Source organism: Populus nigra, chromosome 12 (genome assembly GCF_951802175.1).
Source record: "Populus nigra chromosome 12, ddPopNigr1.1, whole genome shotgun sequence".
In the NCBI taxonomy this organism is placed as follows: domain Eukaryota; kingdom Viridiplantae; phylum Streptophyta; class Magnoliopsida; order Malpighiales; family Salicaceae; genus Populus; species Populus nigra.
The window spans coordinates 785,529-855,562 of NC_084863.1; the positions used below are offsets into that span (position 1 = coordinate 785,529).

General features: G+C 34.5%; 7 protein-coding genes and 1 long non-coding RNA gene across 9 annotated transcripts; 2 read left to right on the forward strand and 6 right to left on the reverse strand.

The window, feature by feature from the left end:
* Positions 1–9,829: 9,829 nt before the first annotated feature.
* Positions 9,830–16,388, forward strand: LOC133669224 (kinesin-like protein KIN-14G). Its single transcript, XM_062089278.1, has 19 exons — positions 9,830–10,314; positions 10,999–11,165; positions 11,252–11,395; positions 11,517–11,753; positions 11,844–11,915; positions 11,999–12,067; positions 12,195–12,269; positions 12,424–12,555; positions 12,640–12,721; positions 12,800–12,895; positions 12,992–13,168; positions 13,250–13,356; positions 13,444–13,622; positions 13,716–13,877; positions 13,980–14,233; positions 14,320–14,483; positions 14,723–14,923; positions 15,290–15,822; positions 16,041–16,388. Exons 1-19 carry the CDS (start codon positions 10,182–10,184, stop codon positions 16,168–16,170), a joined length of 3,114 nt encoding a protein of 1,037 aa, XP_061945262.1. The 5' UTR covers positions 9,830–10,181; the 3' UTR covers positions 16,171–16,388.
* LOC133669225 (uncharacterized) lies at positions 15,225–18,092 on the reverse strand. Its single transcript, XR_009833855.1, has 2 exons — positions 17,343–18,092; positions 15,225–16,567 (listed from the first exon to the last, which is right to left on the reverse strand). It is a non-coding gene; the product is annotated as an uncharacterized LOC133669225 (long non-coding RNA).
* Positions 18,093–19,861: 1,769 nt separating this feature from the next.
* Positions 19,862–23,551, forward strand: LOC133670110 (probable protein phosphatase 2C 5). Its single transcript, XM_062090574.1, has 9 exons — positions 19,862–20,012; positions 20,138–20,208; positions 21,001–21,201; positions 21,530–21,701; positions 21,823–22,040; positions 22,163–22,270; positions 22,357–22,482; positions 22,572–22,801; positions 23,059–23,551. The coding sequence occupies exons 2-9, from the start codon at positions 20,173–20,175 to the stop codon at positions 23,276–23,278; spliced, it is 1,311 nt and encodes a 436-aa protein (XP_061946558.1). The 5' UTR covers positions 19,862–20,012; positions 20,138–20,172; the 3' UTR covers positions 23,279–23,551.
* Positions 23,552–25,366: 1,815 nt separating this feature from the next.
* On the reverse strand, positions 25,367–26,436 carry LOC133670261 (wall-associated receptor kinase-like 20). Its single transcript, XM_062090789.1, has one exon. It carries the CDS (start codon positions 26,419–26,421, stop codon positions 25,561–25,563), a length of 861 nt encoding a protein of 286 aa, XP_061946773.1. The 5' UTR covers positions 26,422–26,436; the 3' UTR covers positions 25,367–25,560.
* A 2,539-nt stretch (positions 26,437–28,975) lies between these two features.
* Positions 28,976–32,141, reverse strand: LOC133669543 (single-stranded DNA-binding protein, mitochondrial). The gene is made up of 6 exons (XM_062089731.1): positions 31,861–32,141; positions 31,362–31,543; positions 30,596–30,804; positions 30,369–30,469; positions 29,563–29,622; positions 28,976–29,344 (listed from the first exon to the last, which is right to left on the reverse strand). The coding sequence occupies exons 1-6, from the start codon at positions 31,934–31,936 to the stop codon at positions 29,325–29,327; spliced, it is 648 nt and encodes a 215-aa protein (XP_061945715.1). The 5' UTR covers positions 31,937–32,141; the 3' UTR covers positions 28,976–29,324.
* A 2,293-nt stretch (positions 32,142–34,434) lies between these two features.
* Positions 34,435–41,170, reverse strand: LOC133669608 (eukaryotic translation initiation factor 3 subunit A-like). Of its 2 annotated transcripts, none has more exons than XM_062089807.1 (14): positions 41,085–41,170; positions 40,554–40,621; positions 39,588–40,069; positions 38,647–38,862; positions 38,162–38,530; positions 38,040–38,069; positions 37,485–37,712; positions 37,216–37,377; positions 36,674–36,895; positions 36,373–36,582; positions 36,088–36,294; positions 35,800–35,880; positions 35,438–35,639; positions 34,435–35,205 (listed from the first exon to the last, which is right to left on the reverse strand). In XM_062089807.1, exons 2-14 carry the CDS (start codon positions 40,597–40,599, stop codon positions 34,691–34,693), a joined length of 2,970 nt encoding a protein of 989 aa, XP_061945791.1. In that variant the 5' UTR covers positions 40,600–40,621; positions 41,085–41,170; the 3' UTR covers positions 34,435–34,690. The 2 variants fall into 2 exon arrangements, with proteins under 2 accessions (XP_061945791.1, XP_061945792.1); XM_062089808.1 differs by lacking the exon at positions 41,085–41,170 and adding an exon at positions 41,025–41,076.
* Positions 41,171–44,354: 3,184 nt separating this feature from the next.
* On the reverse strand, positions 44,355–47,955 carry LOC133670231 (pre-mRNA-splicing factor 38). Its single transcript, XM_062090747.1, has 6 exons — positions 47,561–47,955; positions 46,780–46,901; positions 46,567–46,657; positions 46,217–46,343; positions 46,010–46,104; positions 44,355–44,927 (listed from the first exon to the last, which is right to left on the reverse strand). The coding sequence occupies exons 1-6, from the start codon at positions 47,848–47,850 to the stop codon at positions 44,519–44,521; spliced, it is 1,134 nt and encodes a 377-aa protein (XP_061946731.1). The 5' UTR covers positions 47,851–47,955; the 3' UTR covers positions 44,355–44,518.
* A 2,008-nt stretch (positions 47,956–49,963) lies between these two features.
* Positions 49,964–59,365, reverse strand: LOC133669971 (topless-related protein 3-like). Its single transcript, XM_062090316.1, has 25 exons — positions 59,078–59,365; positions 57,997–58,176; positions 57,793–57,906; positions 57,292–57,450; positions 56,681–56,855; positions 56,452–56,581; positions 55,915–56,027; positions 55,645–55,780; positions 55,443–55,552; positions 55,157–55,226; positions 55,014–55,087; positions 54,838–54,933; positions 54,665–54,757; positions 53,980–54,107; positions 53,590–53,824; positions 53,341–53,508; positions 53,162–53,248; positions 52,560–52,712; positions 52,363–52,473; positions 52,065–52,244; positions 51,855–51,983; positions 51,663–51,758; positions 50,800–50,982; positions 50,555–50,712; positions 49,964–50,438 (listed from the first exon to the last, which is right to left on the reverse strand). The coding sequence occupies exons 1-25, from the start codon at positions 59,155–59,157 to the stop codon at positions 50,222–50,224; spliced, it is 3,375 nt and encodes a 1,124-aa protein (XP_061946300.1). The 5' UTR covers positions 59,158–59,365; the 3' UTR covers positions 49,964–50,221.
* Between the last annotated feature and the right edge of the window lie 10,669 nt (positions 59,366–70,034).

Sequence of the window (70,034 nt, forward strand, 5' to 3'; positions counted from 1 at the left end):
CAGGCTTGCTAATGCTTTGGGCTAGTTTAAGATGAGCAAATGAGCTCACAAACTCCATGGCTTGCAAATACGCAAGAACATGAATGTTTTATTTTTTTTTTATTTTAAAAGTATTTTTTAAAAAATTAAAAAATTTATTTTTTTAAATTAATATTTTTTTGATATTTTTATATTATTTAGATGTATTTATATAAAAAATTATTTTTAAAAAATAAAAAAATATTATTTTAATAAATTTTCAAGTAAAAAATACTTTGAAAAGTAACTGCAACTATAATTTTTAAATATAGTAAAAATTCGTTAATGTAGTCTGTCACCCCAAGAACATGTATCGCTGCACATCCCATTGTTCATCTTCATCGGGTAGCATTTGTAGTTATATTTTGAAAAAATAGGTTTAAGAAAATTATAAATTATAGTTTTTTATAATTAAAGTTGCAAAATAGAATTTTCAGTGAAACTTAAACAAAATTAATCAAACATTTTCAAAATTATGATTAAAGTAAAACACAATTTCAATTATTCATGACCACACTTGCAAACGTACCGTCAAAAATTTACTTGTGAAAGGAATCAAGGAAAACTTCCTTGACAATGAAAGGGACCTGCATGCCCTAGTGAAAATCACGTTACAACAACAATTTCCCACTGTAGTCGTCAAAAGAATTCCGAAGAATCCAATGAAAAGCATTTCAATGTCCATGGAATTGCAGTCATGCCACCAAAATTTGCAAGGTGTCTTGTTCACTCTCTCCAAACATGATTGCCTACCCATTTCATTGCTCTAGATTCAAAATTACTTATTAGAAATAATAAGTGATATATAATTATTGGATCCGAATTCCCATCATCACTTTATATTTAAAAGCAATGTTTTTAAACTTAATTAGGTTAATTCAATAATTTAAAATTTAACTTGGAATAAAATTATAATCAAAATAGATGAGTGTTGACTTAATCAAACTTATTAGATCTAGCAGGTTAATTAATGGTTCAGTGAAAACTTGGTTTGTTTTTTTTTTTAAATAAAATTGTTTTAATTTTTTAAAAACATTTTAAAACAACACTATTTTTAAATTGATCCGAATCAACCTGCCCAACTTATCAATCAAGCCTTAGATCATATTAAATTTAATAATTATGGTATTAAATTTAATAACTATAATGGATTTCACGATTAATTTATACATGATAACTCAACTCATCTAGTATGTTCTTATGCATAACATCCTACACATGCATGTATTATATTTACATGTTCACAAAGTAGTGTGCATGGATATGTTTAGGCTGTAATGATCACTTTTTATATAGAAGCAATTCATGGGTTTTTTCCCTTTTTTCCCCGTATAAGAATTGAAGAGAGAGTTCAGTTGTCCAATTCAATTACTTGGAATGTTTATGGCAACCATTTATACGTAATCTCTCAAAGTTTTTTCATCAACTACGTACCACATCAAAGATTATAATAATAATAATGTTTATCACTTCTTACAAAGTAGAACCTTCGCCTCCCTAAAGAAAAACATTGTTTAGTTATCTTCTCCTTTTTTTCCTCCATTGTTAACACTGGATTTAGTGCGAGGATAAAAGGGATGAGCATAGTTATTTGGCAAGTCATTTAGCAGACTAAAGCTTTATTAGACCTCGATCTTTTATGTTTTCTTGGCATCATTAAGTTCAACACATTAATGGACTATTGGTCACGTACATTGCCTACAAAACTTGGCTAATCTATCATCATTTCTGTGTAATCGAAAAAGATTCAGGGATTTTAGGAGTTAAACAATCTGTATCATCAAGTGCTTGGGGGATTCATGAGGTGACTTGAACACATGGGCTGCAATGAAAAAAAGGATGGCTGAGAGTGCAAGCAGAAAAGAATATGTGTGATTGAACATCAGATTTTGAACAAAGTTTCCTATAAACAACGCCCTCTTTACATTGCCTTGTTCATGTTACCTCATTTTTTTTTTATCTATTCTTTATGTAGTTGGGGTTCTAGAGAAATATGTTAAAAGAATGTTGGACCAAACAGACAAGAGTGTCGTAGAATTTGAGGATTGTTTAAGTTAATGACAGCTTTTGTTTCAAAAGTGGTAAAGGTCCAGAAACCATTAACTTCTTTGCAAGGCTTTAACCCCTCATCATGCATAAATTGGTCCTACAATGTAAGGTAGCTAAAAGGAATTGGAATGAATTAATGCTGTCATGATTTCTTGGGAATGAGTTGCATCTCACTCCTGACATGTCCTTCCAACTGGGTTTGGAAATTGGGACCCGAAGGATCCCAAGAACTCAAAAAAGGTGTAGATTGGACCCGTTGCATTGACTTCTTTTCTTTGCCTATTAAACCCTAAACTTTAGGCTCATATGCTCATATTTATTGGTTTTCTTAAGCACTAAAAAGATGTTGATTACACATAAAAGAGTCAAAAGATGGAACTTTTTTTTTCTAATTTGATATTAAATTGACTGTGTTAGGTCTTGATAGCAACTAGCAAGTCATTACTTGCTGGAATAAGCAGCCCCCCCCCCTTCTCGTCATGTCAAGGTTTAAATCATCAACTAATTAACTATACATCAACTTCAAAATAAAGCCTTGAACCTCTTCCAATCAAGTATTATATAATAGAACTGGATTCTGCATTAATAAAACTCAAAAGAAGAAGCATATAATCCTTAATCTATGATCACTTCTTTAAGATCATACTTTACAATTTTAGGCGCATGTTTGAAGTTATTAGTGGAACATATGATTTCAATTAGCTTTCAAATACTAAATTTCCACCCTCTAATCTTTTCTTGATAGAAAGCAAAAATGTATGTATCATTTTCATTTCTGGGACCTTTAGGGCAACCTTATTACATATTACGAGACCAATATTAAACTCCAGTCATGATCATTGATAGTCTTTGAATGTCTAGTTTTTGCACATGAACCTCATCGATCTGTAAGTATGTCTTGTACTGGTACAACAAACAGGTCACATGTTTGAACCCATGTCTTTGGGATAGATCTTAAGATACATCCTTTTCAGTTTCCAAGATCAGTATGTTAATTTCTAAAGTTGCAAGACACCCTTTATTCTTTTTTTCCCCTTGAAATGTTGATCATGCCTAAATTTAATTAAAGGGCACTTGAGTTAAGGACACAGGAACACTGATATTGCCCTACAATGGTGAAGTGATTCCTGATATAGACCAGCCTCCAGCAGCATGTGCATGCAGTCTTGTTTAACTGTAAAGTTTTATCGACTTGTTGAAGAAATCGCATCACATCACCACCTAGAGAAAGAAAATTAAAGAAGTTATCGTAGCTCTTTTTTTTCCCTATTCACATAAAATATTGGACAATATACAAGATATTTTGACACTTTTTGTTCCCTTTTTTTTGGTAAAGTGAAGGAGAGTTTTGTTTATGGATGATAATAATATCATTTGATTAGTTTGTGTGCCAATTAACATTAAATCTTTTATACTCTAGTATATTTAAAACCAGTTTAGTCTAATAAATTAATCTAGAAATTTATCGACTCAAAATATAACACAAGTCAGGTTTTATATCAAATCAAGTTAAGAATTGTCTCAATTAAATTCAATCAACTTAACAGATTAATTCATGATCAATTTAAAACTAGAATGAAATGGAGTTTAACTTTTTTATTTTTTAAAATAACATTATTTTGGATCAATTTAAATTAATCACCACAATCTATAATCCAAGTCATTGTTGTCAAAATCGTGAGTTAACTTGTATCATCGTATGATTTTACAAGTCAACGTGTATCTAATGTACAAAATCAAATTAAAAACTCGAAAACTAGTAAAATCAGACTTGATTCGTGCATAACCAATAAAATAAGTAAAATCAAGTTTATGAATTAACTAAATTTGACTTTTGAAATTAGCTTTGACTCAATAGTTACAAAAATTAAAAAAAAAACTTATTTAAACAAAACAATTTATACCATTTCTATTATTGCCTATATTTTTATTTTCTATAATTCAAAATATAATTTTAATTCTAAAATAATAAATTATGTTAAAATTTAAAATATTAATAAATTAGATTTTAGTATTTTTTTAAAGAAACATTTAGCTATAGTTTTATGAGTTCACATTGTGTGCTTCCTTTTAGAATTTAGATTTCATTTTACTTGTACCTTTACTCAATTAAGAATTTATTATGATGAGCACAACCAAGTTATTACCAAGTTTTTATATATTTCCTACAATTCAATAATTTTATTATTGTATTAGAAAGTTTTGTTTTGAAAAATTTTATTTCTCTATGTTATTAATTTTGTGATTCACATTATCTCTTTAATTTTATTTAGATCACTTATTAATTATAATATTGTTGATTTTTTATATTAGATTTTAATGTAATTTAATGTTTTAGCTAGAATTATCAATGTATAATTAGTTAAAAAAAATTACTTACAAATTTTCATATCATGTTTTTTTTTTTTTTGACAATCTTTAGCAAAGTATTGAATTGGATGGAGTTTTATAACCATGCATGATGATGAACCACATGAATTTGAGTACATTTTAATGTAATCATCATTGATGTACCTTGAGAAAGGTTAGGAAAGGAGGAAACGACAAAGGAGGAAGTTTTCAGGCTGCATTTGTTTAAGGAAAAGATTATTATTATTATATATATATATATATATATATATATATATATATATATATATATATATATATAAAGAATGTGTAGTCCGTCGTAGGACAAGGTACATTGTTTTTGTTTGGGTGTAAGGACAGGCTCCATTGCTTAGGTGTGGGTATCTTCATGAAAGTTGACTGCGATATATAAAAATCTTTGGGCTTGAATTGACAAGTACTTAATTCAGTGATTTATTAATTTTAAAATAAATTTTATATCAAATAATTAATTTAATCAAACTGATTGATCTTGTGAGTTGCCCACAACCTAGTTAGAATTCAAGTGAAATCTAGTTTAATTTTTTAATAAATTAAAATTTTTATTTTTTTTTGTTAATTAACCAACTCTTAATTCGATTCTCAGATTCTTGATTTTATCAATGCAAATTAACTTTAGTTACTGTTTACTCAAAAATAAAATTCTCAAGACTTTCTTTATAATTCAAATAAAGAACGAGAATGTGATAAGAAAATATAATTTTCAATTGAAGTGTATTATAAAACATATTTATTTAAACATCTTTAATTAAAATACTATGTAATCAAACACCTCAATTATTTATTTAAAATTAAGTCCCAGTCTTCTGGAAGAAGCATGGCCTATTTAAATTTCTTCCTGTTCAAATTTTCCTCTTTATTTTATTTAAACACATACAAATCTTTACTATTTACAAAAGAGAAAAGAAGAATTCATGTGAACCTTTTTTAAAATTTTTATTTAATAATAATAATAAAAAATGAAGATATGTTTTAGGTCGGTCTTTTACCGGCCAAGGGAGCCCACTTGTATCAAGGGTTTAGATTGGGCCGGCATCCGGATGGCGTTAACCAGAGCGTGCCGGCATGGTTCACTGGGCCCTCACTTGGACCACGCTCGGGGGGGCCACTATTACTTTAATGGCCCTTAATTACGCATTTCTGAAAATTAATCATCCGAACCTATGAGGTTTGGGTCCGAACCATATGTTTGAATACTTTTTAAATATTGGAGGGAACAAGGGGCCTGAATTGACATTAAAGTCCTCGTTATGATTGATTATTTACCGCTTTACTTACACAAACAAACGATATTATGGTTGGCAGATTAGTCAATGACAAATCCGAAATATAATCCATTGAACAGATTATGGGTTTTTTTTGTTTTGTTTTGAAATCCAAATAATGCAGTGAATAAAAAATTCAAATAAGAGTGAATAATATTTGCAAAGGAAAAAACACATAAATTGTCCTAAACTTTTTTTTTTGTTAAGCCTGAATTATTTATATAATTCATGATTTTATTTATAAATTTATAAGGATTCTTTGCATCCCTCTATTAGCCATTTATTTTTTCTGTAAAATCAAATCAAACACACACACACTTTTTATTTTTTAGAATTTGAGAATTCCTAAAACAACACATCTAGTAAATTGATGTTCACTTCCTTGCATGTATTCATTTTTTAAATTGAATTGGAGCAACATCTTTCCAGATCGGTGGTTAATTTATATATATTTTTTAAAATAAATCAAGAAGATTTTGTTTTAAAAATAAATTCTTAAGAAACCGGGTTACTGAAAATTTTAAATTTTTAACCGGGTTATATCGAAATTAAATTTCTCTTAATTGTTTTTTTTACGTGAAACTCGACTTGAATCAAGTCTCCTATTAAACAGTCCAAGATTCACCATTCAAAATTCATAACAACCCTCATGGCTATAACATTAGTAAATACTACCAATACTACTAATAATAATAAAACCACATAAATTACAATCATTTTTCCAATTGAAAAAGAATTCCCGACAAGGATGAGCGAGCGCCCTGGTTAGAAGCCAATATATATTTTTGTTAAAGTGATATTCTTTTCTTCAAGAAAAGAAGGAAAAGAGGAGATTAAAGAATAATGGATTTCTTTGTTAGACTAGATCGAAGCAAGCTCCTCGTATAACCCTTGCATGAACTGGTAGAAAAACACTAATTAATAGAAATTAATGTGCCCAAATCATGAAACGATGCTCACATATCATATGCTCTCCACTCACTGTGTCTATGAATTGTTACCTGGCTCGCCATCATCTTTCAGAGACAACTGCAATGGCGCCCAGACAATGTCATGATTTTTTCCTGGTTTTTTCTCTTTACGGCTGATTTTGATATGGTCATTAATGTTCTATGCACAGGTCCTACAGGAGAAACTGCCCATTTCTCCTTTGAAAATCTGTGTCTGCCCTACTGGTTTCCTTTAGTGAATAAAGAAGCTCAGATGAGTTGCCTGTGGCCTTAAAGTTTCACTCTACTTTCTGGTTGGTGTCATGAAGAAATTAATTAAACCTTCACGTATGTATATATTGGACTAGCGAGGTGGGTAACTATAAATTAATGATCTTTTAACAACTATATGTTGATGACTGAAAATGACCATTTGCCTTAAACAACAAGGATTGTTTATGATCTCACTAACCTCGTTTCATTCTTTTGATATAGAGAATTTCTGTATATGTTCTAGCCAACTTTGATTACTAGGGTCATTCATATATATGGAGTCGCAATTTATTTAGGTAATGGTACTTTTTCTTTGCTTTTCTCATATTAGTTTTTACACGTTAAAACCAAAGTTATTAAACTCGGTTTAAAGCTTGGATTATGATTTAGATGAGTTAACTCATATTAATTCAAAATAAAATCATTTTGATTTTTTTCAAAAAAATCAAATGAATTTTGACCGGATAATCAGGTCATGTGCTTATCTGTTGGGTCTATAGAATCTGATAGGGATGAGCGTACCAACAGAGTAACTAAAAATACAAAGAAAAAAAAATAACCCAAGAAACATAACCGAGAAAATAAGCTAAAAAACTGATTTTAAAAACTTAAAAAAAAATTCAGTTTAGTTTGATTTCAATTTGAGAAGGCTGAAATCGATTAAATCAAACTGAACTAATTTGGTTTGAACAAAAAAACATCTCATGGCCATAATAAAGATTTTTTTTTTCGAAAAACACCTTAGATCTATTGTAAAATAAAACCAAAATAAGTTAAGAAAAATTCAAGCCCATTATAAAAAGACCTAAAAAACTCAATTAAATGGACATAAGTATAACCAATTTTTAAAGAAAAAAGCTAAATTAAATTGATTGATTTGAACTAATTGATCAGTTCAATTTAATTTATAACTTAAAAAAATATAAATTTTAATTTGACTAGTTTTTTTACTCAAAACCGGACTACATATAAAATACTCATTTTTAGAGTTTGGTTAGGTCAATTTCAGCATGATTTATTTTAAAATTCAACCATAAAACCCAGACCAATGAGTTATTAGATTGATCTCTCAAGCTAAACCAATTTTAATAATAATGGTTAAAACTAAGTTTCCTTTAACACATACTAGCCACATTCAAACTAACGCATTAAAAAAAAAATTCTTATTTTTCGTGGATTTTCTTTAATTGGAGGCTAAAAGTCACGCATTGTACACAGAGATTTATTATATTTGTTGGTGCTATAAACTCGGAGAATATTTAAATGTCTGCTAGTTAATGTGTTGCTAAATAGCGTAAGGTTCAAAGAATAGCAAAGCAATAACATTTTCAAGTAACATTCTCTGCAGATAAAGTTTCATTTGCTGACAAGTACCATGTTGGTATGACAAGAAGGAAGAGATATTTTTTTTTTATTAACATGGATATCTGTATTAGTATATGTGTATTTCAACTAATTTTACAGGTTTTAAAATTAATAATTATATAAAGTCTCCAATTATCTTAAAATTTATAAAACTCAAACTAGTAATTTTTATAAGTAAATTTAAGATCTAATCAGTTAAATTATATTCTTTTAAAAGGTGTTGTTTAATAGTATCATGTCTTTATAACCTTTGTTTAATGATATGATTAAGCTCTCTAATCATGATCACATGTCGATCTAGCCTTTATACACAAGCAAAAGACAGTCCATTTCAGTGAACGATAATCATAGAAGAGATGTTGTTCTGTTATTTTTTGGTGGCATTTTCAATGTAAATATAAAGGAAAGGAACATAAAAGGGATGGAGCTTCTTGTCTTGGCACTTGGCAAGGCTAATGAAGTTCCTGCCATTAATTATGGAAGGTGAGAAGTGAAAGCAACATCGTATGTTCTTCCATCAAATTTAAGAGGTTTGATTAGACTCTCTTTGCTCTACACGGCCAGTTGATTGATTCCCTTGATCTACTTTTATTTCAGGCGAGGCAGAAATTATGTTTCCTGTGGAAAACAAAATCATATATATATATATATATATATATATAATAAAAGGGATTTCTCGATAAACAATTAAATAATATTTGATTATTATTTTGACAAAAAAAAACGGAGAATTTAGAGATAAAAAAGACATGATACCGAGTATTATAATTATACATATATCTTGTCATTTAATCTGAAAAAGCTGGTTTGTCACATACGAGATTTCGTGGAGCTAAATCGTCATTCCAAAGACAATCAAGAGCCAAAGCTTCAATGTTTTTTTTTTTTTTAATGAAATCAAGAATCTGAACTGATTAACTTTAGCTATGCCCTAGATTTTGTGTTCATTGAATAAAGAAAAGCCAGGTTCAGGTATTAAAAACAAAGGATATAATTATTATCATAACGTTTTTTGGAAAAATTATAGATGAGTAATTAAAAGTCTATTTTCCTTAATTTATTAGCATAGAAAATATTCAAATTCTGTAAATAATCACTCCAAGAAATCTATTTCAATAAAATATATGAAAAAAATACACGAACCGGATTTTTTTTAATCATAAATGGATTGTTTTAAACAAGAATTTTTTTAAATATAAAATATGATCAAGAAAAAAATATTTTTTTAGTATATATAAAACTATAGGCATGAAAAAGTTAAAAAACTCTTTGATTTTTCTCAAGTTCACTAAAGAAGAAAAAAATTATATTCTGAATAGGTAAATTTTTTCCTTTTGTTTTAAAAATACAAAAAAAAGCGAGCAATAAATAGTATTCTGAAAAATATATGAAGGTAAAAATTAGCCCTTCACTTTCTCTATACCCTACAAAAATTATAAACCAGCCCAAACCGGGAGGCTCGGAACCAGGTTCGGGCAGCCCTTTTCTCTTCAATATTAGACTCAGCAACAACACAAACAGAAAGAGAAAGAGAAAGAGAAAGAAAAGAAACCAGTACTACAGAGAAAGTTAAGAGAGAAATTTTTCCCGGGAAAATTCTCTCTCTTTCCCTCCTTATAATTCAAGAAAACCTTCTTTGTAGATCTAGAGAAACACCACATTTCTTGTTTCTCTCAAAGAATACTACAAGAACAACAGCTATACACACACACACACACACACACACACACATTGCATTGTATACATAGAAATATACAAACTTTTTACTTTTATTGGTGTTTTTTGAGGTTAAATGGGAAAATTTTGAATTGTTTTTTTTACGTAAGATCTTTAGAATTGGAAAGATTGGATTTTGTTGTTGTGGGGTGGTGGTATTTTTAAAGAAAAGAAAAGAATGGCAACAGAGCAGCAACAACAAGTTTGGTCTTTCTCTGCTGCTTCTGTTGTAGAGGATATGCTTCAAGAAAATATTGGAACTCGACCAAGAGGTGTTGATTTGGTGGCTTCAAGAAAAGCTGAAGAAGCTTGTATGATATATATATCAATCTTTTCCTTGATCATTTATTTCTTTGCTGAACATTTTGATTGAATTTGATCAAGCCTTTTTGTTTGTGTTCTTTGATGGTTGGATGCTTGAGAAACTTACGGTCTGTGTTTTGAATTCATTTTCGTGGAATCTTGATGATGTATTAGGACTTTATGTTAAGGCTGTTGAATTTTATAGATTAGGTGGTTGATTCGTAGAAGTTGGATTAATGCACATCATGGAATTGAAATTTGTAGAATTTAAGGATTTGTCATGGATTATGTGATCCTATGTTGATATTAATGGTGTTTCTTGGCTAGATTCGTGAATTTTGGCTGCTAGAGGAATTTTTGTAGTAATATTGAGAAAGCTCTTCCTTTGAGCCTGATAATTTGAGCTTATGTGTTTCATCTCTTATTGATGGTCATTGAAGCAGTATGTAGATGAAACTTTTTTCAAGTTAAAGATTTCTAGTAATTACTTCTTTCATGGTGCTTGTTCCTTGTTTTTTTACTCACTGAGGACTTCCCATCATGTGTGGTTAGATGGAATTGTTGTAGCGAAATTGGAATCAGAATAGGAGGCCTTTAAATATCCAAATTTGGTTCGATACATATTTTCCGTAAAAGAAGAAAAGGAAAAAAAGAGAAGTTTGGTGATTTTACATTTTTATATTGGTTTGCAGCCTTGAGAAGGTATGAAGCAGCTGGGTGGCTTCGAAAAACAGTGGGGGTTGTCGGCGGTAAAGATTTGCCAGCTGAGCCCTCTGAAGAAGAATTCAGGCTTGGATTGCGAAGTGGGATAATCTTATGTAACGTCCTTAACAAGGTTCAACCTGGAGCAGTTCCAAAGGTCTCATTCAACCTGGTTTTTATTTCATTATTTTTCGAGGATAGTTATACTTATTAGTCTGTTTTGGTGATCTGTATTGTGCGTAGGTAGTGGAAGGTCCTGGTGATTCTGTTGAAGTTCCTGATGGGGCAGCTTTATCAGCATTTCAGTACTTCGAAAATGTGAGAAACTTCCTGGTAGCTATTGAGGAAATGGGAATTCCAACCTTTGAAGCCTCTGATTTGGAACAGGTGAGAGTCTAAGTTCAGGTAGAAACAGAACAGAAAATCCAGAAAATGCCATGCTAATCTTCTATTGCATTGTGAGAATTGTCTTCCTGCAGTGATATTCTTTTGTATCATTAACTTCCAGGGAGGAAAATCTGCAAGGGTTGTGAACTGTATTTTAGCACTTAAATCATATAGTGATTGGAAACAGAGTGGTGGGATTGGGACATGGAAATATGGAGGAAATTTGAAACCCTCAACCTGTGGGGGTGGGAAACCCTTCATGCGAAAAAATTCCGAGCCTTTCAAGAATTCCTTTTCTCGGGCATGCAGTGGTGATCCGTCTTCATTTGATGAACAATTCAATGACCTCAGTGAAGCTGTAAGTGAACTTCTCAGTTTTTATTTTTTTCAATTTTTTTTACGAATTTAGAAAGGCAAGTAGTAATCATAAGTCCATTTGTATATGCAGGGTGCCTCTCGCTCCTTGAATATGCTTGTCCGTGCAGCTCTTTCAAACAGGAAGCAAGAAGAAATACCTAATGTAAGTGTTATAATGCTTGTTATCCTCTAAAGTAGATGCAAAAGAAACTTGTCAGAAAATCATAGCACTTTGATTGGAAACAGATAGTAGAGTCTATGCTAAACAAAGTCATGGAGGAGTTTGAGCGTCGGTTGGGGAGCCAGAATGAGCAGGTGAGCTGTTATGTTTGTTAAAATGATATCACCCCTCCTCTCCCCATATTTGTGCGCACTGAAAAGTTAGCTCTTCATATTATTGCTAAGAAATCTAAGTGGCTCATCATTAATGCGAATCTGACAGATGAAAATAACGGCAAAAGATATGGAAGTAGCTAGCCCTGACATGCCTCTTTCAAGAACTTCAAGTGATACAAGGGTATGCGCTTGGCTTGCACTATGAATGTTTCACTCATGCAATGCAGTTGCATAACTTGGAATGTAATTTAGAATGGCGTTGTTTACATTTATCAAGGCTCTGAATTTTTTAAACCAATTGGGTGACATTTTCTTTTGCTAATGCTATGGTTAAGATGGAAGAAGAAACTTCCACACAAATCAGTACACGGGAATGCTGCCATCATAAGGGCACTCCTCATGAGGAATCAGAAGACCAGCTTTTGAAACAGCAAGCGATGGTTGAACGACAACAACAAGACATTAAGGTAATGTCTCAGTATTTACACAAGGGTGAAGTCTTTTTACCTCTCCACAAGATGTTAATCAGTGATAAATGATGGTGCCTGCAGGAACTGAAACTTACTCTTTATGCCACGAAAGAAGGAATGCACCTTTTGCAAATGAAACATGTGGAGGAGTTCAACAATTTAGGTAAAATTAAGATTCTGTACACTCATTCCAGATCATTAGAAGAGAGTAATCTATATCACCACTAGTTTCTTGAAACAGGTAAGCACTTGCATGGCCTAGCTCATGCAGCTTCAGGCTACCAGAGAGTCCTCGAGGAGAATCGCAAGTTATACAATCAAGTGCAGGACCTGAAAGGTATACCAGTTATTTAAATTCTGATTCCATGGCTTTATTGCACTCATATACTAAGTTTCTTCGCTAAATTTAATGGTAATGAATATATTTCATTAGGAAATATTAGAGTATATTGCCGAGTAAGACCCTTTTTGACTGGGCAAGCAAGTCGTTTTAGTACGGTGGATCACATAGATGAAGGGAACATTACAATTAGCACCCCTTCAAAATATGGCAAAGAGGGACGCAAATCATTCAGCTTCAACAAGGTTTTTGGTCCTTTGGCAACTCAAGGTTAGTAAGGTCTCATTCGGGTTCTTTTTCATTCCTATCAGTTTTCCTATTTAAATTTTTTAACTCCTGGCTTTCCTGCAGAGGAGGTATTTGCAGACACCCAGCCTCTGATTCGTTCTGTTCTTGATGGTTACAACGTGTGTATATTTGCATATGGTCAAACTGGATCCGGAAAGACATTTACTATGGTGAGAGGATTCATGTACCATTATTAAAACATGGATTTTGGTTAACCCTTTGGTTACTCATTTAACTTTATTCGTTTCATTTTTCAGACCGGTCCCAAGGAGCTCACAGAGGAAAGTCTAGGTGTAAACTACAGGGCTTTGAGCGATCTATTTCTCCTTTCAGATCAAAGAAAGGAAGTTATTTGCTATGATATCTCTGTCCAAATGCTTGAGATTTACAACGAGCAAGTGAGGGATCTCCTTATAACTGAGGGTGTTAACAGAAGATATCCTTCATGACACTATTTTCTTTCATTAAAATAATGTCTTTTTCTTCAATCCAGCTTACTTTTCTACTTGGATTCTTAACTCCTGTATACATTAGAAATTCGAAACAGTTCTCAGAATGGAATTAATGTACCAGAAGCAAGTCTTGTAACTGTATCATCATCGTCTGATGTCTTAAATTTGATGAACATAGGGCACAGGAATCGTGCTGTTAGCGCTACAGCAATGAATGATCGCAGCAGTCGATCCCATAGGTGTGCTTAATGAATGTTCCATGTTGCAAGTGTGATTTTTGGAAAACCATTTCAATAATAGTGCTTAACTAAACGAAACTCATAACTGGCCCATATTTGCAGCTGCCTGACAGTTCATGTTCAAGGGAGAGAGTTGGCATCTGGAACAGTAATCCGTGGTTCAATGCATCTAGTTGACCTGGCAGGAAGTGAACGGGTTGACAAATCCGAGGTGACGGGAGATCGATTAAAGGAAGCACAGCATATCAATAAATCTCTTTCTGCTTTAGGAGATGTGATTGCCTCTCTTGCTCAAAAAAACTCACACGTTCCCTACCGGAACAGCAAACTTACGCAACTACTACAAGATTCACTTGGTAAGATTAACCAAGGACATTCTATTTCCCTTCTTTCTATAATCTAATCCCATCCCAACTATTTTTCTGCTCTCAATAATCATCAGGTGGGCAGGCTAAGACGCTCATGTTTGTTCACATAAGTCCTGAGACTGATGCTCTTGGAGAAACAATTAGTACACTTAAATTTGCAGAAAGGGTTGCCACTGTTGAGCTTGGTGCGGCTCGAGTTAATAAAGATAGTTCAGAGGCGAAGGAGCTGAAAGAGCAGGTTCTACTCTATGCTCCTCATCTTTCTTTTTTTGGTTTTTTGGATGAAGTTTAGAATTGACCTCAATTTATGTCTTCATACATTACATAAGAAAATGACATGTTTGCCTATTATCAGAATTTCTTTCATAGGGTATGTCTTGGGGTACCTATTCTTGTTATTATTGACTTACTTATTATCTCTCATATACTTTTTCGGCGAGAAATACCGCGAGTCACTTTTACTTTTTCTGGTTTCAGATTGCTAATCTCAAAGCAGCCTTAGCATCGAAGGAAGTAGAGTCAGAGCACTCACATCATTCTCGATCCAGCACCCCGGAAAGACTTAAAATGAAGTCTGGTTTGCCTTCTCCTTCTCACAGTTGGCATAGTGCAGGTAGCATAACAAGTGCAGGTAGCATAACAAGCGGTCATAGGCAGATGGAGGATGGTAATTCAGAGGTAAAAGTTAACAAATGTAACCAGTGACTGAAATTGATTATTTGAACACTGCTTTTGGTTATAAACACATTTGTTTATTGAGTAATATTGCCTGAGCATTGAAGTTGTGCTCCTGATTTATGTTTAATTCCCAAGGTTACGCATCTGTTAATGTTGGGATTCCCATCTAATAATTTGGATAATGCTTATTTTACTACTTAAACTAAGACATGTCGTTTTATCATGAGACAATCATCTCAAACATCATGTTAAAATGATTGTACTGTGTGTTTGTAGTATGCATATGTTTTCCCGGTGTGGCTGTCCATCAAAGAATAAAGTTGATATTCATAACCATAATTTACATACTGATTTAATGATCTGCAGGTTAGGAACAACTATTCGTCTGTTGCAAGAAGGCGAAGAAGCTTGGATCCCCAAGATTTGATAATGTATTCACCTCCATGGCTACCCGCTTCCAGTCCTTCAATGAGTGGAAAGGAGGATGATAGAGAATCAGTGTCTGGTGACTGGGTTGACAAGGTCATGGTGAACAGGCTTGACAGTGCAAATAGAGATGAAAATCCTGCAGGACAATGGGAAGTAGACAGCAGACAGTCGCCTGAGATGTTTTATCAGAGTTATGCTCGAGACCCTTCGAAGATTTACCCAGAACAACCCTACAAATCTTCACCAAATACAAGGGACAGCCAAGAGTATGATGCTCAGAGGGGTAGGTTTGAAATGGCATCCACCGATGAGTCTGACGAACTCGAGGCTGCAACAAGTGATTCTTCTGAGCCAGACTTGCTATGGCAATCTAATATCCCTAGAATGAGCAGCCTCCCCAATCCCAATGTTTTGGGATCTAAAACAAAGAAGACTACTAATCCTAGGGGATTCAAGAGCACAGAAACAAGGTAATAAGCTGTCTGATTACTGATCACTTTTCTCTGGGCAGCATTTCTGGTCATTTAAATTTATAGATGCACGCATTACTTACAACATGTAAAGCTTCTAGAACTAGAGGTACCACTGCCATTTATTTTTTCCAGACTAGAACTTTCTCTTAGGATTCCCGCTTTAAATTTTTTTCATCAGAATATTTACAACATTTTTTTTCTGGTTTTGTTACCAGGAGTTTAATTCCATCGCTAATTCCTTCACCATCAAGGAAACTACCAAATGGGATGAGTCCAGGCCTAAACAAACCCGGAAGGCAGCTAGTTTCCGTCGACGGAAAGAGGAAAACTGGACATGCAAAGTGATATCAAAGGAAGTGGCTTGGTGATTTTGCTTTTCTTTTTTTTCCATTTTTTGTGTGACTATCGTATAGTTGTAGAGAAAGGGAGATAGAGTGAAGAGAAAAGAGTTGAGTGGCAATGATTTCTGTTGCCTGCGTTTCTGTGGTGGTGATCGTGAGATTTACGTGGTCCCGTCGTCCCAAATTTCAATTTGTTTATATGAGTGTTCATCTTGTGAATTCTTTGACATCTTCTGTTATTAAATGTTATCCTTTTTGGATCATAAACAAAAGTCAAATCGAAGTCTCCAATTTGTTAGTAACAAACTTAACCACCTGCACTCCAGTTTTTGTCACGTCCCCTAACTAGGTCTCCACTGATCTTGTCAATAGAAATCCAATATTTTCCTTCACTGTCTCTCCTGCCAAATTAACAACATAGCTTCACCACTTTTATGCTAGTTAAAGAGAGGAAATGGCAGCTACAGATAACAAAGCAGTCGATGTTGAAGCTGGTACAACAAAACAACAAGTAGTGTACCTGCAGATTGACTCACGTTGGGCCTTCATAAAGAAAGTGTACTCCATAATTTCAATGCAATTGCTTGTTTGGAAGTTGTCAATGGTATATGCATGGTTTTCATGTATTAAGTAAAATCTTATAATTTTTTTTCCCATTTTCATGATATCCCAACAACTTAGCTGCCACTCTGTTTTCTATTGTTTTCCAAACCCTACCTGATTGGCCTTTAATTAGCTAGCTACACACTTTCTTGCTTCTGGTCATAAATTTAATTTTGTTCAAGCTAGCAGCTAGTAAATGGAGTCTTTTTGTCTACTATTCGCAACAAGAATACACATGGCATTCGGAAATGTATAATCAGAATTAATGCTGCAGTCAGTTTGTATCTTAAGTATGTGTGTGCGTGTCAGATTCAGTAATGTTGCTGCATGCCACATTTGAAGCCGGTAGAGGAGGCAGGTCTGCATATATATATATATATATATATATATATATATATATATATAGAGAGAGAGAGAGAGAGAGAGAGAGAGAGAGAGAGAGAGAGAGAGATTGAAATGCTCATCTATTTATAACGACTAACGAGTAAAAAGTAAAAACTGAGTGTTTAGGAAAGGACCATGACTTGTAAATTTGCTGAAGACAGAAAATATCCATGAAAAAGGGCTACTCACAAGTAATTGAAGGACACCTTTTTCTCCCGGCCAGCTTGGAGAAGAATATATTTAGAAGATTATACATTCTGGGCTGTGAAAAGAAGAGGCCATGATTTCAACCTCCTCACACCTTCTTTTATGCTTGCTGTTTCTGTGTGGGTTCAGGCATCTACGTGGGGCTTTATAAATTCATCTAACCGTGTCTCTCTGTCACTAATTTCCTCTTGCGTTGATATTCAATGCAGGTACTTTTCCCTCAGAAAGTTGTCAGCAGCGATATACAGTTCCTTAGCTGCAGTCATACACAACACTGACGACTTGAACAAGCGTTTCAACCATGAATGATGACTTCATCTGGGCTGCAATCTTTCTGTATCTGCATCTGTTCCTTGCTCTCCATGGTTTAGATATGTTGGATATGTGTAGTCCATGCTGCTGAAAGAGGAGCGCATGTGTCCACAGCAGAAAGAGAGTGTATGCTTTTCCACACACTTCCAAGTCATTGTAGCTTTGCTCTCCGGCCACAAAACATCCACTTGCTTGTGGATACATGTCAACCTTTCCAGCTGGGGGCTGGGACCCAATCAGAATGAGTGGGTAAGCCCTAAGTGGGACCCAATAAGTGGATGCCTTATATATATATATATATCCAGAAAATACCATCAAAGACAGCATGCCCACATCAACACCGATGTTGCCCCCTAAGGATTTTGTCCCCCATTGTAATTTTCTGCCCCTTTGGATTCTGAGGCAGGCAGGGATTGAACGCTGGAAATCTCAAGCAATCCCAGCTTCTTCTTCTTCTTCTTTTTCTATTATCCATTTCTCCTTTATTCTCGTCTAAAGACTACTCTGCCCTAATTCTTTCATAGTCCATCTTTTTCTTTGTTACTTTTGGTGGGCAAAGCTTATCTCTTTCATCATAGATTCAAAATCGTTTTAGCTATAATCTACACCTAATGTGGGTAATCATGTTTTAAAATTCTGGACCAGTCATATAATTTTCTATAATGTTATTGAACTCGGGTTTATTAGTAGTTAGATCTGTTTATTATCTAAGTAAAAATTGATTTGATCAAACATTTTAATATGATTAAAATTATAACAATATCTAGTTTAATTTTTTTATAAAAAATAATTTTCAAAAAACAACATGATGTAAATTGATTTACTTAATTTATATTTTGAACAGCTAATCAGGCTTTATAATTGGATTTTATAACTATGATAAAAGAGAGAGAGAGAGATCATTTCATTGGATTAAATTTAGAGAGGGTGTGAAAGGGAAGATGAAAAATCATTGCAGAAATGGAGTCCAGCCATGTGGGAAGCCTCAGTCCAAAAGGGCCAAGCAAAGTACATGGATTCTAATAAAGAAAGTCCAAAATACAGAAGAAGAAAAGTAAAAAGAAGACCAATTCTGCATAGTTAACTGGCTCCATATGTCAACTGGCTACACACTCAAATATAGTTGGCCTATCTTGATGATGAAATTGCTAATCATAATTAATAATTAAATTAAATTAATCAAGTTGCTTTTCTCTTGTCCCACCTAATTATTGCCAGCCACCAATACAGCACTGTTTCTCAAATGGATCTCATGCATGTTTATCAAAGTCAAAACCCCTTTGAGAGGGCCAAATAAACCTTCAAGGAGAAAATAACTCGAGTCAAAACCCACTCATCATTTTAGCCCCTCATCGTCTGCTAATTTAGTGGGGATTGGATCTCTATGATGTGCCAAATTGTTCTTCTTCTTTTTTTTTTTAAGAAAAAAATAGGACACCCTTTCCACTAATGTAATATGGAGACAAATTTTAGAATATCTTTCTACCTTCACTAATATTTTATTTTTCGTGACAGATAATTCATGTATTGAGGAATTTTATGATGCTGGGATTATAATAACTAAATATTTAAAATTCATTTTGTTTGATTGCTTGGAAATGATCTACTTTCATGGAACATGGAGGGGAAAAAAGAAGAAGAATCGAAGCTCTAAGAATTTAAAACCATTGATAGAATTATTTACAAAGAATTTAGAAAGGGAAACCTGCTTGATTACTTTAGCACTTGACAGACAAAACTTATCATGAACATCACTTAAGGTTGCTTGTAATTAAATTAATCATGGAATTCTTGAAAATGAGAGGGTGTTTCTGTTTGGAATTACATTTATTTACATTTTGTCCACGCCTTCAAAGTGAAAAGAAAATCTAATTTCTTACGTTATAATTCTCTTATTACAAGGAGAACACTGTTAATTTCTCCATCTGCAGAAACTCATAACCTTTCTTTCAAATTCAACAACCAAGATTAAATAATAATAATAATAATAATAATAATAATAATTCAACATGCAAGATTAATTTCTCCATCTATTTTAATATTTTTTAATATAGTTTTCGCCATCAAAATATATCAAATTCAATTGACAATAAAAAAACCTATCTGTGAAAAAAAGCTAGGAAAAAAATATAATTGGAAAGGGTTTTTTTTTCAACCTAAATTACATCGAATGATTAGGACATGAAAATTGTCATCATTATTAAAATGAGAGACATTTTGCCTGAAAAAAATCACCTCTTTTAACACTCACTAGCAAACACGCGAACCCCGCGCTCTCTCTCTAGCATCTCTCTCTCTCTCTCTCTCTAGATTTCTCTTCCAATCATAGCACACAAACTTGTAAGTTTCTTTTATTTTTTTTGTTTCTCACCAAATAACTCTCTATCTTCTTCTTGGTTCTTTCAAGAATAAAAATTGAATCTTTGTCATAGTTTTTAACGAAAAACCTTGTGTTTTTGTTTCAGAAATGGAGAGGTAATTAATAGATCAAATCTTGTCAATGCTGGATCTGTTGAGACCTCTTCATGTTTCAACTGTGAGTGTTCTTTCTTTTCTAGGTTTGTTTTTTAATGTTCTTGTTTTTCATTTTTCTTATCTACATTTTGTGGTTGTGTAATTAAAGTTGTGTTTTTTAGCTTAAGTGGGTGACCATTTATATTTTCTTTTTGTTTTTTGGTACTCAAGTTTGGTTCTTGATGGAAAATAAGGAAGACCCATTTCTTGAGATTTGAGTAATACTGAATAGTTTGATGAGACTTTGTTGAAGAAGTTTAGTGGATTTGTTTTGATGGAAGATAATGAAGACCCATTTTTTGAGATTTGCACATTCTGGGTTTAGTTATTTGATTTTTTTATATTTGGGTTTTTGAGGAAAAAACTAGATAATATAGTGGAGAATTGGGGTGGTTGATGAATTGTGAACTAGAGTCTTGCTTGTTTGGAATTATGGAAATGAGGTTTTGGCATGAGTTTTTTTTTTTTTTTTTTAAATAAAGACTGAGGCTTGGATGAACTATTTTAGTTCTCTTGTAGGTGCATTATTTTGTACTGAATTGATTAGAGAATTTAGAATTTAGTTCAGATACCTGTGTGATAGTGTGAAGTAGATGGCATTTTCCTCGAAAGTTTTGGTTTTTCTTTTCACGGCGCAAATATCCTGGAAAAACTGGTCCTTTATAGTTGATTTTAGTGTTTATTGAACTAAATTGTCATGTAAGGGTTTAATGATTCAGTCACATGTGCATCTTTAATTTGCTTCATGAAGATTGAATACGGTTTTGGCATTGGGGTTATGGAAAGTGTTGACACATAAACTGTCACGAATCAGGACAATATATCGAGGATGAGACCTCCTCTCGTTCCACTTGCGACATTGATTGGGCGTGAGCTTAGGAATGAGAAGATCGAGAAACCATTTGTGAAGTATGGACAAGCTGCTTTAGCAAAGAAAGGCGAGGATTACTTTCTCATAAAACCTGACTGCCAGAGGGTTCCTGGGGATCTGTCGACATCATTCTCTGTGTTTGCGGTACTCCCTTTTTTTTTGTACATGTTATTTACCTCCTCATCCAAGAGATGATTCTGCATGGTCTGAGAGAATCAAGTAGAAGAGAAAGAAAGGATCAAATAATTTACAATTCTAACAAGAAAAGTGAATCACCCTCTTTTCTCCTTCTGTCCCAAATAGTTGGAGACTATTGATTTGAATCTTTAATTTTTTCCCTTTTTGTTTTCCTACCTTACTCCGTGATTTAATGGACCATATGTAAATTAGGAGCAACTTTAAAACCCACAGATTCATAAATTTGGTTTTGTTGATGATCCCTAGGAATTCTTAGTATCCATTTTATTAGCAGATCTTTGACGGGCATAATGGGGTATCAGCCGCCATCTTTGTGAAGGAGAAGTTATTGGATAATGTCTTGAGTGCAATTCCTCAAGATATCACTAGAGAAGAGTGGCTTCAAGCACTTCCTCAAGCACTAGTTGCTGGTTTTGTGAAAACTGACATAGAATTCCAGCAGAAAGGTATGGATCTGTATCCCTTCTGTTGTAGTTTTATTTTCCTTTGTTGCATCTTGTATTTGTTATCTCTTTGTGTGCATTTCTGTGGGCACAGACTAATCTTTCAGTTTGATACAAATGACAGGGGAGACTTCTGGGACAACTGTGACATTTGTTGTAATTGATGAGTGGACTGTGACTGTTGCTTCTGTGGGGGATTCACGATGCATATTGGACAGCCAGGGGGGTGTGGTTTCTCTCTTGACAGTTGATCACAGGCTGGAAGAAAATGTTGAAGAGAGAGAGCGAGTAACTGCAAGTGGGGGTGAAGTAGGAAGGCTAAATGTTTTTGGAGGCAACGAGGTATGGTGCTCTTTTTTATACGTCACCTACGACATGTTCAGATATGCATTTTATGCTCCTCTCCTTCCCTCATGTTTTTTTATTTTTTAATCTTATTCATCCAATCTCTCAATGGTTTGTAGGTTGGTCCCTTGCGTTGTTGGCCTGGTGGATTATGTCTTTCTAGATCAATAGGTGACACGGATGTTGGAGAGTTCATTGTTCCAATACCTCATGTCAAGCAAGTGAAAGTGAGTCTATTTTCTAATTGTGATTTGTTTTCTGCTTTTTTTAAAATTAATTTTGAATCTCAGGAAATTATTTTCTGGATATTTAGCTTTCAAATGCTGGAGGAAGACTTGTTATCGCTTCCGATGGTATCTGGGATGCTTTATCTTCTGATATGGCTGCCAAGTCATGTAGGGGTTTGCCTGCAGAGATTGCTGCAAAGTTGGTTGTTAAGGTGACATCTAGCATGCTCTTGCTTCTTGCATGTATGCAACAGTGCTTCTGTTGCTTTATTGCTAATACTTGTTTGTTGTTTCTCTTTAGGTGGCATTGAGGTCAAGGGGGCTGAAGGATGATACAACATGCCTTGTTGTTGATATCATCCCATCCGACATTCCTGTCTTGCCTCCAATACCGAGGAAGAAGCATAATATGTTCAGTTCGCTTTTTGGAAAGAAAGCGCTGAGTTCTGTGAGCAAATCAACAAAAGAGCTTTCTGCTGTTGGTGTGGTCGAGGAACTGTTTGAAGAGGGTTCTGCTATTCTTGCAGAACGGTATGCTGATTGTAAAATTCATTTTATATTATTTTTGTCAAATAGTTTATGCAAAACCATTGAGTATGATATCAGAGGCAAACTCTACCCGTAATGGTCATTGCTTACCTATCTTCTTATTCAGTGATCATGATAACTGATTCTTTTTTGCTTATATAATGAACTAATAAGTGAAAGAAGGAATAAGGAGTTTAGAAGCTCTGCCTCTTGAAATGTAGTTTTAATTTGTCTTTGTTATTTTTTTAATGAAAATGCAGATTAAGTAAGTATTTCCCTGCGAACGCAAACTCTGGGCTATGCAGATGTGCTGTTTGCCAAGTGGATCAAACCCCAGGTGACAGTTTATCAGTAAACTCAGGCTCTTTCTTCTCACCTGGATCGAAGCCATGGGAAGGCCCCTTCCTCTGCAGTAACTGTCAGAAAAAGAAAGATGCCATGGAAGGCAAAAGGTCGAGCAGACCCACTGTGATGACATAGCAATTATCTGGAAACAGAGTAAATATTTGACATATTTTTGCTGGCAGTATGAGCATGCTTGGTTTTATTTTCCAGTGCTGATTGGATTAGATGTGTAAGAAATGAGGTAGAAATACAGGGAGTAGGTGTTTTTGTCTTTCAATTGTTTGTATTGATTTCTGGTTTGTGCTCGGCTTTTACTGACTGACAGAAGACAGAAATGCTGTCTAATAGATATGTTTGTGATAGTTTGATTGCTAATTTGTAAGTAAAAATGAAGGTTGCATAGTTAAATGTTCTGTTGCAGCATCTTCTTCGCATCCACCTCGAAATTAACTCCCTCGTGCATTATTTACTTCTGATACGGTGTAACAGAACAAGAAGCTATATACAAGAACGTTTCTATGTATGAGTTTCAATGTTGTTTACAGTTAGGAGTTTCAATGTTTTTCCAAATTGTTTGGTTTTAAGGGATGATAAACAATTTTTTCTATTTTCTCCTGGGAGCTGCCTCCACTGATATGGATATATGGTTTTGGTACTTCTGTTTCCTTTGAAAAAAGATCAAAATAACCGGAAATGCGGCTCCGTTCATTTTAAAGTGTTTGCATCAGAGACTGAAACTGAAATTTTTTATTTGAGATATTGGTCAAGAAAAATCTATAATTTATAGCTTTTTTTAAATTAATGTTTTTAAACTGCAAAAATGCCTAATAACCAAGGCAAATCTTCCAAACTTTCCAAGTGTATTTGCAAATGTAGAGCCTTAGGCAATTAATTTTCAGGGTCTGTTGTGTGGTTCCAGAAGAGGCATTGAACAAGTTTGTTTCCATGAATCTGAGTGAGAATTAAATTTGGTAGATTTATCTTTCAAAGACCCATGGACTTGATTCTCTGGCTTGAATGGTTCTTTTTCCGGCCACCATCAAAAGGCCTATAATTCCCTTGGATTGAGCTCCTCACGCAAGCCTAGGTCTTTTGTGAGGATTTCTACTTCCATGAAACAATGAAAATTAAATCACAAATATAATTTAATTCTTCATAAAAAATATCTAAAAATATTTTTAATTGTGGGGGTTAAAATAAAATGGTTCAAGAAGTATGGGAGGTTAGGTTTTTAAAGATTTCATGATGGCCTATATTATAACCTTATGTATTCCAAAAATAAAAAATAAAAAAAATTCCAAGCATTTCACAAGTTTGCCTTTGGAAACCTAGCTTTTCACCCCATGCCACTCAATGCATGCTTCATCTAATAATCAAATATAAAGAAGCTCCATGTCATTCATCTCTCAACACTCAAACATATTCATATTTAATCCTAGTTATTAGACATCATGTGACTTGGAATAATCACAATAGTTTTGTTTTTTTAATTTCTTTTTATCAAGCATGTTTTATGTTTCTATTTTAATTAAAAAATACCCAATTTAACCAATTTTATATAAACAAACAATATTTTTTCAATGAGTGTATATATAATATAATAGATGAGAAAATGAGACATCTGAATAATATGATTAAGATGGTATAGAGAGCTATTAATATCATAACTGGAAAGAAAAGAAATGGAATAATTAAGTTGTTAAGTATTTATAAAATATTTTTAAATTCTATATTCATGAGGTCTAGGATTAATCAACACTTCTAATTAATACATAATTATTTTGATAAAATATATATATATATATTCTTATTTTCATGGAATGTTGACAGTGATTATGAGATTTATTTTCACGTGATTTGATAATAAAAAATCTAACAATTCTCTCCTTTTTTTTCTCTCTCTCTATAAAATACTGGAAATTAATTCATAATACTATGAATCAACAAAGACATATATATATTATACGTATGAAACAAAACATTTTTTTTTATAATTATAATATTAGAATAAAATTCATGCTTGATAAAAATATTAATCAGACCCTTTTATAGTTTACATCCATAGTTTTTTTTTTTTCGTTTGTTTTTCATTTAATAAAAGTCTGGATATTAGATTATTTGTCGGTGGAACAATGATAAATGATCTGAAGCTTTTTTAAATGATTAATTTTTCATTATTTTTTTTAAAAATAGAATTAATTAAAGGAGCTAGCTCGTCAGTAGTAAAAACAGGAAAAGGAGCATAGATTTATTCATTATTAAGTAGCAAAATATAGAAGGAACAAGCACACACGTACGAGTAACAGAAGGAACAGCAGATGAACAACAAGGACATGGGATGTAATAAAGTAGGCATAACAAGCAACAACATAGACTATATCATATAGTTCAGAAGCTTGCACCACAAGTGCTGCCTCCTAGTATGGAGGCATCCATTGCAGCTCAATTCCATAGTTCCATTTATCAACGGGATCCACAGGTTTGATGTCCACAACAGAAGTATAAGCTGTGCACCCTCCAACCCTAACCCTAATCCTATGCGAAGTCATTGATGCGTCTTTCAAGAAGTGGCAGCAAAGAGTTCCTTTGCACCCACTCCCCTCTTCTATCTCCTCGTACTGCCTACAATAGCTGGTCGACGAACAATTCAACGGTGACAGAAGAATGTTATCAGAACAGTTGAATAGCATAACAGTGTTGCGAACGGATATGTTGAATGGCAAGTTCTCGTCAAGCCTTAATCCTCCTACGGAAAGATCAGAGGAATAGCATGTGTCTTTCCCTATTAGGGGAGGGCGTATGACAAGTTTATAAGCACTAGGATTGATACTGAGAATCCTGTAGTATAGTCCTTGAGCTGACAAGAACTCTAGAGCACCATTGTTGCAATAGATTCTGTACCTAGGGTTTCCACAATTATCACTTGTGCTAAGTGGGTAAGGGACTAGCATGTTGCCACATTTAGGGCAAGCATCAAGGGCTGGCACATGAGATAGTAAAGTGAGCAAAAAGACTACCAGAAACATCATCTTGACTCTCGAGTTCAGAAACAGAAGAGGGAAAAGACCAAGTGAAGCAAGGAGCCTAACAGCTAGATGCCTTAAATTAATAGACAAATCCACGCCGAAGTAACTCCTTGGTGAGCCATGAAGCCAATTAACTACTGCTAAATTAATTAAAATATGCTCTAAGATACGGAAAACATAAACAAAAATGAATTCTGATAGAAGTGCGGTTTCCCTTAGTGCAATATCATGCAATCTGGGGCCTGCACACATGGCAGATTCTCTGCTACCTTGCCAAATAAATGCAATTAAATAGTCATCAAGTTTTTATGTCCTCCATGAACTTTGAAGCTGATTAGTTGAAGTTACAATGTGCCGACCGATAGAATCTGAGACAAATATATAAACCCCACCTGATTCGTCAGGTCACTCAATCATGCATTCAGCTATCAGATTAGCATAACTGACCAGAAAACTGAGGATTAATCAACATGTGACTCGCAGTTTCGATAAATGAGAAGTTTGGCCAAAAGAGCAATCATGATTCGACGACACAACAATAATTAATGACTACAAGGACATGTGTTCACATGTCAAGAAGTGCTAGAACTTCACTGCAGAGTATTGCTGATCGGTAGTATAATGCAGTTAAGGATTAGCCTAACTGACCAGAAAACTGAGGATTAATCAACATGTGACTCGCAGTTTCGATAAATGAGAAGTTTGGCAAAAAGAGCAATCATGATTCGATGACACAACAATAATTAATGACTATAAGGACATGTGTTCACATGTCAAGAAGTGCTAGAACTTCACTGCAGAGTATTGCTAATCGGTATTAAATGCAGTAACGGGGGCCATGAAGTCAGCATTATACCATAAATCTAATAATAACACACATAATAGGTCAGCAAATGAAAAACTGAAACTTTCGATATAATGATCAAAACAGTGTAAAAGGGCGCACACTAAGTTATTCAGCAAGCTGGTTTTGCCTCCATAATCTCATCTGTTCCGTAATAGGATTCCTTGTGATGGTTCTCAAATGAATTCTATGGTGAACAGGCGTCAAAGAGACAATGCATAATAAAAAGGGCAATCCCACTTTCCTTGTTTAGAATTATCAAAGGCCATTTCCCTTCGAGGGGCTCCCATTTCCTCGAGTGGATTATATTAAATGATAAAAGTTCTCTAGGTTGAATCAAAAGAGGTAAGGACAAACTGACAAAGTTAGCATGGCATCTTAATATAACACCGTTAGGTCATTAATCTAACATTACAAAGAGGACAGCTGTCGAGCTATGATTACCTTGTACCACAAAAAACTCCTAATGAGCAAGTAGATCCACGAGCTTTAAACAAATGTAGAGTCTAAGGTAAACATTATAGACACGTGTCATCACCAGTATAGAAATAACATTAATCCTCTTAGATAATAAAAAGTATTTTGAGATGAAACTGGGGCCAGCTGAACCCAACTGAGACCCCTGAGTTGTCAAGTATTGTACTTGAATCAGTGTTCTGTAGTCATCATCCATTCTAACCATGTCAGGAAATTAGCGGAAGATTCACGATAAACCAGTTCAGATTGGAAAAAGAAAACATAAAGTTTAATTGCATGTAAATAATTCAGCACTAGACAAATAGATATGGTGAATGAATCCATTATGAATGTTGCATCGTTCTAATGGTTATAGAGATTATTTTTTAAAGTATTTTTTTATTTTTTAAAATTTATTTTTAATATTAATATATTAAAACAATTTAAAAATTAAAAAAATTATTTAAAACTAAGAAAACAAACTTTTTGAAATACGATTAGATAGAAATGTCAAACACCATGCTCAGACAGCACTATTCACCGGTGCAAGTGGTTAGTACTGACATGTAGACTGTTCCAGTATTAAATGACTCCGAAAAAAAAGGAAGCGACAACAAACAGGCAAGATCAAGTGGAACAACGCAGTGAAATGGTATCGCTAAGTCTTGAGTTACTGAGGAATAGTCTTTAGCTGTTTCTCTGAAATGCAGATATTTGATTGACAAAACACACTTCGCAGTCAAAATAGATTCTAAAACTTCAATATGTTTTAGGCCGTGCTCAATTGCAACAAACATTTCATTGCTAATAGATTTTTTATGCATACAAACTACATTGCATTGCATTGTCTGAAATGCCAATCCATGATGCATATTGACCTACGAAGAACAAACATATTGTCCTAGCAGTATCTTCAAATCTGCACTTGAATCTTAACAGTTGGCTTGCCTAATCAAAGGGTCGAAGTGTACCAGTTGTGCTTTTATAACCTTAATGCAACCTGAATGATTTTGAGAAATCCTTCTTTCTGTATCTAAAAGACTGAAGCTAGCTTATTAAGCAGTCAAATATGGGTGTAACAATAAAGATCATTGAAAAACTAAAAAATGAAACTTTTTTTTCCCAGCAGTTGCATATCAACAGATGCATACACAAAATTTAAGAAGCTCAACAAAACAGTTTAAGAATAAGACTGTTCCAAAAGTTCCTAAATTAGGGTGACTATATAAATTTGCTTAGAGTAGTATACATGATATTTCTTCTTCTTCGTTTTTGAGGGAAGTTTGTACATGATATTTCGAAGATAGATCAATTTGGGACTTAAGCTGGCGATTTCAGGATGACCAATTGTCTTTCTTTCAATTTTACAAGGTCTCTAACACTTCGTCCCAACAATTGTAATATCAAGCAACCTTTGACAACGTATAAATGCACCTAGACATGCTGTTAAATGCACCTAGACACCACAAATGTACGGTACAAAAAGCACAGTTATTCACAATCAAATGACATAATCAATAAGGATAAAGAATGGTAAAATTCAGTACAAAATCAATCTCATTGATACCATGATTCTCATATAAAACAAATATAAAATCCCATCAATCAAATAACCTCTACAATAAAAAAAAAATGTATACACCACCACCGCCCACCCACCCTCATCCACACACACTCACACAGAGTTTAGGAAAAAAGGGTACACAAAACAAGTCAAGGATAGAAATACGAAACAAAAGCTATTTGTCTGGGCCTGTCACATTCAGCCTAGCTGGAACCATATTTCTTACAAAAGTTAGGGGAAACAGCTACTCTTGCTTTTTAGGGAAGATTAACACGAAATATCGAGTGAATTTCAGCTAAACAATCCCTCTCCTGCAAGTAAGGATGCAAGTGTTAATGGCATCAACTCAAGGAAAAATTGATGAAAGCTAGATAGGCAATTCTATCACTCAAAGATGACTGCAAAGTAAAAACTAATTGCATCTCCATGATGAAAATATCATATCCCAGTTAACAGTCAAAAACAAATCACTCAATACGATATCATGACCATGTCATCATTAGAAAGTGGCAGGGAGAGGAGAACTTACTCAGATCCTCAAAGGAAATATTACTGATGTTTTCTCCACTCCTTATAAGGCGAATCTTTCCTGCAGAGGTTAAATTGCAAGGCGTTGAAAATGAGGACTATTCAGTGTCCTAACTTGTACTTATACGCCAAAACCAAAATTTCTAGTCAAATATATCTATATCTCCCCCCAACCCAAAACTTCAACACCAGGTTGAGTTCAAGGCCATTCACACAACTACATCAGATGCTGTGATCTTGATAGACATTTACACTCATCTCCACGTCCTCATGCAATCAATTTTATAAGTTAAGGTTTGTTTGTAAAAGAAATGGACACCACTTGGTCAGAAAGCCCACAGTTGCGGTAACCAAATAATCTCTCTATCCTCCCAATTCATCTTGATAACATAGCAAAATAGCAACACGCTGTACTGGGCTAAAAAAATATGTAACATGATGATCAGACAAAATACAATAGAGCAGTATTTAACCCCATGAGGCTCAATGCTGCACATTGGGGCCAGATACTTTTTAATAGCATATCATTTGAGTTTGTCACTGCTATCATACAGGGATTTCTGTCTAATGTTTTTGGGTCTTGAGTCAACTTCATACAATCAACAGAAGTCATTTATCTTCAATCTAAAGCTGAAAAGTCTACTAATTTCCAAGCAGCATTGAAACTTAAGCAACACTGCCATATATTATTATTACAAGAGGCAGGATGATACCAAAAGGAATAAACCAAGACCTCTTTGAACTCTGTAGTAATAATGATAACAACAATGGGCGGGAGAGGGGGGGGGGTATTAGAAGTAGACATACCATCACGACGAACACAAATCTCAGGAATGTTTTTAACTTCGCCACTGATGCTGTCATTGTAAACTCTAATTTCAATGTCTCCCTCAACATAAACTGAAGAGCTGAACCAAAGATCCATTTGTGAGACAAAAAAAAAACAAACAAAAAAAAACAAAACAATTTCGATGAAATTTAGCTTGTTTTCTCTATCCAATTGGAAGGGAGTTCTATAAAGATTAAATATATACTTTTTGGCAAGTTGTTGAACAGCATAAGCTCCAAGTGAATCATTATGCACAGCTATTCGATGCCACTGAGCAGGTTTTGGCAAGTCTTTTGATCCTATAATTCTTTGGTCAAACATGCCCCCTGTTCCAACAGTAAAGATGGTTACAGTCCTCCCATTTCGCAAGATCTTCTGCACAGGGGCTTGTCCCACTTTTCCACAAATAATTGCCTGTAAAAACAATACTATGAGTTAATTATTTCCTTAACTGAAAATAAAAAAGAAAAACGAACACCATAGAAGATTAACCGCATTGAAATTTTAAGATAATCTTTATTATTTAATATTTATATCAAAACACCTCAAAATAAATCAATCCAAATGGAAAAGCTGGAAATTTCAAGATTAAGCATCATTATGATTTCTTCTCTAACCAATTCTTTTATCCAAGTAAAAAGAAAGAAAAGATAAGATGGCATTAAAACCATCAAAGCAAGCTGAAATGCTCCTCATGTTTCGTATGCAACACTTCACAGAATTCCAACCACACAAAAGAGCATTTCCAATATGAAACACAGCCATCATCGAACAAAGTTGCAACATTGTCATTTGATGCAATGATTAGTGATCACGGGTCCAGTTTTCAGTGACAGAACATTAAAAATATCAAATTCTACTTTTCCAATGCTACTTAAAACACAGAGAAAACCATTCCATTTACAAGAGACATCCAACCAAACCACGACAACATTCACAGTCACTCATTAAACACTTAAAAAAAAAAGTACCCTGTGCACACCGCGAAACTCCCATCCTTTTCTAGGATCCACACCTTGGAACCGTGACTCGCGCCTATCGCCAAGCAAATCATCAAACTCCTGTTCCACTTTATCATTCTTCCCCTCTTCATTGTCACTGTTAAATGACACAGTTGAGTAACAAGACCTCAAGCTTCTTTGCAAACCTACCCCTACAATCACACACAAAATCAATTCAAACAATTCACTCACACACACACCTTTCAATATTTATACAAATATGCACTTTACAAACACTTTCAGTAATTCCCCTTAACTATTTGATAAAATTCCTCTAAGAACAAGAATTTCAAAAGCACCACATTCTACCACATAAAGTTCTTTGAAGTGGGTTTTGCACAAAACCCAAAATCCCAATTGCATAATAAACAAAAAAATATTGCACCTTTGCAAGTATAATACATAGCACGCGCATACACACACTCACGCAGAGACACGAACTTATACATAAAAAGAGAGAGTGAGAGACCTAGAGAAGAGGTGGGCATGATAACAGGAGAAGGGACTCTTAAAAGCTTAGCAAATCTGAGAACGAGTGAACTCATTGATTTCAGCGAAAGGAATCAGTGAGAAGTTTTCGTTTGAATAAAAATGTAAACTTTGAAAATGAAACGAGAGGTTTATGAAGGGGAGAAGAAGGGTTTTAGCTTAGAGAGGGGAAGACTCAATTTCGGGTTAACCCGTTTTCTTTAATGGATTAGGGGGTCCCCAAGAGCAGACGACATGCCGTTTCTACCCAACTATTATGGTCGTAACACTTTTTCTTTTTTTTTCCTTCTATTCATTTCATGATATTGTTTGGAGTTTAGAGGAATATATGATGGATCTTTGTGATTTCCTATGTATTGAATTCACTGTTTCTAATTGTGGATTGGTTCTGCCATTGTCAAGTAACATTAAGAAATGATTTACTGTGATTTTGAACGTGGATATTCTGTTTTCTTGTTTTCAGTCAAGCAACCCTTGGTGTTGCCCTTATCAAATGAAACTTGCAATATGTATTTCACATATCAGCTTCTTTAATATTTTGTTGCCCTTCTTTCTTGCATGCAGGCAGGCACCATAGTCCTGTACTGCTCCTTGAGGAATTCGTTTCTTTGTGATCTATTATTGGTTGACACATTTATCACTCATCGGAGTAGAAAGAATGGTTGATATTGAACACGTCTCTAATGATGTTCTCATTGAAATTCTCAGCTGATTGTCAACGAGTGTGCAAAAAATGGGGAGCCTTTAACTTCAACTCTACATTTTGCCCAACAGCAACTGAAGAGAACTAGCTGCTCCTGGAATTCTTGAATCTTATGACTTTTACAGAGGAGTCTTACTGTCTTCACATTGATGAAGGGCCTAGGATTAACGCAAACAGTCAAACTCTAACGCGACTAGTTAACTAAATCCTTGTACACCCCCTTTAAGTCAAATGAGCAAGGTACCGCACGCTGACTGCAACTGCTTGCTTGTTCGGCTCTATGCTCTTGCAACGGGTTAGTATTGTTCAAAGCACTTAAGCCAGGAGTCGAGTATTTTGTCTGCAATCCACTCACCCAGGAAAGAATCACTCTCGCAACACCACCGAGAAATGCCTTAGTTTGTGGATTCTTCTTCCGTGAATTGGAAGTGGATTATAGGGTTCTATCTGTATTTGAGGACTAGGAATGCTATCGGTATATGATGTTCAGTCTTCAAACACGGGCTGGAGACAACTTGCAAGTGTTGCTTATTGCCATCTTTTCTTCACTGCCCCTGCTGCTGTTGATGGGGAACTTCACTGAATGGTTTATCATTGTTGTCCAAACCTGCTTTTCAGAACTGTCAACCAAAAAGCAGAGGATTTGTTGATCACCCTTGTCATAACTCGATTTTAAGGTTTAACATGCTAACGGAGGAGTTCGATAGCATCTGCTGCGCGACTGCTGTTTGCACCGAAGTGATGACTTCCTAAATTTGGATATAGAAGAAATGCATCTCCTAAAAATTGATGAAGAACGTTTCAACTACATTCCTCATACTCCGAGCCTCATCTCTTGGAGAAAGTTTCAGTGATTAGGATGAAGATGTTGCTAGAAGCGTGTTGGTGGATGGTTTTCAACGTTTTTGTCGATCTGTGATTTTTGTAGGCATCTCGAATACAAAGGAGATGATTGATTTGTGAATGGACAGTGGATCTTGTCATTTCCAATTGAGACAGTACATCATGGGTGGCCTGTGCAAGTCATGAACTCCATCCCAGTTGCATCTTATCTATTTCTAATGCCTTTTTTGTGTGGTGTAAATAGACAGCTTGTTTCACTGCAGATTAGACAGAGTTGAGATGAAAGAATCAGAAGATTTGATCTGAAAAGACAGCAAGACTTAACATGCAATTAAACTTGATATTTTCCTTTTCCAATCTGAACTGGTTTATCGAGTATCTTCTGCTAATTTCCTGACATGGTTAGAATGGATGATGACTACAGAACAATGATTTAAGTACAATATTTGACGGGGGGGTCCAAATGTCAAATAATTAGAATTTAAAAAACAAACATTTAGAAGAAGTGCGTTGATCTTAGGCTTGATGATTTGCTTGAAACAAAAGCAAAATGTACAAGGCAACAGGTAATTGATAGCCAACTTTTACATAACATAAAGAATATAATGAATATATAAATATAAATGATTTAGGTTTTAAGGTTTCATTACAAGCTAAAATTGCCACCATCACTACCTAGTACCCACCAAATCGCTACACTTGACCATAACCACATACTCGCTTGGACAGAACTTGAATTGTGAGAATAGGAGCCTTGAGACCAGGCCACGTTTCAACATGGATGAATGGTACTACCTGAAATGCAAATGCGGACACGAGGTAAGAGGAAAAGGGAAGGGAAACTAAAATTTCCTAAAAGGGATATTAATGGCTAGAACAGAAGATAGATGATTCCACTGGTAAGGATATAAAAAAAAAAAAAAAAAACAACGTCACGGGCACCTTAATCCCTGAAAATAGGGATAACTCAAAATCTCAACTGAGAAAAGAAGTTACACGACTCAGAAGTGAGAAAGAATAAACAACTCTTCGAAAGTGACAGGTCCAAATTACAATAAACATTTCTCAACAATACCATACAAGAAGAGAAAAAAGGAAAGTCAAGGATGTCACTTTAATGTTTTGCAAGTCTACAAAATTTGAAACTATAATTAACTAATAATTATTCCTCAAGGGTTTTCCCAGGTGCATTTTCCCTTCATTCAACAAATATAACCAGGACAAAAATGGCCACCTTAAAATGTTTATGTAGACTCTGGTATTATCAGCGACCACGAGGCCTAGATGATGACCAAGTGGACTTTGAACCTCCACCCCACCTATCACCGGGTGGATTCCGATCATCAGGTCTACTACCACCACTGCCCCAGCGACCACCACCACCCCACCGGTCTGTATCTGAAGTGGCCTGCCCGGTACCACCACTGCTTCCACCGCCCCACTTGTCAGAATCTGGAGGGGCTGGCCTACTGCTTCCACCGCCCCACTTGTCAGAATCTGGAGGAGCCTGCGCTGAGCCTTCAGTTCCACCTCGCCGGAACTTGGGCACATACTTTGCAGGGGCTGGTGCAGCTGCTGCTGCAGCAGCAGCAGCCCCAGGCTCTGGACCAGCAGGAAGCTCAAAAGGTCTATGAAGCCCATCAGTTGCTCTTCCCAAGAGAGCTTCCCTCCTTACCCGTTCCTTTTCTTCTAATTCACGTTCTCTTTGTCTTTGCTTCTCTGCTATCTCATCCAACTTCGCCTTGCGTTCAGCTTCTTCTTTCCTGCGTCTCTCAGCCTCTGTGTTTGAAAACCACCAATACATAGAACGAGTTGGTCAATCACAAACTTATATATGCTTAGAGAGGACACTCTGTGAACACATAGTTGAATGGGGGAAGGCAAGCAACAACTTTGGGGAATAAAAAGTAGAGAAACTTCAGATATGGATAAAAGGAAACCCATTGAACATAAAATATGGATCAAGTATCGAGTGGAAAAAAGTTGTCCATTCAGTGTAGTGGGTATCCACCTTCATGTTTGCGAGCTTCTTCCTCTTCACGCAACTTTTTCAGTCTCTCCTCTTCAGACCTAACAAAGAATATTTTCTTCCTCAAAGCTTCTCTCTCTTGTTTCCGAGCTTGAATAATCTGGTTGATCCTTTCTTCCCTGTCGGCTCTCCTTTGGTTGAATTCTGCCTCTCGACGGCTCTTCACTCTTTCCTCAAATATGATCTGCAAGAGAACAAAAATCATATTTGTTTAAATGTTGAAAGCAATCCAACAAAACATCGCCCCACAGAATATCAAGGCCTGGAGGATTTATCCTCATATTTCCTCAGATGATGTAGCTCGCCACATGACACATGGAATCACAGAGATATTGGACACTGACCTTGTTCTCCAACATCCGAGACAGCCTATACTTCTCCTTGAGGTCCCCATCATGGCGTTGTCTGCTCAATTCAGTCTCCAGCTGCAATGCAGACACTGATTAGCATGACTTAAACAGCAGCCAGTAAACTATATCGAACAAAAATATAATTACACTAAGTGGTAACATCCTTTTTTTAGGCATGCTGCAATTTAAGATGTGAAGGACAGGGGCAGAGAAACATTTATATGAAATGATATGGAAGGAAAACAACCTTTCAAGGACATGTGACAAAACTCAAACAGATACCTGCTGTTCATGTTCATGAAGTGCATTCTCTTCGACCAATCGTTGTTGAAAAGCAGCTTCAATCAATGGGGCTGCCTCCTCTCTTTTCGCCCTTTCCAAATAATCCATTGTTTTAGCCAATTTCTGTAATTTCTTCTCCATTTCCTGCCTCTCTCTGAGTTGCTCACTCAAAGCCCTTTCCATTAAAATTTGCTTTGTCACTTTCTCCTATGTAGAAATAAAATTGTCATATCAGGCACAGCTCCCTATTTAATGAAAAGTAAATGAGACAAGATCTAAACTCACTCCTTCTAAGATGGGCTTCTTTCCTCCTTTCCTTTTACTGCGCTTCTCTTGTTCCTCAAGCAAAGCTTGCGCTTCTTCAAGCTCGCGCTCCTCAATTTCCCGGAGGATCCTTTGCTTGTTCCTTTGTTCATACTCGGTTGCAAGCCTCTTCTGCTCGGCCTCTTCTGTAATCTTCAGCTGCTTCAGCCTCCTTGACTCCTCCTCTCGTTCCTAGAAGGCAAAAATTGATATAAGAAGAAAGCGAACCATAATAAACAATCAATCTGTAAGCTATACTGAGGCAATAGTTCAGATGTCCTGCCATTTCCAAAAGTTGACGTTCTTGTTCTTCCTTTCTCTTTTCAATAATGGATTTCCGAGCAAGAAGTCTCTTGTGTTCCTTTTCAACAATCTCCCCCAGTCCGGGTAAAATCTCACCCAGCTTCGATGATTTCTTTGTTGGAGGATAAATCATAGCCCTTGCTTTATTTAAGGATTCAGCAAAAACAGTCAAATGATCTCGCAAATCATCAGATTCAAGACCCTGAAAGAGTCAAATGAATGCAGTCAAACTCTGCTATGGTGTTCTCACCAGCACAACAAGAACCAAGTGTAAAAGGCAAGACAGACCACTTGGAATGAATCAATGCAAGCAAATAGCCATGATGCAAGCAAATAGCCAATATGCAAGCACAATATACTTGATTCCAACAAAAGAAGTGATACAGAGGGACTCAAGTTAGGAAGAAATGTCAACAGTTCAGAAGTGGAATTCTGTAAAGGGGCATGCAGATGGGAGAATCAGAGAGGGAGAGAGAGTAAATAGTACATGAATAAAAACAATGTGCGCAGAATGAAGCATACCGGAGTGCCAAACAATACAACATGCTTCATATGGTCAACTTTCATAGCTATGAAATTATGTTTCACAGCGTCTACCGAAATCTTCTCCACGGCAAAGAAATCAAAAAATGGGATCATCTGAGACAAACTCTCAATTTTCATCATCTGATACACCTGAGAAACCTGAAAAAAAAGTATGTAAGAGCACATGTGACCACAGAAAGAATAAATAAATAAATAATATTGAAACAAACTCCAAAAGAAAAGGTAAAGCAGAAAAAATTGTCTACCTGTTGAAGCAACCTCAGGGTAACAAGCTTCTCGAGGGCAGGAACATATTGGGAGAGATGCACTTCAGGCAAAGAAGAAGCGGAGCCGAGTTTGCCCCCGAGTTTAGAAATTTTGGATAACAATGGCTGAACCTTTGCCGCGAGATCTAAAGGTAGAAATTCGTGCTCCAAAAGATGGTAAAGATCCTTTACTTCCTGTGTTACACAGCTCATTACACCTTTGGATACCTGAAAATGATGTTGAAATCAGACATTTCAAATGTTTACACAGGAAACAAGGCATATTACAGATACTGTTTCAAAACCCATGGAATAACAATTTTCTGTAGAGTAGAGTTGTGGCACATGAATTTGAGCTGGATTACTCGTAGAAATAAGGAAAAAATAGCATTATTATATTTCAACCTTCAATAATAGAAAACTACTCTTGAAAAGAAGCACTTCTATCTCTGTCTTTTTTTATCAATAAAATGAAGAATTATTTATGAAGAAATCATTTTCCAATGAGAACAAAGAACATATATAAATAGCAAGAAATCACAACTTCAAACTTACCAGTTCTGAAAGAAGGGATGATCTTGAAAGCTGCAGAAAAAACATTATGGAAATGAGAGCCATTAGATAAACTAATAAATGATAGACCAAGAAGGTAAATGCAAGTGAAAAAATTGCATTACCACTTCTCTACTCTCAGGTTTCAGGTCTAGATTGAAACCTATAAGATTTGCCATCCGCAAATTCCGCTCTCTCTCATTTTCAAGTTCCAAATGAGATGCACCATATGTGTGATCATAAGGAGCCACCGCTAAAGCAGCCAAAACAACAGATGATGCTATCATCTGCAAATCTTTCTGGCTTAGGTTTTTATTGAAGCTTTTCTGAAGTGTGAAAAGCTTTAACCATGCATAAGCATGGTAAAGATGACTTGAAGAAATCCAGAAAATCTCTGTTAGCTTCGCATAATAGACCACCATCAAGGATGCCTTGGGAGTTTTTTTGACCATGCACATTAATCCGTGAATATCTTCAATGGACCGAAAAGCTTCCTGCACATGAAAATTGGGTCAAGTGAAGTGAAATAGAATATAATAATACATCCTACAAGAGACACTACAGGTACAAAACTAACATGTAGGAATAATATATAAAGCAATATGCATACCTGCCACAGTTCAAGCTCTGTAGCTACTTTTAGCTGCTCAAATCGTGTATCAAGATACAACTGCAAGCTCTCTGGAGCTGACAGATCAGGTCGGTCCCTTTGGTCTCTATATTTGTTAAGGTTCGATAGATGATTCCTGATGATCTCACACAACCGCCTAAATTCTGTTGTCCGTTTGTATTGCTTACAGAATTGGAAGGCTCGGTGGGCTGTCATCTACACATAACAACTTGCATTCAGAAAGATGCAGTTTCTGCTTTGCCATATGATAATCTTTGGGACTTTCATACTAATGGTCATCAGAACAGACAACCATCCAACCAAGTCATGCACCATGTAATGGTGAAAGATAGTAGAAGTATGAGCACATAGCTATGATGGGCAACCTATGGTCAACAAAATATGAGCTGAGGACTTAAAGGGAGGAGAAATCCCTATCATCAAAAGTCCAAATGCTAGTGATTGTCAATAGGATAGAAAGAAAAACTCAAAAGTACAATGAGAAAAGGTTGGCCAGCATCAATATTCCGATTCTCATCATCTGATTGCATAAGAAGAAATTGAAACTCAGAATAGAATTGTTAAATAGAGGGAAAACATTGTAAACCGTTTATAATTTTGGTCCATCCAGCTAACAGAGGTTAAAAAAGCCTTACACGCTGGGCCTCTGCCATAACCCACATGTAAATTACAAGTCACTTGATGGTCACATATTAGATGCACACTCTTATCATAAAAAACAATGATTTTAGACATGTTCTTTCCATAAAAAGCTTAATGTGTCTGCTTATGTTCTATTCGTGCATCATATCGAAAATTTATAGAGATAGATGCTGACAATACAAAAAGACCATGTATTGCAAATTTATAGAGATAGATGCTGACAATACAAAAGGACCATGTATTGCACCAAAACATTTAATGTTGAAAGTAGGAATTACTGCATATAGCGCCTCCAACTTCGAGTTGTTCCGTAATATTTCAAGTACTGTTCTGTATGTCTCCCACAAAAACTTGAACCAAGGAGTAACAAGTTCACGATCAGACCTGTCCTTTCCCTTCTCACCACTGACATAACTAAGCATCAGATCTTCCGGCCTTTTATCTGCTTCCAGATCATCCACATCAAGAGCTTCTTCAAGGGCTTGTGACTGACTACGAGCTTGTTCAGCTTTCTCAGTGGACAGATGCATGAAATGCTTGATCACCTCCTCCAAGGAAGTGACATTCACTTGTTGGCAAACAATACGATACTGAATCAGACCATCCTTGGCAAACCTGCCCCTCCGCAAGTCGACACAAAGCTCTACATACTTAAACATAATCTTTTCCAGTGGCTTTTGCCAGGCTCGGTATCTCTTCGAAGTGATCAGATCATGAAGAGCTTGCAATGCATCTTGCTTCTGCCCAACATTTATCAACTCTGCAACCATACACGTCATGAAAATTCAATAAAAATATACCATGGAAATTGGGCTGCTAGTATCACATATAGGACAAAATCTCGTAAACATGCAACTACAAAGTGGAAAATAAAAGGCCTGTGACTATTTCCCAACTTCCAAAATAACCATACTAAAGCTACATCTGGAGCAAAGTCTAGTGATGCCTCTTTGGGAAAACAAAGTGGCTCTTCTACAACCACATGCGTTGTTCACTTCGCCTATGAGGCCAAATTTAAATCACAAACACCTAAGACTTTTTGTTGAAAAAATCAAAAACTATGCAAGATGATTGAAAGATTGCCAATAATGTGAAGCATGTAAGCATCAAACTAATTTGATATCATCATAAATTTTGGAACTTAAAACATAACATACATTAAACTCTGAGGTTTGAACACCATTCCAGGCAAATTAAAGTTATGCACTAGAGAGGGCGTTAACAGTTAACAATTCATCACTCACCTTCAGCACGCTTCAATGCATTCTCTGGTTTTGCAAAAGTCGACATGACGCAATCAAAATCTTTCAACCTGCTCAATTCAATATAAAGTATCAAACTCTAAATCACCAAATACATAAGGTAAAAAACCAAAAACAAAAATCACAAAAACAAAAACAAAATTTAGGTCGGAAACATCAAAAACTCTTATACATCAATTAACATAAAAGCGACCTAAATCTTCAAAACAAAAAACCAAAAAAACACACATCATGTAAAAAATCACTAAGCTCTCGGTGATTTATCAAAGATCCACACAATACTCTCATTATAAACCAAAATCGAAAGAACCCACTTCCAAGAACACAGAAATCAACCTCTAGACAACCTAATGCATCAAAACTTAAGCAAACAAAGCCAAGAAAAAAGAGGATCTTTTAAAGGGAAAACCAAATAATCCAGGAAATAAAACAATTAGCGTAGGCAAAACGTACAGAAAATCAGTGTAGAAATTGATGGAGAGTGAAGAGATGAAAAGAGAAGGACAAGAATACCTGGCCGCTTTTGGCTTTCCCCTACAACAGCGTTTTTTAGGTAGCAGATGATGACAAGGGTTTTAGTGTGCGAAATTGCGAGAAACAGGCACCTTTTATATTCGGCCCATTAAGTGAACTGTCCAAATTAAATTGATTTGGGTTTATAGTTTGGGTCAAATATCATAGTCAAATTGTCGTGCATCATACCCAAGTAAAATAATCTATTACCCAATCCACTTTTAGTATGAAACTATATCACTGTTGATTATGCTTCTGGATATAAAAAAAATATTCAAGTTAATTTATTTTTTATTTAAAAATAAAATTATAAATAAATTAATCTGATATGACGTGATTAAATTGGCATGTCAAAAAAACAACTTAAATTACCGTTAAAACTATAGTTTAACTAGAAAATTCAAGACGATATCTTTTTTAAAATTAAAATAACAACATATTATATTAATTTGAAACAACTCATATTAACCTGCTAAATCCACTACCAAGGTCATAAAATCATAATAACCCTACAGAAATAAAATAAAATATTAAATTTAATTTTTAATCAACTCAATATTGAAAGATAAAGTTGAAAACAAAATTCAACTAAAAAGTAAGTTAAATCAACTCAGGCTAACCTATCAAACATGAGTCATGAGACCTAGATAACCCCATAAAAATTAAATCGAAATAAATTATGAAACTCAATTCTCAATCAACTCAATGTTGGAGGATAAAATTAAAAAAAAAACAATTAATTAAAAAAAACAAAAAAACAACCTGAGTCAGGGCTAACTCGCAATCTAGGTCATGGAATCGGGATAAACCCATAAAAAAATCAAAATAAATTATGAAATTCAATAACTAGTAAACTCAATATTGAATGATGAAATTAAAGGAAAAAAACTAAGTTTGAAATTAAAAAAAATATATTAAAAAATCCTCAAAAAAATTGAGAACCAAAATGAAAAAGGCTTTGTCATTTTATTATTCTTTGCTAGAGTGAAATACAAAGGTCATTTAATAAATGTTAATTTTAAACTTTAATTTTCATTCTAAAAACTCATTGGTTTTCAAACTCTATCTAGGTCTAATAAAAAAACAACTTGAATCATTAAATCAACTTATTGTTTATCATTTTTATTTAGAATAACATTCTTTAAAAAAAATATTGAATTTGACTCAACCAAGTTTTAAACTTAATTTGACCCAGTCAACTGGAACACAAATCAAAATATGAGGTGATCTATATTTGGTTGAGTCAATATTAAAATTGATTCAAGTTAAAATATAATTCAAGTCAGGTTTTAGACTGTAAATTTATCAAATTAACATGTCAGTTTAAACCATGTTTAATAATATATTTTAAATTGAGAGATTTTAGAAGAAAAGATTTTGGTAAAATTAGAAATATTTTTTTTAAAAAAATATTAAATTTGATTTTCTTTGTAAAAAATATGGTAGATAGATATGGTTAGTTGTATATCATTATCACCTTTTAATTTTCTCTCTTATTTATATATTATCCCTCCAACTCTAACTCTTAAATAGAAAAACTCCTAAAAACACTAACAAAATGGTTTGTTTTTACTATATAAAAAAATAAGAACATTTTCTCCATTATCCTCCTCTAAAATCAAGAAAAACTTCTCTATCATGGGGAGTTACTTGTCACTTATCACAAAAACAGTGAGTGTCCATTGATTCAACGTCAACACTTGAATGATATGCAAGGATTAACCTTTTGGACCTAAAAGATTTATGTGCCTTGCTAATGTGATGTGCTTATAGACTTGTAGATATGCACTAGGAGTAGTGGGCTAGTGGCAATGAAATTTTCACCAGCTTAATCCTCTATCTTACTGGCTAATCAAGTCATTTTTTGAGATGGAAGATGGAAAACAAGAAATCCCATGAAAGAAGGAACTTCTCAAGCCACGTTTCCCTCTCTCCAATACCCCACTTTTTAAAACCATCTTCGAGTCCCATTTCATTTGTTTGGAAAGCCAACAACAATGGCAAGTAATGCCTTTCAGAGAGGCAGAAGGAAAGAAGAAAACCCTAGCACTTGTAGAGGTATCATTGCTAGCAATGACCCACCAAACTCTCAGCTATGTGATGTCTCTAGCTTAACCATGCCTGAACCAAAGATTAGAATCAGAATCCCTCAGTTGTTGGCCAAGACAATGCAGAGAAGAAGCAATGATTGCATTACTGATCACCTTGATGATCACACCAGGGCCAAGAAGGAAAGGGTTGTTAAGCCTAAAAGCCTTCTTCCAGAGAAGTTCGGCCTTTTCTTCCCTAGTGTATTTGGCAAGAAGAAATCACCCAAGGCTTCCTCTAAGGTCCACAAAAATGGAGATGGTTATAAAAGTGACCTGGCGGGGGCAGATGACGGTTTGTATGATGGAGATCAGCCTTTTGGGGTTGCACCAAAGTCTTCATTACCTCTTCTGGAGATTGAAGAAGAGGAGGAGGGGGAAGAGCATGAGAAGCCAACAATGGAAAGGAGAGATAACAAACCAAGCAGGGCAGCGGATATGTATTTAAAAGTGTCATTTCCTCTATTGAGTTTTTTCTCAAAGTATACCAGTCTGAACTTCTTCAGAGGTAAACCCAACACTGATCATACTGTGCTTAGAAGACAGGGAACTAGCCATGACCTGCATAGTGGTGTTGGCATGTCCGATACTCCAGCTGGAAGACAGGAAAGCAGCAGCAACTTGCTTAGGAATCCATCAAGGGTACTCAGTACCGATCAGAAGTTTAGGATGGCTTCATTCTTGAGAAATACTACGAGGAGCCAAAATGGAGGAAAACCAGTGCAAATCAGGGACGAAAGCAGAGAAGAATGTGGTGAGGAGCTATGCAAGAAGAGGATTTTGATGGGGGAGAAGTGCAAGCCCCTCAGTTTTTCTGGTTCCCTTCATTATGATGAAGATGGCACTTTGTTGCCTGAGGTACTTCCGTGGTAAGGATTGGGAAAGCAACATGTTATTTCCTTAAAGTTCGATTCATTACATGGTTTCAACTTCAGATGTTCTGTGATTGTGTTTACCAAATTAGTTGCATTTTATTACGCCCTCCAAAACAGTGTTTTGTGCCACAGGATCAGCTGATTTACTTTCTCCTCATGTTTATATCCTTTTCAAAATTGGAAAGACTAGCATAATGCAACATGCACTAACATCAGAAAGTGGACTTCAATGATAAAGGAACAAAGCAGTATCCAGTCTTACCCATCAACTGGTCAGCGAAAAATTGTCCGCCCTAAGAAAGTCTGAATTAACAATAAAAATGGATGCCATGCCATCCCCTTAAAAATATGTACATTGTACAAGAAATTACGCATTAATAAGACTCAAGCAGATATAAGAGAGTGAATCTGAACCTACAGTTACCAGAGTTTACATCTGCTAGTAACAGCACCGGACACTTAAGAGCATAGATCATTTAAGTGGTTTCAACCCAAGGGCTGCTCGGAGCTTATTAGCTTCAGCAATCTCCGGATCAGGGTGGTCCGTACCATCATCTTTCCTTTCCTTCTTTTCCTTCTTCTTCTTCTTCTTCGGCTCTTCTGCTCCATCTCCGCGCCTTTTAGGACTACTGCTGTGGGCATGTCTTTTACGATCCCGACTCCTACTTCGGCTCCTTGAATGACTCCTCCGCCTGCCACGGTCCCTATCTCGTCTTTCACGCTCCCTGCCTTCCCTTTCTCTTTCTCGTTCCCGGTCATGACCATAATCTCTTTCATCTCTCAAACGATAGCGATCCCTATCTCTGTCCCTGTCTCTCTCTCTTCCACGTCCACGCTCCCTATCATAGTCTTTGTCATAATCTCTATCATAGTCACGATCCCTGCATAAATAGTGAAAATAAAAATGGCATAAGCTTACCCTTTTTCCAATAAACTATGCAGGAGGCATCAAAGTTGCATCTGAAATGTAATTCTTAACAGCCAGGAAAAAAAAAGGAAATTGTGGTAGCACTCAATTGGAAATGGGGAAATACAAAGTCACCAATGCTCCAACAGCTGTAATGGTTATTGAAATTCAAAAGTGCTCATGACGATGCATGTAGTCACATGGCATTTTTAATAAACAAAACTAGCTATCTATAAAAGCAACCAATTTTATAACTGGAAGCGGAAGAACCCTAATCTATTTACATACTGAGTGGTTTAAAAGTTTCAATATGATGGGCATATAAAATAAAACAGAATGTTTAATTTACAGCAGAAAACTAGTTGAGAGTCAAATTAAAATGAGCACCAATGACCATGAAATTGCAATTACAATAAGATTGTCTGATCCATCATACTTCTCACTGCACACTGTCAGTGCAGAGAAACCTGGCAGGATCATTCGATTTTACTGTTGGAAGCTGTTTTAAACCAGCAATGGCTTTAAATGCCATGGCGAAAAAATGGAGCTAAATTTTACTTTACATGTGAATGAAATGGTTTGCTTGTTAGACAACAGCTTCCATAATGGTTTTCTAGTTGATTCACAAAGAGGAAAACTCCTAATTCTGCCTCATATCCATTCATGTGCTAAGAAAGTTATGAAACTCCAAAAGTTTTCAACCATGATATACTGATACTGGTATAAAACCTCAGCATTTTAGTAAGGGGAAAACATGAATGTAAAAAAGAACCTCAATATTAAAGTTCCAAAGCTCTATGGAGTTCTACCATGAAACAAATAAACAATGTAGTTCCTACAACATGCCACCAGATCTTCATTGCTATCATCATCTTTAGTCCTATATCAATGTTTCATTGCATGTATATGCACATTTCTCTTAACATCTTTGTGATTCATAAAGAAACCAAATAAGTTGCACAAAAAAAATCCATGATAAAGAATAATAAATCACCAAGTTCCCAAGGAGAGAAACAAATGTGACTATTCCGGAGCCAGAATGAGCAAACAACTTACCTATGTCTGTGACTATCACGTCTTCTATCCCTATCCCGATCCCTTTCCCTTTCCCTTTCCCTTTCCCTTGCAGGACTTCTCTCATGGTAGTAGTCCTGTAAATAATTCATTAATTGATAAATAAGACCAAGTATGCAATGTGATTTGGAAGAAAGAAATTAAAGAAAGAAAAGTTGAAATATAGCTCAACTTGGGAAGGAAGGATACCCGTTCATCAGCACCATTGTCTAATCCCTCAAGTTGCTCGTTCTCTTCTCGCTCTTCCTCTTCTTCAAAATCATCTTCCAACACACTCTTTCTAGGTTCAAGTGCAGCAAGTGTTTCAAGAGTCCATCTGATGATTATAGAAAGGGTCACCCACACATCTCCATAGAATTGTTATGGAAGCAAAAATATGGATTTCAATGAAATAGAAACTAAAATTACACAAATAAAAACTCACTTATCAGCTCACAAGTTATATATCCTAAGGCGATAGAACATAAGCCATCTCAAATATTGTCTGCCCTGCACAACTACCAGATAAAAAATCCTTGAGCAAGTTGTAGAAAAGTTACCTTTTCTTAATACGGGGCATAGCAATGTCACAAGAATAATCTTTTGTCAAGAGCTCGTCGATAACTTCATCCATGTGTGTCAATGCGAATTCTGATAAACAGAATTCAACAAACACGTCAGTAAATTCATCTAAACAGCAGCAGCAACACATGAAAGACTTTGAAAAGTTGCAATGAGAACGCAATCAAAAGAAAAGGATTTAAAGAGCTTACTCCCATCAGTTAGTTTTTTCCTCAACTTTCGATAGTCATTATACAAAGGCTCTAGGTAACGATACACATCAATATCAGTCCCAGTAAGTCGCAGATAAAAAGCACCAAGCACACGCACATATCTACACCAAGGCAAAGAAACGTCCAGTTAGAACCAAGTAGAAAATTTGAGAACTGTAAAAAAAAAAATAAGAAAAAATTAAAGAGTACGCAAACCAACTACAAATACTAAGAACAAAAGGTTTCTCATCTCTCCTCTCATCACCAGTATCTCAACAAACAAACAGACATCAAATCTTGTAACCTCCAACACAACAATACTAAAAACAAACAAGTTTCTAATCTTTTCCTCTATTACCTTATTTCAATTCATTTAAATTCCGTACCTTTTTAATAGCAAACAAAACAAAAACCATAGAAGCTAAAGAAAACATAAATTCAATTTAAATCTTCTTTCTTTTCTTTTTCAATTCCAAAAGTTCCAAGTCTCCATTTCATTTTCTTGCATAAATTAACCCAAAATTTCTTCTTGCTTTCGAATTCGATTATCCGCACAAATGAGGAGCAATTAGCTCAATCCTACATACAACAAAAAAAAACAACCCCACACAAAAATTTATGAGACCCCAGTTACTTTTACCATAAACTTCCCCAAACTGAGTTGTTATCAGAGGAAAAGGGTAACTAACGCTTAATACACTGATAATCACAATTAAAATCAATTTAGAACAAAATCCAAATGGTAATTAACAGTTAAATTTTAAAAAAAAAATTCACTTACTTGTAATCTTCGTTTTTAATGAATTCAACAACAATATCTTTCTCAGGTTGAATTTGCAACATCTTCATGACCAAACACATAAACGGCGTCGGCTTACGATTTCCACCGTAGGTACCACCTAAGTGATCGAGTTCCATCGCTTTATCGACCAAAGTCTCTGCAGTTAACCCAAAACATTGTTCTTTCCAGTACGTGTGTTGATAGATTTTGGACCGCAGGATTTTCTCTACTAGGTTTTGTGGGTTTGTCCCTCTTATGTTCTTCGCTGTTGGATCTGTTCGATTCGCCATTGGATTTGATGAATTTTCGTGGAGATTTTTCAGAAATGTATAGAGAAACCCTAATAAAAGAAGTTGGGGATTACAGAGGGAGGGGAGAGTGTTACGTCAAGGAGGAGGAGAGACGGTGCGTTTTCATTAAAGGGCCGTGAGATTAGAGCCCTAAGAGGATAGGGCCCATCAATATGTTGGCCCATTTGAAATACTAATTGTTTGTTTGACTTAGATTTTACAGTTGACGATTTAAAAAAAATAGATTTTGAAAAATTATTTTTAGTTTTGGTTTAAAAAAATAATTTAAAAAATATTTGTTTGGTTAAAAATAATCTAATATATATTTTTATTTGTAAAATAAAAAAAGATAGGTCTCCTTGATATATATATATAAAAAAAACATGTTATTTTAACTTCAACAAAATAAAAATTTTAAATGTAATTATATGTACCTTTTAGATTTTAATAAAACCCATCTTAAGAAATAATAAAATTTTAATTATTAAAATGACGAAAGCTTCTTAATTTTCCAATAAATTTTATAATGCTAAAAATAACTACTCATATTTACTCTCAGAAGAAAAGAGAGAGAGAAAGGAGAGAAACATGAAAGAGAAAATGAAAAAAATAATAATCTAGTCATTGTAAAAACATTAAGTTTATTTATTTTCTAAACAACATAAAAATTTTCAAATTTATCCATAATTTAAAATTCTAATTGACATAAAAAAAAGAGTGAACAAGAATAAGTCATTCTTGACATAGTTTTAAAATCTGACCCGGTCCGGGGCTGGAACCGGGCCAGGTTGAAGAAAAAATAAGAAAAATCATGATCCGATTGAGCTGATAAAAACTAGTCAAAACCCGATTGCAGCCCATTGACTTTTATTTATTTATTTTTTTACTAAAACGACGCTGTTTTGAATTTTGTTTTAATAAAAATTAACCCGGGTAACCCAATAACCCGGTTAAAATTTAAAACCCAAGTCTTGAACCGGGCAGCTACCAAACCAGCTTTAAAGAATATGATTCTTGATATTAAAATTTTTAAAATAACATGATATTTGCCGAGAGGCATGGAGAGAAGAAAGAATATAAGAAGAGGGAATAAAAAAAAAAAATTGGGCTTATCTTTCATTAAGCAAGAAGGATAAAGATCCAAGAAAGGTTTTTCTCGTTCATAGTTTTCAATTTGGATAGGTGAATCTTAATCTTCCATTTCTTTTTTAAATAAGAATTAGATCGACTCTCATCCTTCCCTTTTCCTATTAACCAAACAATTAGAATGATGGTAAATCATCCATCCTCCCTCCAATACATCTCTTAATTTGACTTAATCCTTCTTTAAAATGTAATAGTAGTTATTTTTTAAATAATTTTTTATTTTTAAATATATAAAAATAATTTTTTTATTTTTTTATAATTTATTTTTAATATCAACATATAAAAATATTAAAAACATATTAATTTAAAATAAAAAAAATAAAATAAAATTTTTTTTAATTTTTTTTTTTACAAAACACAATGTCAAATACTACTTAGGTTAGGTCAAGTTGTTTTTTGTGTTTTTTATTTAATTAATTTTTTTAAAAAATTTATCATTCAATATTACATTATATTAGTAGAGAATTGATTTTTATAATTGATTTTGATTTATTTTTTATAAGAATATCTTGATTTTAAGATTTAGGTTATATTTGTTAGTCCTAGCCTAACTCGAGTTAATCTATTAAGCATTATTCTCATGTCATGAAATCAGAATAACCTAATAAATATAAACAAAATAAATTATAAAATTTAATTATTAATCAAATCAATATTAAAACAAACAAAATTTAAAAAAATAATCAAAAAAAAAAATTTAATCAACCAGATTAACCCACCAAACCAAATTAACCCATCAAACATGAGATTTATATCACAAGAATAATAACTAAATAAAAAAAATCTAATATTAAAAAATTAAATTAAAAAAAATATTAATTAGAAAAAAAGTAAAACAAATCTAACATCAAAAAATAAAATTAAACAAAAAAAATATTAATTGAAAAAAACAAACACTATTCTAAGAAGTACAATAAAACCCTTCCTCTTTTAATATATAGTAAATTTCCTTCTCCCACAATCACAATCACAATCACAATCACAATCAAGTTTATTAAAAAAAAAAAAAAAATTATCGATACAAGAACTTTCAAAAGTGCAAATCAGTAGGCGAGAGTAAAATCAAATAACTACAGCTGACTTGACAAGTATACAAGAATGTGTATCTAATCATCGATGTCCGATCTTACCTTTGATAAGGGACATATGGGGGACTAAGAACCTAAATTCTATGTTGATGAATTACAGATGCCACCTAAGCAAATACAGTACAATAAAAGGGCTCTCATCTTTGCAGCTGATCTGGCGTGTGGTTGCTTGTAGTGGATGATGATGTTGTCCGACCATTTAGCACCCCGTTATCTACAGGCGGACTTGTTCCCCACTTCTTTTCTGATTCTGTGGGTTCTATAACTTTAACAGACCCATCGGTCAACCCAACAGCTAGCTGGTTGGGATCGAGTGGATGAGTAGCAACAACTAGTGGGTGAGCAGTTTGGCTCCTACAAAATCACACACCCAAGGGTTAGTGTAAATATCAAGATGGCACTACTAGTTGCGAGAGGAATAGCAGGTGGCATTGGAAGCTCAAGTACAAGGCACGCTAAAAACCACATACCCGTTATATGCCGAGGGAGCAATTCGGCATCTAAGTCTCAGGTGATCAGCGTCAAACACTCCAACGTTACCGTCACTGAATGTAGCGTAAATTAATTGACTGTTGCAAGAGTAGGCTGCATAAGATATGGGAGCAGAAATGGCATCTTGTGGTACCCACTGCAAAGGAAAATCAAAAGAATGTTGATGCTGTCACTGAATCTCTTAAAGCGGACAAAAATAAAATATTCATGTCAAACCTCGTACCTGATGGATACGCTCCATCTTGGAGGCATCATATATTGCTAACTGGGTCTCATGAACCACGAGCAAACGAGTCTGATCAGAGTGGAACTGAACACGGGTGTCACCGGTAGGTGACTTTCCTGTTGGAATTTGAATTGCAACTGATTTTCTTTTCTCCCATGTATCAATGCTCCAGATGCAAAGCTGCAGAAAGTAGTTATTAAGGTGATTGGCGCCGCTAATACAAAAGCTATTTTACGTGAATGGTTGCATGGTCATCTGATATAAGGGTTTCAATAGTGTGACAGTTTTAGCAAGCAAAGAATTTATCTGCCAAGATAAACACTTGATTTCATTTAGTTGGGAGACCACCAAATAACATGCTCAAACAGTGATTTGAGTGCTGATTGTTAATGTCCAGAAATTAGAATCCCCAGGTTATCACTCGGAAATTATCTACCACCATCACTGGAAAATGGCCAGTTCTTCCCCTATAACTTTTAAATTCTATAATATCAATGATATGGATTACAGTGACATCAATCCTTCCCAACTCTTATACATGAATGGAAAAAAGGGAGTTTGGAGTAGGACCTAGAAAACAAAAGGCATATTGTCCAACTCTTTGTTTTCTTCTTTATGATGCAAATAATCCAACCCTAGCGGAGCGCATAAATGGGTTAGGCTAAATTAGCATCCACAGGAAGGCCCCCTCAAACGGGGGTAAATATACCAAACCAGCATCTCTGGGGGCCCGAGTGCACATGCAGCTAACAAATTTTAAACCCAAAATCTAAAGTCTCATGAAATAGCCAAGTGCTTCACTATACTAGATTCAACCAAAAGCTCATAGAATAAAAGCAAGCAGCGTTTCTCCCATTTACCTGAGCATCAGCACCTGATGAAACCAAGATATTAAGATTGGTGGAAAAGGCTAAACCAGTTACTCGCTTCTGATGACCCTTTAATTTTGATTTTACCTGGAAAAACAAAGCAGAGGCATTAGATTCAGCTAAGAGAGTGGAATCATATTGCAAGAACAAAAATCAAAATGTAGATTTTTAGCAAGTAATCACCTCATCCACTCTGACATTGTATATGTGAATAGTTGAATCCTCCATTCCAATGGCTATGATATTGTTATCCTGGGGATGGAATGCTAGGAAGGTTGAAGCAGGGGGAGGAGACATGAATGTTGTCATCACCTGCAGACCAACCAATTTATTGGAAATACTAAAAATTATAAAGCTAACCATATTATGCAAGACATGCATGTGCAGACAAACCTTAAATGTCATCATGTTGAACAGTGAAACCTTCCCACCAGTGGCTGACATTACATATGAGTCATTCTTTGAGAGAGCTATGCACGGAACTGCTTCTTCAAGGTTGACACCTGAGACATCATTAGTCATAAGAAGACCACTGTTTGGTTGCCAATGCTGTGGAACGACATTGGCAGTGGCCTTTTTAAACACCAACCAGCTTCAGAAATCCATTCAGCGATAGAAAAGGTAAAAAATAAACAAATCTAGAGAAGCAAAAGGAAAGAAATACATAAACTCATTTATAACCAGATATTACCTTTCCACTTGGATTTTGTTCATTGCGTGGCCACTTCCAAAGCTTCTGAATACCATTTGCTCCTAGTGCTAACATGCCAACACCAGAATTTGTATACAGAAGACGAACAACCTGTATAGAAAGATGGAACAGTTGACACATTATTAGAGTAGAAAAACAGGTAATAAAACACAAATAACAGAAGAAACTTAAAACACCTTGCTTGATGTATCCGTGCTATCAGGCAAGGTAACTAATCGACACTCGCCAGGATCTACAATTTCAGCCAATTGCCAGGGTTTTGTTTTGTCAATTACATCATCCACAGTTCTTGGCTTTTCCATGCTTCTATTCATTGGATCAACTCCATTCTTAAACAAGAAATTCAAACAAAAAAACATTAGTCTCAATCATTTGTTACTGCACAATTATGTTAGAAATTAAGACGACATGTATCAATGGGAGAAAAAAGATCATAAACAGGACAGAGCCTTCAAGGAGGGCCAAATTTCTTAACAGATGACTTTGTTCACTAAGCAAAAAGTATTAAGCAAACATCCTGTCAAGAATGCGGGGCACATGGTGACTTGAAAAGGAGTGCATTGTAAAATGAAGGAAAAAGATGACCCCATCTTCTCTACCATGTAATTCCTAATTAACTAAAACTCAGCTAACACTGCCTCTGTGTAACGCAGGTTAAACTTAGGCCAAGCAAACAATAAACTCGATTAATTCAGCAAGCCCTGAAAGTAGAATGCCAAACTTTTGAAGAAAACATAGATAAATCAAAACTAGAGTTAAAATCACATAGTTGACGTACAAGAATCGGAGAAGGCCTGACGGGAGAGCTCCTTTCCACTTTAAGGTTCACTGGACTGGCATTTACCATGCTAGAAGTGCCAGAAACCTGACCGATGAACAAGAAAAGGTCCAAACAGATATTAGAACATTAATGCTTTCAAAGAAACAGCCAAGTTTGCTAAAAGTAATCAATGTGACCTTGATTGCAGCAGATTCCATAGGTGATCTCAATGCTTCAAAAGAATGAGTCTCAACTGCTCTCAATGATCTGAGACCAGCAGCGTTTGCAAGTATCTTGAATCCATTGTCTGCAGTGGTAACAGCAAGAAGATTCCCTTCCTTGTTGAATTTCAGGCGAGGAAGAGTCTGTTGCAATTAATATGATTAAGCAACAGTTAAAAAGCAGAGGTGTTCTGTAAAAGATAAAAGGCCATTGACAAAAATAACCTGTAGTCCCCCATCTGCATCCGTGTTTGTGATGACACTGATATTCTCCATATCCCAAAACTTTATCTGACCATCATCACCAGCAGCCAAGAAGTGGTTTTGGGTAGTGTCAAACTGCACAACACCAGCTGATTTCTTTCTAAACCCAAGAAAACTCCTCTTTACCGATCCTTCACTTTCATTCCATTCAACTAGATAAGAGTCCCCTTCTTTACTTGTTCCACAAGAGAACAACCTGGATAAAGGAAAAGAAATGATGAACAATTGTTGAAAGAAGAAAGATCAAACAAGAACAATGCTCAACATGGATTTCATCAGACCTCATAAAAAATGTAGAAAATGGAGTAGCAGAAAAATAACAAATCAAAATTTACAGTATGATTAACTTACCTACTACCATCAGCACTGTAAAGCATCGTAGTACACCAGTGACCAGGAGCATCATAATCAACTCTAGATCCTATATTGTCATATAGCCAGGCTTTTATTTTCCCATCAATAGCAGTTGAGAATATGAACTGCAAGCATGCAATTACAACAGTCAGTGCCACATAAACAATGCTACACTATATTAATTTAGTAAATGTGATATGACTGTCACCACAGCACTTGAATCACATTCCAAACAATAGTAACCAGTTTAACAATCAGCAGAGATGAATGCTTGATAGACTGGCATCAACATAATATAAAAAATATTTTGAATGAGCATGCAGATAGCACAACCATCATGCTAGGGAACCCAGCCATCAATTACAAGAAAATAGATAGCTTTCAGTTAGCTATTTGCTTCTGTTGTAAAATAGAAGATTCTATATTATATTGTCTATAAATTAGGAAATAGATTTGGTATTAATCAACTCCTATAAATTAAGGGTCACTCCTAATATATGATTTGATTCGGTTCCTGATTTCATGTCTTGTATTCTCCTTTAAATAGTAAAGCTGTACAGACTATTTTGAATCAAGTCAATAAACTGATTTCCAGAGAATACTGTCTTCAGCTTCCCAAACAGCAGTGAGAAGAGAAATCAAAAGGAAAAACAGTTGAGCCCTTTGCTTCCATTTGAGATACCTGGATGTTCTCTTTGTGGTGTGGACAGATATTATAAACTGCTGCTTCGTGACCTTCAAAATTAAACAGCTTCCGTCCCGTCAAATCCCACACCTGTTTCACTTCTTCCATTAGATAACATTGGAAACCTAATTTAATAAAAAAAAACTCTCCTGACAAGTTATCTCACTTACCTTTATTAGCTTGTCATCTCCACAGGTGACCACACAAAGTTGTTTGTTTGGATGAGCAAAAGCCAAATCATTAACACCACCAACATGGGCATCAATCTGCGGTGACAAAGGCAAGTCAATGCTATAGTTACAGATTTTGGTTCAATAGCCAAGCAAGCAACAAGAGATTGAATCACCTCTAAATGTTGGCGCAGATCATTTGGTCCATTATATGCATACAAGTGAATCAAGTGTTTATTAAATGCAGCCCCTGTAACGATAAAAACATTAAGATACCAGCAGCAAACCTTTAATGCTTTATCTAACTACTGTTACATACCCACAAAATTTCCATCAGGACTCCATGCAACACGGGTGACAGAAATTGATGCATCTTTGAAACCAGAAGCCTGCAAGAAATTGCATATAAGACCCACAAAATAGTTGCTTCAAAGTCCCATATGTCACAAGTTACAGAAAAGATGTCCAGTGAAACCAAAAAATTGCCACCACATTGATGGCATAACAAAGGTTCTTGGTTTTCATTTACAATCAAAGCAAATGGAGCAACGTTGTGAAGAAAATATATTAATACAAGTGCAGTAAAAAAGGATATCAGAGAGGACCTGAAATTGCAATGAACAACCTTGCAAGTCCCAAATCTTGAAGGGCTTTGAAAACAGTCTCTCCCGTGAGATGAGTTCCCAAAGTGTAATTTCACCATTAACAGAACCAACTGCTCAAATGACACAATAAGTTAGAGGGGGGCAGGAATGCAGAAATGTATTCCAATATGATCATTGACATATATTATCAATATATATATACCAAGAAGCAATGTGTGGTGAGAAGGATGAAAATCCATGCTCATGACAGTTGACCCTTGATGCAGGGCAAAAGCTACTGTCCTTGGCAGGTCTTCCAGAGACCAAGATGCCTGTTGTCTAGATGCTGGATATGTAGCCTAAAAAGGAAAGCCTGTCCAGAATTAGCAATGGAACAATGGAACCTAGATTTTAAGAACAGTACAAATAATGACAAAAAACATTGTGAATTATCCTCAAGTTGCATACATGGAGCAAAATTAGCACAAAATACCTCTTCAACAGATTGGGCAGGCCGGAGACGTTTCATTAGTTCATGATCAGGATTCTGATAATCAACGATACCCGGGGCAGTTGGCGGTGTTCTTTGACGTTTCAAGACTGAAACTGGGAGATATGCGAGTATGTTAACCAAGAGTCAACCTCTTAATCATCATTTCCCAACTCCCGAATAACCATATTACCCATGTTACACTATCTGGTTAACTAAAATGAGGTGGAATCAAACAGAGATTGGAAACAGATGGGAAATTATTGGAATTCATGGACCCCATCCCCAACACATCCTTCTTTCTCGCGCAAAAATATAAGAAAACATAGGAATCAGAAGGAATAAATGTAACCATTGTGGATACAAAGACATGTACCAAATAAGAATGTGTCATTGATGCAATCAGAGAGAAGTTCGATGTTGTTTCAGCTTTATCTCTCTCTCTGTTTTTTTTTAGTTCCTCAGCTTATCAGTTATCACTATTTTTTAAAAGTGACATGTTTGCTAAAAAGTGAAGTAAAACTCAGTCAAATTGCAAACCTTGATTTTGAGGAATAGGAATTGATGATGCAGTAACAACAGCTGCTTGAACGGATGAAGAAGCAGAAGCATTTGCCATCCAACCAGCTAAGGCACCGGCATTAGCTGCTGCACCAGTAGCTGGAAAGGGCTATACACCAAAAGGATGAAATGAATTTTTCAGTGATCAACACCTCAAAATCAAAAGCCTGTTCTGGGTTAGGAAAATAAACAATTTAAGATATCATACACCATGAGCCACAAGAGATGTATAAGGAGCAGGCTTTGCAACAGCAGCAACAGGAAGACTGACAGGTGCAGGAGCAAGAGGACCATTTGTGGGTGAGCATGTGTGGTCTATGAACAAAGTCTTGATGTCTGGGTTCGACCTTGGATGCTTGCATAATTGGTGCTGCCAGTTCAAACTGCAATGACCAAATAGTCACATGCAATGACAAACATTGATATGGAAAATATAATGGAAAACATAGCAGCATGGAAAAAAGATGATAGTAAATCGAAGATCCCCTTTTGTTCAAAGAAAACCATGCATCACTGTGTGCACATGGTCAAAAGTCAAAACATTAACTATGTCAACTGAAAGCTTCAGAAACAAAATAATTTCAAGTAATCTCCTGAGATGATAACATTAGTAAAAAATGGGGACTCAAGCCATGCTAATTTAATAAACTACATTATCTGATAAATAAAAGCTATCTTTAACGCAGAAGAGCGTGAAAAATGCAGAACTAGCCAAACATAATAAATCAAGCACAGCATAAATCAGACCTCATAATAAACAAAATGCCCTAATAACAAAAAAAGATGTTCGTTAATCAACCAATGCTATATTAACTTTACCTCTGATTAATTAGAGTCCTCAATCGAGATGACTTCAAGGTCGGAAATGCAAGCTTATCACGAAAGAGAGGATTTGCTTCAATTAGCTTTTTTAGCTCTACCATCATGATGCTCCGAGCTGTTTTAGTGTCGCCATACTTGGACAGCTGCTCATTTTCCCTGTATCAATTCAAAGAGAAAGGATGGTCATTTAAACAAATTAGAGTTCTCTGTGTTTCCATAATTCATATAAGAAAGCGACTCCATGAATGTAACCCCGCACCTAGTACCACATATTTTCACTGGTTTCACAAAAAATGAGGGGAAGAAAAAAGTTAATAAATAATAGTTGAAAATGAGCAGGAATTAAGCCTAGCTAAGAAAACCATTTTGTCAACCAATTGATGAATTTCAATATTTTCCCAACACTCAGCAACCGAACTGATCAAGAAGGGAAGTAGATGGTGACATTAAACCTTGCTAGATAACCCATATAGCTTAATGAGAGAGAGAGAAAAATACCTGAAATTGTTAAGAGTTAAAAGCTGAGTGATTTCTTTGTACAGTTCCTCATTAAATGTCAAGAACACCTTCAAATCACCCACTAATATTTCAACCGCCTTCGCCTTGTCTTGCCTGTAAGTATGAATCAAATATAAAAAAATGAATAGAGCTCTTCCAAATTAGAGTCAGAAAGTTTCCCCAATAAATCTAGATGCAATTTACCGATCAAGCGCTTCTAGATACTTCTGCTTCCTGATTTCAAAAAATATCTTCATTGAGTATCTGTTATCATCGACTTTGGTAAACCCCGCTAAGTACTTTTCAACTTCATCCCATTCTCCAGCCAGCACTTTCTCCTCAAAGTACTTCATGTTGAAATAAAAACCAGATTCCTTCTCAAGCCTAAAGCACACAACATTTACATTCATTCAAAATTTCTCCATCAATTAAGTCAAAAAGATTAAAAACCAACAGACCATCCAAATCGCAAATATTTCAACTTTTACATTTTGAGTAACCCCAGCCCTGAGAAAAAATAATAATAAATAAATAAAAACCCAACTCTCAGCCCAACAAAACTCCCAACTCTTTCATCACTCAAAGCTCAATAAATCAAAACCTCAAACCACTCAACTACATCTATTCCAACGGCCTCATTCAACTTTTCTAAGATAAAATTCAACAATTATAAAGAATTAAGACTCGAAATATTTCCTTCTTTTCTCGATAAACAAAAACGGATCTTTGAAAAATTCTCTTTCCATTCGAGTTTTTAAGTTAAAATTCAAACTACTAAAACAATTAACTCAAAATCTTTCTTCTTTCAAAAAACGAAGACAACCTTCCAAAACTTCTCTTCGCCGCTCAAAATTTTTCTTTTACCTGATTTCCTCCACACCATAAAACCAAATTATCCTTTTTTTAAAAAAAAAAGAGAGACAAAATATCAGTAAATTTTTCACAACTTTTAAATTTTCAACTTCCACAAACAGCCCAAAAAACCACCACCACCACACCACTTAAATAAGCTTAACAAAAACTAGTTAGCACTTTATCTATAACTCAACAGCCATAAATCCATCCCACGTAACAAAAGTTCAAAATCCACAAACAGCACACTTAATACACAAAAACACCAAAAAAATATACAAATACGTACAAAATACATACAGAAAGATACAGTAAGCGAGACTTCATTCCGATAACGCTTCAAAATCCACTACTTTCACAGACAAATACAAATACATCCAAAAAAATACACAGATACGTACAAATATACATACAGGAAGAGACAGAGGCTTACTTATGGACAGACTCTTTAAATTTTTCTTCTTCGAGAAACTGAAGTATGAGAAACACCAATTCTCTACTCAAAGACGACATTTTCTTTCGATCAATCAATAAAATTAGCTCTTTAAAGACACTAATTACTACCAAATCTAAGCTTAATTGAGCTGAATTCAGGGACTTCAGAGCTCAATTAAGGCTCTTAGAGCTCGGAAATCGAGACAACTTCTAGGGTTTCAAGGCTGCGGTTTGAGAGAGAAAGAGAGAGAGGAGGGGATAAAAAGAGACTTGGTCTCGCTATCTTCGATGCGTTGTACAGACGTCTTTCTTTCTTTTTCTACTGACCTATCAGTGATAAGTAGAGCAAATGATCTGATAAGCTGTTGAGATTATATGTTTGCGTATCTGCGTATCGAGATAAGTAGAGTTAAGTGGCGAGCCGGATTCGAAACCACAAATTCAAATCTAGTGAATATTCGCTCCACACGTCCAGTCGGTCCCTCGTTATTTGGTACTGTCGCTTTCGCTTTTTATTTCAATTTATCGCGACTTTGTCTGTACCTAAAACATCTCACGCGTTGTTTCTATTCATGGGATTTTTTTCCTTTCTTTTTTAAGTAGTGTGTTTGTAAAAATTTAATTTTAAAAAAATAGGATTAGCAAAATATATTTGATCAAAATTTCTATATAATATATTTTTGCATCTAAAGTAAATGAAAAGCAGGTTTTTATAAATAAAAAATATTTTAATTTAGCACATATAAAATTAGATTTCTTTTTAAATTAGCACGATTAGTTAAAAATTTTGGCAAAATAACACCTTTTGAAAAAAATTAATAAAATAAAATATTTTCACCTTATCACGCTTTAAAAGCGCTATATTTATTAAATATCGTCATTTCTAAGTGCAACAAAATAGTTGTTACACTTTAAAAACATGACAACTTAACATATAGCCTTACTACCGGTCTTCTAGCTCAATCTTTTTTTGGATTCGAGAAAACCCCATTTCCCGGAAAGCGCACTTTGTGGGCCCAAGTAAGTGAGTAAAACCCCGGCTGTCCCAGGCTCTTACAAGAGGTGCACGCCCTGACTCGAACTCGAGACCTGCTATACAGATCTCAAGCCCTTTGTCACCACACAATTTTTTTTTCAAAATAACACAAACTATACGATCTCAGTGCTTCGGTTTTTTTTCAAATTCAATTTTACTATAAAAGTTTATTCTTGTTATTTTTTAATCATAGATTGAGAGGAGTAAGAGAGAGGTCACCGATTTTCGTCATTAGAAAGAGAAAAATATCGTCGATACCGATTTACGCCATAAAAAATATCGATGTTTGTGTCAAACGGTTTCATTTGATAATGAAGTTCTTATTGTGTGTTTTTTTACCTTTAAAGTTCATAAAAAAACATATTCGAGCTCCTTTTTATTTTTGTTTTTTCAAGATAATATTTTGTTTTTATTGAGGCCATGGGTCTATTTATAACAATTCCAAAGATATTTTGGGACAAAAATTGACATGCACGAGTGGGGTTACATGACCACATATATAACCACATATATGGAGATTATTCAGATGTAATGCTTCCCGATCACGTAAAAGCAAAGTTACTTGTAATTAATTTCTTTGAAAGTATCCTAAAAGCTAGCCGTTGCATAGGTGTAGTGGATTCCTTTATATAAATGAATGGTGGCATATAATGCAATAGAGTCAAAGGGTAATTAGTAGCAAAACTATGTGGGGATGGAAAGTAGACTTAGCTCTTCACATCGCTACCTATAAAACTGCATAAAATTTTCAAATGTGCCCTAAAAAAATCATAGGTCGGTCCATTTGGAGTACCATGGTAGAATAAAGGTTTTCTATTCTTGGTTAATGGTTTATCATGCCATCTAATGGCACGAGAAAAAAAAATAAAAATTGAAGCTATTCCATTGTCTTTGACAAGGACAATAACGTGCCCTAGTTTCTTGAAAAGTTAATGGTATATTTTCAGAAAATTATTGATCAATTTGTTATTATTATCTATTTTTTATTGATAAATTAAAATAAAATTAACTTAATCAATTCAATCAATATACCATCGTAATCATGAATTTTTATTCTTTTTTAAAACACGTATTTACAATACCCAAACATTATTTTTATAAAAAAAAAATAATTCAGCCTGTCCTTTTCATCCCCACCTTTGCCCCCACAAAGCAAGATCTCGAGCTCTTTATTTGTAACACTCCTTCCCTCACTCTAGTCGCGGGTCCACCAGAAAAAAATGTCCTACCACTACGATCATCTTGTCAGTACCGTTACGTCTCTTTCGCTTTATAAAACTTTTCTCGTGATAAAATCCTTCAAAATTTCATCATCTCGCGAGTTATCATTTGTTCAATTCAGTTTTAACTTATATGGCCAAGCTTTTCAAAGGCGGTTTTAAATCTTTGCACGTCCTTAAAGGTATCGAATTCGGTCAAATCAGTCCTTATACTTTATTGTTATTCAACCGGACCCTTTAGTTTAGTTTAGCAAAATGATATCTGTAGAGTATGTTTGGTAGTGTGGTGGTGATTGCTTTTTAAATAATTTTTTATGTCGAAATGTATGCAAATAATTTTTTTTATTTTTTAAAAATTATTTTTGACATTAGCATATTAAAACAATAAAAAACATACAAATCATTTTAAATTTTAACAAAAAAAAATTAAAATTTTTTGAGTTTTGTAATCAAGCCCTTTCAATTTAGAACACCAGCATGTTGGTTAAGCTTGACTTTAACACTAGTTGTTTTCAAGTTGTTTTGCTAGACTGTTCTATTATTAAAGTTAATCTTTCATTACATTTCAATATAAAATCAAATAAAATTATTTAATTAATTTAAAATCACAAAGCATTTGATGTATTAAATTAAAATAATTGGTGTAATCTTCCTAAAAAAAGAGACTAAGCTATATATTCTAAAAAATACAGGGGGATAAATTGGTATATAAAAAAAAACAAATCTTTATTTTTTCATTATAAAAAATATCATATTTTAAAATTGAACTCGTTTAATACATCACTTGAAACTGTAAACAAATAAGTAAAAAGTATTTTAAAAACAATCAATTAAGTTGTTTTGTAAAACAATCAAGGTGTTATTGCATTCATGTAACTTATCAAGCACCATAGTATTTTAATGGGTTTGACTTGTAAATTTCATAGGCCAAAAAAGTTCAAATTGACTAAAAAATAAGTATTTCACAAGGACCTATTTGAGTATATTTAAAACTTGAGGGACCATGCAAAAAGACAATGACCTCATAAAAACGCCATCAGGGGGGAACAAGGAAACAAACACCGAGTGGAGAAGTGTCTTGTCAGGTAGGGGCTCAATTCAGTATGTAACTGCTGGTTCTAGATGCCACGTGTCGCGTACTTTGTGTCTTTGAGTTTCACGTGTTTACGCGCTTCGTACGGAGCGTCGGGGATCCTGGCTTGGCGTGAAAGTTTCGTGCGGTGCGCGATGTGCGCATCATAAAAGCTAGTGAAAGATAGGTTCCAAAGTTCTTTGTTTTTGTCACCATCGTTGTGGTTTGTCTCAATCTCGATGATCGAGAGTGTGTTTCACGCTATAGCTTTGCTTAATTCTAACAACATTCTTTCGAGCTGAATATTATTTAATGCTTAATGTGTTTTCGCGAGAGACGACAATTTCATCGGGTCACGTTCGTTGATCGTTGATCCCGTTAGCTTGTATTTTTATTTAATTTGTTGAGTGAAACCTTATTTAAATTATTTTTGGATTTATAATTTTAACTTTCAATATGACGTATAGATTTTAATTTTATAATTCACGAAAGTTTATCATAGAATTTATTTTCATAAATTTAATTAAAAAACACATGTTGATTGAGTTTTCTTTAGATAAAAAAAGTCTTTTATTTAGTGGATGTTTGGTATTGTTTTTTATGTGTTTTTTTTTAAATATATCAAAATAATTATTTTTAAGAATTTTTTTATATTAGCACATTAAAATTACTGAAAAATATTAAATATATTTTTAAAATGCAATTAATATAATATCAAATAACCAATTAATCTGATATTTTATTTGTTATTATAGTTAACCACGTGGTTCATCGTATTAATACATATTAAAACTCCGTTTGATTTTATATTTGAAAAGCATTTTTGAAAAAAACTATTTATTATTTATTATATAATTTTAAATTATATTTTTTATATTATTTTAATGGGCTGGTATGGAAATTATTTTTTAAAAAATAAAAAATATTATAAAAAATAACCATTACCAAATTATACTGCAACTCTTAAATCAACCATTCAAGTGCAAAATCGAGTAACAAAACCCAAACCTCACCTCACCCATCTCAACTCCTAGTTTTTGCTCACCAGAACTCTATTTTACTAGATTCAAACTCAAAATAGAGTGGCAAGTGATAAAAAAGATTTACTCGTTTAATTTTGATGTGAAGGGTATTTTTAAAATCATTCAATAATTTTTTTTTCTGATTTTATCAATGTATAATTTAATTCAAGAATATCTCTAATTATAAAATAAATAAAAGAAGCAAATGGATTCTTGAAAAAATTAATCTCTCAATCACGTACGATCCTCTATCCATTCATGTGGTTTTCTACAGATTGTTCAAATGCTTTATTTAGAAAAAGGAAAACTCCCATCTCCATTAATTCCTGGACATTAATTAATCTGAGCATGTATATATTTCAATGTTGATCAATTACATCGAGTTAGGTCAAAATTTATCTCAATTTACCTCAGTCGACGGTGTAAATTAACCATTACAGGTTGTTGAAGCTAGCTGTTGGCGTCTTGGCTTCTGACAATAATCGATGACAAGTGATTAATTAGGGTTGATAATTAAGATGATGGACCCCAGTATCTGGCCAAATCTAGTTCGATGGCCATGGATAAAACACATCACGTAAAGTAGTAGCAAGTAATTTTCCAGACACTGATGGAGGAGCTGAAAGGGAGTTCTTCCCTTTTTCAACATGCAACCACCCTTCCTTGTCGAATGATTGCACCGTTCTTTCTCGAATGGTGGATTCATGCCTTTATAACAACCAATAATTAAGTCTAATTAATTAAATGAAAATGTGGATTAAATTAAACACTCCATGCAAAACCACCCCTGCTTGCTTGCATCGAGATCACTGATTTTAAGATAGCATGAAAAAGACAGAATTAGTCGAAATATTAGGGTTAGATATATATTGTAGAAAGAAGCCTGAGTTGTAGTTTTATTTGTGAAATAAGATCTGATAAATTCTGCCTTTCTAGGGTTATCAAGTTTTTAAACAGGTCTGAAAACGAAAAGATAAATCACAATCCCTCAACAACAATGAAAACTTACTGAATATCCAACAATAAAATAAAATCAAGAAAAAATAATAAGATTAACTTTAACAATTATATCTTCAAGTCAGGTCTAATTCTAGAGCTCGATCAGATTTTATATATATATATATATATATATATATATATGTATGTATCCTTAATGATGAACAATCAAGACTAGACCTTTCAAATGCAGGCAAAGTCACAGAACTGATCTCTTGTAAGGTCTGGCAGATGAATGACGCAGAGGCTGGAACTCTAAAAGCATCAAGAGTGATTAATTAACATGCATGCATGACTGGTATCTGCCCCATGCACATTACATTCAATGAAAGGAAACCGCCATGGATTAAACAAATCATGCATGAACCAGCTGAGAGGAATAATAAATATCACAGATAGGGGGTGATAATAATTAAATTTATCGACTGATGATCGCCTTACAATTCAGGCACTTTACTTCTTTCATATATAGTGCAAAAAAGCAAAGACAGCACCTTTACTTGACTGCATGCTCATGGCTGTGATCGGATTTCGTGGAAATCAAGCTCTTCATAGAATCTGATAATAGCCCCCCCCCGAAAAATAAAATAAAAATTAACGAATATTAAAACATGCATCTCGTTGAACCCATGCATGGGTCCATGATCATTTTAACCCAAATAATTCATCAAGTAGCTGTTTGACTATGTGTTTCAAAGATGTTTTGCAAAAAAAACTGAAAGGTTTTTTTTATTTTAAATTATTTTTTTAATATGTTGATGTTAAAAATAATTTTTTTTATTAATTTTAATATATTTTTAAATAAAAAATATTTTAAAAAATAATTATTATCTGTAACACTATAAAGACAGATGTGCCCAAAAAGCTGGTGTAGAACCTATTTCTATTTTGAAAAAAAAAAAAACACGTGGTTAATTTTTGCTGTAGGATTCTGTATTATTGACGTGGGATTTGAATCTGATACTAGCAATCATATATTTATTTATTTATTAAAAATTATTTTTTATATTAATGCATCAAAATAATTTTAAAATATATAAATTTTTTTTAAAATTTTTTAAAAACAAGTGAGCTCCAAACAGTCACAAATAATCTGCCTGCTCAGGGAGGAAGGCAACGAGTGAAGAAACCCACAAGACAAGTAGTGTCGCGAGGGGCCTCGTGCGACAAGGTGGGACGGGTCGTTGAATTTTGACACTCTTTTTTTTTTTTTCCATGTATTTAAACAATTACGGAGTTGATGATAAATACCAATTTCAAAGGAGCCCGTGAGCTGGATGTCTAATCAAACTAACTTTAGTACAATTTAAATTGGATGGTGACACGACAATATAAATATAATAATAAAACTGTCAAAATAAGCTGCCGGATTGTTTAATTGAATGAGATAACCTATGATCTTGAAATGTATATTGTATGCTATAAAATGATCTTCTTTTATTTATTGAATTTTCACTTCATGCCTGTATGATGATGTCGGCAACCTGGTCACGCTGTGATTTGTGTGTAAGGATCCGGTGATTTTTAAAAGCATTTTTTTATTTTAAAATGTATTAAAATAATATATTTTTTTAATTTTTTATACCAGTATAACAATATCATTTTAATACTTTTTAAAATAAAATATACCTAGAGGTAGAAGCTATCATGACCTCAAACCCTCACCACGTCTAAAATAAGTGTAGCACATTTTATATATATGTTTTAATGTTTTTGATGTACGCTATATTTATTTTTTATATTATTATATTTCTAGTTAAAATTGGGAAGGGAGATATGAGATAAGAACACCATGGATGCAACCTTCTAGCATTGTTTAAAACCCGATTTCTAAAGAAATTATTTGAAAAGATTCATGGAATATTTATACCAAGAAAAAAAGAATCTTTTATTTCCGGATACATTGATGTGTATATTTAGGTTAACATTTCATCATAATTTTTCAAGTTTGATCTAGAAAAACATTTATATTATTAAATCTAAATTTAGTTTATTGTATCATCAAATCCTAGTTTAATTATTATTTTTAAAATAATATTAATTTAGTTGTTTTTTTAAAAAATTTGTTCTGATCCAATTGAGTTTAATTAAGTTGCAGATAAACTTATTATTTCAATATCAAAATCATTTCAGATTAAAAATCAATTTAAATCAAGTTTTGAATTATAAATTTATTAGGTTAACTACCAAAATCATACTAAAATCAATAACTATGCATTTTATCGGTATAATTGGCATGTTTGGGAATGTGGTAGCGGTTGCGATTTAAAGTATTTTTCTTTTAAAATATATTAAAATAATATTTTTTTTATTTTTTAAAGATTATTTTTAAAATTAGCATATCACACCAATCTAAAAATATTTTAAAAAATAATTTTTAATTAAAAAAATAATTTTTTTAAAAAAATTTAACGTGAGTGTTCAGACCAGTTTATACGCAACTTAACTAAAAAATCCACGTTTCTGAACACTAGCAATATTGCATGTTATCAGCATTGATTTTTTTAAAAAAAATAAAAATTTATTTCTGTGGATTTCGTACACCAATAAAGGTCCGTCACCTCAATTTATTTTCGTGATTGAAACCGAACAAAGCATTATTTAAATGTCTTTTTATCACTGGAAGACTATAAATTGTAGCCAGACTTTTTCAATCATTCTATTACAAATCAAAACAAGCTTGTTTTCGAAGCTGTCTTCTGTCATCCATGCTTCACACACGTTGCTATGTCACCAAATTGTCATTTGTCCCTCGAACTATTTCTTCGATGAAGACAGGAATGGATAAAACGGCAAAAATGGTAGCCTGTTTTGACAACCAAATCGAACAAATGGGCTTAGTTCATGCTGGATTAAGGCCACTGGGACTACAATTTGCGAGCAAATTTCGGACACAGACCAACTCAGTAGACAAAAACATACGATAAATCGATAGTGTTGTTAAGTTTATTTACAGGAAAATATCATGTTTTTGCTATCTTCCTTTACAATCACACGAGACTCTCGCTCGTGTGGTGTTTATACTGTTGTTGTTAAATTTAATGTGGTATGAGAGGGCAACTATTCAATCCGACTCGAGATTTGATTCAGAATGAGTTTAATATTAAATTGTGCTGTCAAACTCGGTTAACTCAGTAGATTAACCTATAACTATAGAACAGAAGATGAAACATTAAACATGGTTAGAGTTTTTTTTTATTGTTTGGTGATAATTGGAAGTGATTTTTTTTAAAAAAATGTAATTAATGTTATTTTGAATTTTCTTGTTCTGTAACCTCGTATGAAATCATGTAAGAACAATAATAAAAAATTATTATTTTAATATCTTTTTAATCCAAAATCTTTTTTAAAAAACACTTAAACCATAATCAGGATGCTAGGTTCAGCCGATATCGTATCAACTTGAGCCCAAAACTACAAGCCCAACTCCTTTACACCTTCCTTTCCCTCCTGTGCTGTCAGTGCAGCCCGGGAAAATCACCCAAGCTTCAACACTGCACAAGAATTCAAGGTAAGACATTTCTCTAATGTGAGTTATAAGTTGTAGTTTGGTTTCTAGCTCATTGGATTACATTCAATGTCTGACGATAAGAACAAGAAAAAAGAAAACCCTCATTTTAAGGCCAAAACTATCTGTCATGTTGTTGTCTAGTTGGATATTCGTAACACTTCCTGCGGTGTCTATTGTCAAAAGTAATGTTCCTTGAGGTCTTAATAATGCTTGTTATTGATAGACAGTGGTATTCATATCTGGAGGAGGGGCTCAATTGCGGTCTTCTAGTGAGAAGGTTGGAGGGTACAACGAGATTGACGTGAGAATGGAGGCAGCGATGGTGGCAAACTGGTGATCATTGCAACATGCTGCTAATGGGAGGGATGACGATGGGGGTTTGTTGAGAGAGGGTTGAACGGAGGAGTTTTGGGGGTGAGGCATTAATGATGAAGAGTCGCATGAAGTACTGGCGACTAGGTGGATGTGATGATTGCAATGTCAAGGTGGAGATGTGTTACAATTGGCTGAATAGGAGCTAATTATCAAAGAAATGACCTTGGCCGGCAGGAAATCGACTTGCTGTAGACACAGTGACCACTCCTTTACGCAGCACAGTAGAATAGGGGTCATTGGTGAGATAGTGAGCTGGTGTTTTTGACATGATGGAGGTGATAGTTATGACCTTGAAGAGGTAGTTTTGGCATGGCAAGGAGGCGGCAACAGTATCGGCAATTGTAGCATGGTGGTGGAGTGAAATAATCTGAGACGGTGTATCAGATGCTCAAAACTTTGAATTGCTCTTGATCAGAGGGAAAGGTCTAAAGACATGAGTCATACATATAGATTTCACAACTTCAGCCACAGGAAAACAACATATCAGAAAAGCAGTAGTTTAGTAAAAAAATGAATGAAGAGAACCCGTTTTCATAATCAACTTATGCCTGTACATGCACCTATGCTCCTTAGACGTAATGTCTTGCTTTCTTCATCTTCCCATTATCTTTGAGGTATTTTTTATTTTGTGTGACCTGACAGGAATACATTTTTTTTTCTTTTTATACTGCTTAAGAGACTCGTGTCATTGTTTTTTTAACTGAAGAAACATCGATTGACTTAACTGTATAATCAAAATAACAGATGCAGACCCTTCCGGGGACTTTCTTCTTAGTCACAGCCACATAGCTAAAGAAATATTCTCTTGCCCACCGAATTAGTGTATTAAGAGGACTGTTTGAAGCCTTCTTCATCAAAATTATGAAGAAGGGAACCTTATGGTTTCTTAGATACTGGCGGGCTGGATCATGATATCGAGCTGATCATTAACCAATCATTATTATCCTATCATGTAACCAAACCGATCCTTATCCAATCATATTAATGCTGAAAAACTGTGACGCTCTTTCGATTGCACATGGCTGAGCTATGAATATTCTATTGGGTGCTAATCTCTCTCTCTTAAATGAATATTATGGATATTCTTTGTTGGTTGTGATGGTTAGGAGAGACTGAATGATGCCCCACATTTATTGAATTTGATTTCATATCGTTAGTTGATTATTTTATTCTGCCATTATTATTGTAAGCTTCAATCTGTTGTTTCCCTCCTGGGCTACCAGATTATACCGTGGAGACAGGCATAGCCAAAGTTGCTGATGGATATGCCAACCCTAAAGATGAACACTCAGCACTCGAGGGACATCAGCTTTCGGTTAGGCTCCATCTACCAGTTCATTGGAGAGACCAACATTCAACCTGACAATGAGGCTGCATTAACAGTCTCTTGATTTGTCTCGCTGCCAATGTAAATTCCTGGAACTTCCATGTATTCAGTCAGAAGCTTATTTCTCTTTCTTCTATCTCTTCTTTCTTTCACGTTCTACTTTTGCAGAATATGATTTGTTTAATTAGAAGCTGGCAATTATCAATGTTAAATTTTCTTTATGGTTCTAGTTGTCATCGTTGCATTTTCCTTGCTCTTCATATACCCACAGCAACCAGTCTGAAAGGATAACACCTTGAAAATATATTACCTAGTGATCAGTTGCCTTTGAGAAATATCAAGATGGTTATTTTTGCTGCACCAGTGAAATCATGGAACAGACTCCATTTTTCTAAC

Bases quoted from the DNA above. Each gene is read 5' to 3' on its own strand.
- LOC133669224 (XM_062089278.1), top strand. From the start codon at position 10,182: ATGGCAACAGAGCAGCAACAACAAGTTTGGTCTTTCTCTGCTGCTTCT. The intron at 12,556-12,639 runs GTAATGTCTCAG...TGGTGCCTGCAG, and splicing joins GACAACAACAAGACATTAAG to GAACTGAAACTTACTCTTTA. The intron at 12,896-12,991 runs GTATACCAGTTA...ATATTTCATTAG, and splicing joins TCAAGTGCAGGACCTGAAAG to GAAATATTAGAGTATATTGC.
- LOC133670110 (XM_062090574.1), top strand. From the start codon at position 20,173: ATGCTGGATCTGTTGAGACCTCTTCATGTTTCAACT. The intron at 21,202-21,529 runs GTACTCCCTTTT...TTTTATTAGCAG, and splicing joins CATCATTCTCTGTGTTTGCG to ATCTTTGACGGGCATAATGG. The intron at 22,271-22,356 runs GTGAGTCTATTT...CTGGATATTTAG, and splicing joins CTCATGTCAAGCAAGTGAAA to CTTTCAAATGCTGGAGGAAG.
- LOC133670261 (XM_062090789.1), bottom strand. From the start codon at position 26,421: ATGTGTGCAGGCCCCAGATTGCATGATATTGCACTAAGGGAAACCGCA.
- LOC133669543 (XM_062089731.1), bottom strand. From the start codon at position 31,936: ATGAGTTCACTCGTTCTCAGATTTGCTAAGCTTTTAAGAGTCCCTTCT. The intron at 31,544-31,860 runs GTCTCTCACTCT...GTGTGATTGTAG, and splicing joins CATGCCCACCTCTTCTCTAG to GGGTAGGTTTGCAAAGAAGC. The intron at 29,345-29,562 runs GTAAGTTCTCCT...CCTTACTTGCAG, and splicing joins TATTTCCTTTGAGGATCTGA to GAGAGGGATTGTTTAGCTGA.
- LOC133669608 (XM_062089807.1), bottom strand. From the start codon at position 40,599: ATGTCGACTTTTGCAAAACCAGAGAATGCATTGAAGCGTGCTGAAG. The intron at 36,295-36,372 runs GTGAGTTTAGAT...ATTTCTACATAG, and splicing joins AGAAGCCCATCTTAGAAGGA to GAGAAAGTGACAAAGCAAAT. The intron at 35,640-35,799 runs GTCAGTGTCCAA...GTTCTCTTGCAG, and splicing joins CTCGGATGTTGGAGAACAAG to ATCATATTTGAGGAAAGAGT.
- LOC133670231 (XM_062090747.1), bottom strand. From the start codon at position 47,850: ATGGCGAATCGAACAGATCCAACAGCGAAGAACATAAGAGGGACAAAC. The intron at 46,902-47,560 runs GTAAGTGAATTT...GCCTTGGTGTAG, and splicing joins ATTAAAAACGAAGATTACAA to ATATGTGCGTGTGCTTGGTG. The intron at 46,658-46,779 runs GTAAGCTCTTTA...TCTGTTTATCAG, and splicing joins GAAAAAACTAACTGATGGGA to AATTCGCATTGACACACATG.
- LOC133669971 (XM_062090316.1), bottom strand. From the start codon at position 59,157: ATGTCGTCTTTGAGTAGAGAATTGGTGTTTCTCATACTTCAGTTTCTC. The intron at 58,177-59,077 runs GTAAGCCTCTGT...TGTGTGCTTTAG, and splicing joins TTTAAAGAGTCTGTCCATAA to GCTTGAGAAGGAATCTGGTT. The intron at 51,984-52,064 runs GTTTGTCTGCAC...GTTGGTCTGCAG, and splicing joins TCAACATGATGACATTTAAG to GTGATGACAACATTCATGTC.